This window comes from Lygodium microphyllum, chromosome 8 (assembly GCF_053477565.2).
Source record: "Lygodium microphyllum isolate KBCC chromosome 8, Lygodium_microphyllum_v1.1.10, whole genome shotgun sequence".
In the NCBI taxonomy this organism is placed as follows: Eukaryota; Viridiplantae; Streptophyta; class Polypodiopsida; order Schizaeales; family Lygodiaceae; genus Lygodium; species Lygodium microphyllum.
In genome coordinates, this window is record NC_141142.1 from 146,121,724 (window position 1) to 146,193,812 (window position 72,089).

Sequence of the window (72,089 nt, forward strand, 5' to 3'; positions counted from 1 at the left end):
GTTCCAAGGGCAAATGCATCACATTACATAAGAAATCCCAAATTTTAGCTGCAATTTCTGTTGTACATGTACCCACGGCATAAATTTTGACACGCACGGTCAAAAGCCCCAAAGTTTTGTGCTCAAAGCATCAAGTACACATCTGCATTGTCTATGTCATGCATAGAACAAGCCAATGTTGCCAAAATAGAGCAATTTCAGCAAAAAACCTTAAATTTGTTAGCCTGCTCTTTATCATTCTCAGTCTGTCATCTCCTGGTTGTGAGCTCTTGTTAGAGTCTGACAGGAGACAGAGGAGCTCTGTCAGTCCTTTAGTGGCTGTTTTCATCAGTCCACAGCCTGCGGGAGTCACACAGCCCATACTGGGCTGTTATTGTGCAGTCGGCCCAATTTTCTGGGCAGGTCGGCCAGATCTGGCCAAAGTCAGCCAGATATGGCTGGTCGGCCAAATCTGGCCAGGTCGGCCAGATTTGGCAGGTCGGCCAGATTACTAGCTTGGGGGCTATATATAGCAGCCCCCCCAGTCATTCCAGCATTGTATTCTGCAGGTTCAGCACTGTCTCCGTCATCTCCGTCTCCGGCATTGGTGCTGCCATTGCTTCTAGTCTGTTCTGGTGCCCTCACTGACGCTCTGGGCTGCGTGCAGGGACTGCTCTGTCCATTTCAGTGTATTCAGCATTCATCTCAGTCAGTGTAGACTTTCTTCCTTCATTCCCTGCTTTCTCTCTCCTCTCCTTTGTGTTCGTGTTCTTCTTCCGTTGCGCACTCTCACAAAATTTTCCTAGTGCTTGATGTCCAAATTGCATGGAATTAAGCCTACATGTACATAAAATGACCAAATGGCGCACAAATTTTGCCCAAACAGCAAAAGCCCCAAATTGCACGGGGTCCAATGTACATCAATGTCGAGAAATTGGGTAAATTTCAGCCCAATTTTGCATGTATATGAAAAGCCGCAAATGTCGGAGGCAAAATGTCACAAATTCTTGCAATTTTCTGAGATAGATATCACTGTTGTGACTTGCTCGCACCAAATTTGGACAAATCCCCAAATTTCTCAGGTCTAGTGTGTACAAATTTCAATGAAATTGAAAAAATTTCACTAAAATGTGAAAAGCCGCAAAATTCCCGGGCAAATGTGCATCGATTTTGCAATTTTTGAGTTAGATTGTCTAGCTTTGCGTTAAGGTCCCCAAATCCGGGAAAAGCCCCAAATTCTCTGGTTTAATTTTGCACAGATCTGAGATCTTTGCCTCCAACACATGAACTTCGGACAATAGTAAGGAATTAAAAGAGATTTGGTAGAAAATAACATTTCTGATTTGAAAAAAAAATGATGAGGGGCCCCATTGACCCGCTGTCACGACTGGCAGCCCGTTCGCTGCGTGCGCATGTTGCTCGCCTCGTCGACCGTCATGCCTTGTCCGTTGGCGTCACCTAATTCACGCCCGTCCCCGCCGTGAACTCTAGCCGTCATGTCTGCACGCCATGAACATTGGTCCCTTGGTTTGGTCGCTGCTCGCTAGTCTTCAACGTGACACTGGTTCCCTAGTTGCTCACTGGACCTGCCCATTGCAATTGTAACTTGGTTTTTGTTGGCGCCTAGTCAGCTGGACCCCATTGCCTAGTCGCCACATACGCTAGTTCATTTTAAACATGACCTGAGCTGCATAGGCCTCTTGCTTGATGACCTATTTAGTGGTTGCTTGCATGACCTGTCAGTCTTGTACCATAAGCTCTGATACGAGTTTGTAGAGATCGGGAGGCACGAAGATCGAGACAGTCAGTGTTCGTTAATAGCAGCGAGACAGAGAGAGTGAGAGAGAGTAGAGTAGAGTGTGCACGATTTGTGGGTACAATGACGAGTGTACCAATTTAGGTTTTTAAAGATAGATATATATGTGTAAGTACAATTGCTAAGAGCGTGTTCACACTTGAGCCCATTAAAAGGCACGAGGGTCTTTATTCCCAACATCTTGTAAGACCTTAAAATCAGCATGGGATGTACTTGGGCGTATGCTTGTTCTACGTAACGAGGCCAGAATATCTTATCTCCGTAGAGAATTGGCCAATGTGAACATGGATGAGGGTGATAGCATGACAGATCACCTTACTCACATACAGGATTTGTGTGAGCAATTGCTCAATGTGGATGAAATCATTCAAGATGCTAAATCGGTAGACATCACAGTGAACTTTCTTCCAGAGTCGTATCTTGGTTTCCATATCACTTTGATGTTGTCTTTGAGGGGGGGCAGCAGCCCCTTATATTTGTGGAGTTGGAAGGCCTCTTGTTGCAAGAGAAACTGACTCGGAAGAATGTTGCATTGCGTTCAGGAGATGTAGCTATGCTTTCCAAGTTCAAAGGCAAAGGAAAAGTCAAGCAAATTGCGAAAAATCAGCAAAAGGGTTGCAAGAAGCTAGATCACTATATTGATGAATGTTGTAAGAGATTAGCCAAAGAGAAAAAAAAGGACTCCGGTTTGGTTGCCCAAGAGACATCAGCCAGTAAATCTACTAATGGTGATGCTTCAGCCAACTTTATGGAGGTGGATTATGCATTTTTGACTTGCAATTATGATTCTTCAATGGCCGATTCAGCATTTAATGCTGCTGAAATGCAGCAAACATGGTATTTTGACAGTGGAGCTTCAAAGCACATCACTTCTAGGAAGTGTTTGTTTTTCTCTTTGCATTTAGTTCTTGCTAGGAAGCATGTTACATGTGCAAATAGCAGGAGTTATGATGTTTGTGACATTGGGACAATCACCATTATTGTTGCAGACGGTTTTAACTTCATGCTTCTAGATGTCTTGTTTGTGCTTGGCATTACAAAGAACTTGTTGTCTATCTTTGCTTTTAACAAGCATGGCTTTTAGGTCATCTTTGAGGATGACAAATGCATTGTAAGAGACAGGGAGATGGATTATGCACTTAGGTTGTTTGGGACCCTATATAAGAGTTTGTTTTTATTGGATACCTATGATGCATAGTCTCATGATGCTCTAGGAGTCACTATTGTATCGCCCACTATACAGAATGCTGAGCGATGGCACGTCCGCTATGAACATATTAGTTTTGGGAGTCTGATGACCCTTCAGATGTGTCTTATATTAGAAGCATTGCCTCTAGTTGAGACTCCACCTCCTTATGCACGTGAGGATGTATTTTGGGCAAGATGCACAAAAAGGATGGTGCAATGTGTGTTGTTTCGAAATTGCAGCTTATTCACTCTGATGTTTGTTGTCCCATGAGGACACGCATACTTGGAGGTCATCTTTACCTTGTTACATTTATTGATGACTACTCTCGGTATACATGGGTGTATGGGCTGAAAGCAAAATCTGATGTGTTTATGCATTTTAAACATCTTGTTACAAAGCTTGAGGATGAAATTGGCTTGAAAGTGCAGACACTTCGCATGGATAGAGGGGGGGAGTACATGCCTTGTGCTTTTGAGACATATTTGCTTGATCATGGCATTACGCATCAAGCCATTGTTAGAATGACTCCGTAGCAGAATGGTGTTGCTGAAAGGAAGAATCACACTCTTATGGAGATGACTTGTTGTATGCTCAAAAGCAAGGGGTTGCCTCGTGAATTTTGGTTAGAAGGCCTTCACTGTGCAAATCATATGATGAATCGTGCACCCACTAAGGCACTAAAGATGATCACCCCGTTTGAAGCTTGGCATGGCAAGAAACCCAAGGTTGACTACTTTTAGGTATTTGGTTGCATAGCCTATGCACATGTTTTGAAAGAGCTTTGTGGGAAGCTTGATGATAAGGTTGTAAAATGCATATTTACTGGTTACGGTTCGGAAAGCAAGGGCTATTGCTTGTATGACCCACACATAAAGAAAGTTTTTCTCTGTAGGGATGTTATATTTGGTGAAAATGTTGCATTTTCACGTGATCAGTTTCAAGTGCCACCCACCCAGGACATTGGTGATGTCTTTGAGGGTCTCTTTCCACTTTCTTTGGAGTCCATGCCTGCTGTAAATGGCCGGACAAACATAATACAATAAGCTATTGTTGCACCATATGCGCTTGAACAACAGGGTATTGAGGATGGTTTGCCACATGCAATGGAAGATGTAGTAACAACATGAAAGGGCTGCTGTAAATGTAGCGAAAATAGTCCTGAGATGACTGTTACAAACTCTCCAGGAGAGTAAAATGTACGCTTCTTTAGCTCAACACACTAGAAGTGCTGCTAGACATGTAGCACATGATGTAGAGGGAGCCTATTTGACTGATTTTACGAAAGTAGATGATTGTGATGAGTATGTATTTATGAGCTCATTGTTGGATGATGATGAGCCTACTTGGATGAAGCTCAACAAGATGTACATTGGATGCAGGCCATGTAGGATGAGTTAGACTCTATTGCCACTAAGTCTACATGGGATCTTGTGGGCTTAACACTTGGCAAGAAGGCCATTGGCACAAAATGGGTTTTTTTCTTTGTGGACTGTTCATGCATTTTATGGATAAGCAAGAAATAGTCTATAGTGGCTACCTTGTCCTGTGAGGTTGAGTACAAGGCAACATTCACGGCAACAGTGGAATGTGTATGGTTGCGCAGATTGTTGGCTGATCTACATTTACCATTGGAGGGTCATGCACCCATGGTTTCTGACAGTCAGAGTGCTATTGCAGTGGCACGAAATTGTGTGTTTCATGCTTGCACGAAATGTATTGAGATGCATTACCATTATGTCAGAGAGAGATGCTATACAGGAGAGATCAACTTGATGTATGTTCCTACATAGGAAAATGTTGTAGACATTTTCAACAAGGCACTATCTCGTTTGAAGTTTGAGGCTTTTCAGAATTCCTTTAATTTTGGTATCCTTTGGTGATTGATCATTCCTGTACTTTACCACATTGGTAGTGCAGGGGGTTGTTAGAATTTGCCAATTCTATGGGTGGTGCCCAATGTTTTAGTCTTTGGTTTTTTTTCAGTTCTTAGTGTGAACACAACTAAAGTTATAAGTTGTATCTCCACTCTTAGAGTTAGAGTTAGAGTTAGTTAACTGTAGTTGAGTTAGAGCTAGGTCTATCTTAGACGTATCTTGTACCTTTCATTCTCATTCTTTTAGTTCAGCAAGTACACTCCATTTGCTTTAGCACACTCTCATTGTCTTTCTTTTCTCTTCTCCATAGCTGACTGTCATTTGCCAACAATGGGCTGCTTGTCATCTGGTACCTTAAACTTGTATTAGATCCTTTTACTTCTCTTGTAGGGAAGATGCTGCATTAATGTTTGGGCTACAAGGTTGAGAGTATTGTGCAGCCTCTCATGTCTAGATGCTTTGAATCAAGGAATTGTGTTCTTTATCTTTGCATAACTATTCCTATCTTGGACAACCTTGCCTCTAGCTGTCAAAATTGCCTTAGCAACTTTTTGGAGCTTTCTTTGAACTGACGTGTGCTGTAGTATCGTTAGAAAGAGACACATGCTCTTATGCCTTAATAAAGCTGGTTGATCTCTACGAAACTAATTATTGGTAATACTTTTATGTCTAGTTTTTTGAATTCAAATGGCTTATATTTTTAACGATGAATGTTTTCTTGAGACCCATGTCTTTGGAGTGAGAAAACATGATCTAGGCTGTCATCTTGATGTACTTGTACAACTAAATAATATACGTGTACTATACACGGAGGTGAAAAAGGGCTTTTATTCCAACAACCTCCCACTTAAAGCTCCGAAGTGAACCTCTAATCGATTCCCTCTAGTCGTATGCAATGCTCATGCTGAGCTTTCCTGAGACTTTTGGTGAGAATATTTGCAAGGTTGTCTTGTGTTTTGATCTTGGTCAACGTGATTAGACCATCTTCCAGAATCAGTCTAATAAAGTGATATTGCTCATCTATATGCTTTGTGCGTGAATGATACATGGCATTCTTAGCCAGATACACACCACTCTGGCTATCACATCCCAACATTGCAGTGCCAATAGAAATGCCGAGATCCTTTGCAAGTTTGCTCAACCATATAGCTTCCTTAGAAGCTTCAGTAGCTGATATGTATTCAGCTTCAGTAGTACTGAGTGCTACGATGTTCTGCAACTTGGAACACCAAGAAATGGCCCCACCAGCAACTGTAAAGACATACCCACTAGTAGACTGATGAGTATCCAAGTCACCTTTCATGTTGGCATCATAGTAACCCTGCAAACTAAGTGCACCCTACCCATAGCAAATACACTTTCTTTGTGTACCCTTTAGGTATCAAAGAATACACTTGATAGCCTTCCAATGTGTTTTGCCAGGATTTGACATAAGCCTACTAACAACTCCCACTACATGAGCAATGTCTGGACGAGTAGCAACCATAGCATACATAAGAGAGCCACAGCTGATGCATAAGGGACTCCCTTCATATGATTGGCTTCCATGTCATCTTTTGGGCTATTGGCTTTTCCAAGTTTAAGGTATGGAGGTAAGGGCACCCAAAAAGGCTTAGCTTTAGCTATGTTAAATCTATCCAGTACCTTTTCAATGTACTTTTCTTGAGACAAAAATAGCAATTTTTGCATTCTATCCCTGTGAATTCTCATGCCCAAAATATGCTTTGCATTACCCAAATCTTTCATGGAGAAAGCTGATTTTAGCTGATCTTTGAGAGCATCCAAGCTAGTCTTACTCTTTCCAGCTAGCAACATATCATCCACATACAAAACAAGTATGATGGGGTTGCCATCTGTATCATTTTTCATGTACAAACAATGATTTGCATGGCTGCGTGTAAACCCATGAGAGAGCATAAAAGTGTCAAACTTTTTGTACCACTGCCATGGTGCTTGCTTCAGCCCACACAAGCTGGGTTTTAGTTTACATATCAATTGCTTTTTTCGAGGAACTACAAAGCCCTCGGGCTGTCTCATGTAGATTTCCTCATCAATGTCACCATGGAGAAAAGTTGTTTTCACATCCATTTGGTACAGCTCTAAGTCCAAGACAGCAGTCAGAGCAAAAAGCACACGTAGAGTGGTCATCTTCACAATAGGTGAGAAGACCTCTTGGAAGTCAATCCCTTCCTTAGTGCCTCTCCCCAAAATTCATGAGGGAGATTAGCAGTGGACAACATGCGCTGCACTCTCACATAAAGTCCTATTATATCTCTCAGTCACCCCATTTGAAGAAGGGCTGTAAGGAGCTGTAAGCTCTCTCTTAACTCCATGCAAGTCACAAAAAGATTGAACTCAGTAGATGTGAACTCACCCCCATTATCAGTTCTCAAGCATTTCAGCTTTTTATCCGTCTAAGTGGTCACAAATGCATAAAAAGTTTTAAAAACAACAAATATTTCACTTTTCTTTTCAATAGATAAACCCAAATCTTCCTAGAACAATCATCAATAAAAGAGACAAAATATGCAGCACCACCCAACGATTTCATGGACATACTACATACATCATAATGTACTAAGTCTAAGACATTGGACTTACGAGAGACACCAGAGTAAAGGGAATTTCTCATTTGCTTTTTAAACTGGCACTTGTTACAAAAGTCAAGTTTAGAGCATTTTCCATCAACCCTCTTTAAAGAGGTAAGGACATTAAGTCCTTTCTGGCTCATATGGCCTAGTCTCTTATGCCACAACTCCAAATGACAACCAATTTCAGCAACTGCAAGGAACTTGCCATTCAAAGCTTTACAGTGCAAAAAATACAAAGTGTTCTTCTTGGTTCCTTTTACAATTAGCATAGAACCCTTTTTCAATTTCCACAAACCACCACCAAACAGTGTAGTGTAACCATGCAAGTCAAGTTGACCAACAGATAGTAAACTCTTTTTGATTCCAGGCACATATCTGACATCTTTCAACACAAGCTCTTGCCCATTATCTAAAGACATGTGTACAGTGCCAATCCCATCAATGCTGCAAGCATGGTTATTTCCAAGGTACGCTTTTCCATAACTGCTTGCATTGAACATAGTAAAACACTCCAAACAAGGAGTTACATGGAAAGAGGCACTAGAGTCTACAATCCAAGTTTGATTGACACCATCATCAACTGACAAAAGTGCATCAATCACATCAGCCTTGGTAATCTGCATATCTTGCATGTGATATACAAGGGTATCATAATCAACTGCACATAATACATCAGCCTTTGTATCCGAGAGCTCCTCTATGACTACATTGGAGGCCACATTGGCCTTTTTCTTGCCTTTGGCTGCCTCAGATGCGTCTGTCTTATCCTCTTTCTTATTTTTGTCTCCTGCATTCTTCTTTCTCTCTTGTTTCTTCTTGTAGTATCCTCTATGACTACATTGGAGGCCACATTGGCCTTTTCCTTGCCTTTGGCTGCCTCAGATGCGTCTGTCTTATCCTCTTTCTTATTTTTGTCTCCTGCATTCTTCTTTCTCTCTTGTTTCTTCTTGTAGTACTTGCAATCAGGCTTTTTGTGGCCCTTCCGACCACAGTGATAGCAAGTAATGTCACTCTTTTCCTTTCATTTGCTCTTACTTCTGATACTCTGTCCAGCATTTTCATTTTTCTTTTCAGCCCTACCTCTTACATTATAAGCTGAGTTGTTGCCTTCTCCACTAGACATACGTCTAATTTCTTCATTCAAGATTGAACCCCTCACACCATCATATGAGAGATTAGGGTTATTGCTGAGAGAAACCACCAAGGTCTGCCAAGAATCAAGCAGTGTCGTGATCAGAAAGATCGCCCTCAACTTATCATCAAAATCCAAATTTGCATCCTTGAGCTGATTAAAAATGCTTGTAAATGCACTTAAGTGCTCAGCTGCAGGCTTTGACTCATCTAGTCGCATGTTCACCAACTTGCGCATTAAATGCACTTGATTAAGAGGTGTGGTGATCTCATAGGTAGTTTTCAGCTTCTCCCATATTGCATAACTTGTATCTAAACCCCTAATGTTTGTCAAAATGTCATTAGTGACACCCATCTTTATGTAAGCCACAACCTTTTTGTTAACTCTGGCCTAATTTGCGTCAGACATTTGTGCGGGTTTATCTTCTTGCAAAGCATCCTCACAATCCTTTAAGAACAACATGCCGTGCATACAGTCTTTCCAAAGGTCAAAGCCATGACCATCAAACCGTTTGATTTCCATCAAAATCTTGATGTTTGAACTGGAAGAAGTTGCAGCCATTTTTATCACGAACACAAGAGTAAATGCACTGAATTGCAGAAGCACAAGCTGAACTGTTGACCTGTCAGGCATCGCGTGGCGCCGGCTGCCCGTTAGCTCCGCGCTGGTAGTGCCTGCTTGTGCTGGTCGCCGTTCCGTCTGCTGCCGTTACCTGGCCGTCACGAGCAGTCTTCTGCTCGGCTGCCCGCACTGGTCTTCTTTACGACCTATTCATTTGCTGCCTGTGTATCACCTGTCAGCTGCACCTATTGACTGTCAGTCTGCAGCCGTGTTGCTGGTCCTGTCATGTCACGCCTGACTTGTCAAGCAGTCCGTGCACAACCTGTGCTCTGATACCAGTTGTTGGAGCTCAGCTAGAGGAGTGACCAGCAGTTCGAGGAGTGAAAGTGAGAGAGAGAGAGAGAGAGGGTACGATTAGATTTGGGTGTGCCAACAATGTGTTGGTACACAAAGAATAAATTTATACTTAGGGCACGTGTGACGTAAGGGTGCCTTCACATGTACAACTAAATAATGTACGTGTACTATACATGGAGGTGAAAAAGGGCCTTTATCCCAACATATGGCCTCTCTATCTACAAATCCATGAGAACCTTGAAGGATATCATAGTGCCTTGGGCTTAGGGTGTCTTATTTGGACACTGGGGGCCAGTTGATCAGTCACTCATGTCTTGGCGCTGGGTCAACTTCTCATTACTGACCTTGTCTGGCAGGCATTAATTGTCCTCATTTTGCTGTCACTGTATTGATCATTGATGCTTACCCTGGTCTGTTTTCTCTCGCCTTCTCTCTTTCAGTTGGTGTTTCTGATTGCACTAGTCTGTTTTCTCTCACCTTCTTTCAGTTAGTGGTTCCAATTGCCTTTAGACAGTACAAGAAATTTATGCAAAATGATGATCAAAGCACATACATCAGAGGGCAGAATTTCAATGATCAGCAAAATTGCGATGTGTGCTTCCGATTGCCTTTAGACAGTACAAGAAAATCACGCAAAATGATGATCAAAACACATACATCAGAGGGCAGAATTTCAATGATTAGCAAATTGCAGTATGTGGCTTGGTTTCTGCTCATGATACGTCATTAAGGGCACAGTGACACCCATGCTGTCTGAATTGTTGACAACAGTAGCAGTGTATGTTTAGGCGCTAATTCTTTTGAACTGCTGATCTAATTGAAGTAGGTTTATCTGTTTGTAGCCATGCATGTTCTGCAAAACAAGTTCCCTTTGCCTGGTACTTCTTTAGCTTTCTTTATGAAAGATTCTCTGTAAATTTATGCACGTCTGAACATGGTATGGAATCTGGATAACTACTGCTACAAAAGGCCATTAAAATAGTAAGAAATGCCATAGCTATATACTCTTGACAGCATTTGGTCAATTTGCAAAAGGAAATGATTGTTGCAAAATATGTGTACCTCAAATGTTTCCTTAGTCTTGCTGGCCTTTATTTCTGATTCAAAGCTTCGGTAGTGACTATTTAGGGAATCTTGTTCCTAGTTTCAATGTCTTATCGTAACTGCTGTTCCAGTAGATGTTCTCCTCATGTTTAATGAGCTAAGATCTGATATTTAACCACTTATTTGCCAAATTGCTTCTCATTAAGGAACCTGGCTATTTATGTTCAGATGATGAAGATGGCACCTAGTGCAAAGTTAACTTTTTTGGACTTGTATACACCATGCAACATCTGGTAATGCAGCTTTTGCTCCTGTCAGATGACTTGGACGGTACATGATGCTGTGGTATTCTTACTGTTGAAGCTGGAAGATGGATTGGTCTCTAGGTTCAGCCTTCCAGTTTTATGTTGATCATACACCATAGGTGCAACATGCGCCCTGATGTTGCTATGATTGTTTCAAGCTTCACCAAATCCCACCATTGTCTCCTTTACTACTGAGGTGAACAAAACTTTCCACCTTCGAGTAACATTTTTTTGGCTGAAATTGTACAGTCAAATGATTACTTAGGTTTGGCTATCACCGGGTTAAACAGCTTTTTAAAAATTTTCCCCTCATTGCAAGTGCTTCAAAGAGTTCGACTGAGACGGCAGTTTTTGAAAATGGCTAATGAGATTGCTGTTGCTAGCATTGAATTTCTCCCCCTTTCAATCTGTTGACCAAGTCTCAATTTCAAATAATGTTCTAACTAGCTTGCTTATTTAGCACAGCTTAAATGAGTGGAGGACTTAGTTTGTCATTGGAAAGTGGGACTTTTTTTTTGCATTGATTGGTGGAGCTGGTGATTTAGTTAATAGAGCATGTCCATTGTGGGCTTTTATTCCATATTTTATCAATAGGAACTTAATAATTTTATTTATGTTTACTTGCACAACTCGATGAGGCCAGTTCTAATGCAATCTTTGTGGTTAGCTTTTTTACTAAGCTTACATTGCTGTCAAGCTACCATCATTACAAAATCGTGCATGTGTAAGTGGACAGTGTTAAAATTTGGTTAAAGGCACTGGTTTGCCTCTTTAGTATGTTCACTTTGCTTTCAAATCACCCTGCATACATTGATAAGGGAATCTGACATGTAAACTCTCATAAGAGTTGGTAAAAGCACTGACTACGAAGTGTTCATGTATGTAATCCATTGTGAATTTTGTGGTAGGCTCGTAATCAGAGACTTCACTATTAGTACATGGAATATGCATCTGAAGTGCACATTCCCATCAATTTTGTTTTTAATTATTTAGGATTACCATTTTCCAATGTGTTGTATTGCAATGTAAGTTTTTTCGATGTTTATTTTCCGTATGGTTTGCAAGGGCAAGAATTGGATTGGCTGGGCTACAAGCAACCTCTTCACATGCAACATTCCTTCAGTGGTCTCATGCCGGCCAATCAACTACTTCTATCTGTTGAGTAGGTCAAGAAACCTATGTCTCATATTGGCAAGAATCAAGACATAGATCGCTTTTTCTCAATAAGCAAACTTTTGAATAGAAAAAGGTTGCTTATTGAGATCCAGTTTTCTTTTCCTTGTCTAGAACAGATACCCTTCTTGTTTGTGTAGCCTTAGCAATACGGCTTGCAATTATTATTCCAAGCATTTTATATTGTATGGCTTGTAATGATAAGGATTGGATTGGTGTAAAATAGAACGGGAAGTTTCAAGTCAATTCTTTCTACTTTCAGCCACACTCTACTATCCTTTGTATTTAGCAATATTGAAGCCTTATATTATAACTCATGATAAAATTATCCATTTTTAAATTTCATTTAATGAGAATAAGAAACGGTTTGTTTAGTCGTTAAACATGTTCTCATGTATTTTTTAAAAAATCGACCAAAAATAAATGAGACAATGAGATGAACTCAAAACAATATTTGTAGTATTGCTAAACCATAAATTCTCGACTTGTTGACTCAACAATTTAAACATTTCATTGAGAATATTGGAATTCTTGATGCTACTAATCCTATTTGATCCAAATTTTTTGATTCATCTACTCAATGGCCTAAAATTCATTGAAAATACTATTTTCATTGTCTTTTAGTAAGGTACAACATGATTAAGATGAGTATCGAAAGAGTTCTTTAGCTTTAACGTTTGCCAATAAAATAGGACAACGTATATTAAGAAAAAGATATATTTCCGTTATCTAGGATATGGAATTAGAGCACAATGGAAATGTAAAAGAAGATACTAAGAATCCAAATACATCTCTATATCTAGTCATGCTTTATTGAGCTTATATGCATTTGCTTGTGTTGCTCTTTCTTCAACTTGCCCTAGCTTGCATCTAAATAGATATTATTATTAAGGCTTCATAATAAGCCTTTACAGTCGAAGCATGCTTGAATAGGGTTAGACAAAACCGTTACTTGCTTTGTTACAAAACTGTGCTTGGAATTTTAATCTCATGTGGCTTCTCCAAATTTTGTTATAAAATCAAGGAAGAGTGTTTGGAACTGGTTCTCTTACCTTTGACCTATTCCAAAAGCAGGGGCTAATATTTTCTATTAGAGCCTTCATGACAATTTAACAAGCATTTGTTATTAATTAGTGTGGTAGAGCAGAACTTACATGAGCTTACAGAAGAACTATGAATAGAATGTTCTGTATGCAAGAAACATTGTTTTTTATTTTGGTGGAAAATGATTGAAGGTGCACTAGATCAAGAACTGATAATTAAATGAAGCTAATGATTCAGCTTCATGAGCAGATTGTTGGAAGTAGGATTGTACTTGGATTGACTAAGCATACCAATTACCTACTGGTTGCAGACTCTACATCTTATAGTAGAAGTGAATGTTCTCATGTTAAGGAGGCATCTTTCAGATTAGTCTGCATGTTCATGTTTGATGTTTTTGAATGATTGATAGAGTGTGCTTGCTGCATGTCTTAGCCATTATTAGTTGTCTCCATTAAAGGTAGGTAAAGAGCTATATGGTGATTTATAAAGTCAACTTACATAGGCTTTCCCAAGATGGAAGGCCCATGTATTCCACATGTTAAGGAAGGCCTATTAATATCGTTTCTACATGTGGTTTTGAGCCATCTTGTAATTGGGTTATGCCATAAGACATGGAAATCTAATCTAGGCCATTGCTTTATTACCCTTGTCCATTTGTGACCTCATGTCTATAATTTTATTCTTAGAAATGAGACGAGCAGAATCCTCGAACACTTTCTTTTGTTTTCACTCTAGACCATATCTATTGGGGGGTTTGATATGTAGCCTTGCTTGATGATATGCACTCGTGTCTTAGTAATAGTGATCTTCTTTGATGGATCTCTTTAGATTGCCTATAGACTTGTGGAGCTCTAAGTCACAATTCTCTTTCCTTGAAAATTGAAGCTCACATGAGGTGGTAATATTATATCAAATAATTGCTCTAGTCTTGTATTACAAACTTCTCTCTCGGTAGGATTGCTAGGGCCCTCACAATGTCTTTCTTGGAAAGGGCCTTGGTAAGGGGTCCAAGGACGATACTCTCATGTTATTTATGACAACTCTTTGAGCAATTTGCTAGTCTTCCTCTCAATCTCAAAACTTGGGGGTATAATCAAGGAGTACAAAAAGTGAATATAATAGATAGTATTCGGTCTCTCAGGTTGAAGTGTTATAAATTGTTGAATAGTTATGACATGGCTATGTATGGTTGGATAAATCATGCATGGCACATGTCCCACCTTCTAGGCTCATTGTGCAATAGAATCTTTAGTCTTCTTTAGACCTTCCACATAGAGTGTGTGAAAAGATTGGGCTTGTTATACCATTATAAGATGTGAAGGTAGCAATGGGGGCTTTGTAAGGGCGACTTCTTGTATTTTCTCTTGTCCAAAAATATCAAAGATTTGGTAAAAATGACGATATGCATATATATCTTTTGGTTAGCAAAATTGTGCACTTACTTTTATAGATTTGAGACATTCTAACCCACCAAGCTAGCTAGCTTTTGGATAGGACACTTGAATGTGAAACACCAAAGAAAGAAAGAACAAAGAAAGAGATATACTAGTATTTGAAATTTCAAAGCTACGAATAATCAAGGCATGTAGGTGTATATGGTCAATGCTAGGCTCCCAAACAAGTATGCCTAGCCATTGGGAAGGAAGGTTTGGTCTCTTGAGAGGAAGTTTCGAAGTGATAGTAAAGGAGGGTTAATGTTTGGTGTGATGGATCTATTGAACCTCCTAATAGAACATTCAATAATATATTCAATATGCTTCAATTCATTAGAGATGGATAGAATGGATTATTGGGCTATTTGAGTAAAGGGTGCTCTTTCATTGCAACCCAAAAAATTATATTAACAAGATAGGTCACAACCTTAGAAATGTTATGAAGGCTCTTCAATAGTAGGTTGACAATAAAGAAAATTTATTGTGAGTCGTAGTGCACATATTCAATACATTCCCACTTATAGGGAGTAGTGCGAGAAGTTGAAGAGGTTGGGTTAGAGTTAAGAAAATGCCATTTGGATAAAAGAAATGATTGTGTCCTCATTGAAAACTCTCCATGTAGAGTGAAAACATGAAAAAATGAGTTCAAGCTTTGAGGTAAAGGCAAGTAGTTTTTCAATGTTCTTATGGTGCACTTCTTTCCCTACTTAATGCTTGTATTTGCAAATGATTGCATTGAAGTGTAATAAAAATAATGAGAACACAAGGCCAAACCTCCTACCAATGTGTTGTACAATTTAGAGTTGGAGGGAAAAATAACCAAATGTTGTTCCATCTTGGTGAGTTAATGGCCAATCTTGCTCTCAAGGAGGATGTAGAAGCTGTACAAATTGTAGCATTGTATATGCTTGTGATAAAGCACATAGTCAACACACATTAGCAAGAAAGCCTATGATGCAACTTACAATATTTGTCAAAATGACTAACAATTCCTTGAATGTTAGAAATATGTACTTCCCCTACCAAAACAAGTAAGCCTTAGAGTTATTATGCTCCTTCCTTTGTTGACATCAATATACACTACATTGGAATGTGCAAAAACATATTTCTAGTAATTTAGAAGAAGAATAATGAAAATTTGGTAAGGTGCAATGTAGCATATAACCTAGTACAAGTGAGATTAAGTTGCTTAGATATTGTGCTTCTATTGATATAACAAGAGCATTGGATTGGGACTTGATTGTTAACAATGCAGTAGACCTATGTTGTGTTTGGTATTTGGTCTTCCCAATCATGGTTACCAGTACACGCTCTTACACCTTGCCTACAAACATGAAAATTCTTAATAAGCTTCATCTTCATGTAAATTATATAAATACAATGCAAAATAGTAGAAGTGTTTTGCATGAAGCAAAATGTTCAATGAGATGAATGTGTATAAAAGTCTTTCACCCATCAACAAAATGTATGGTAAGTACACACATGGTGCCATTTTTACAAGATTACAACTTCAAAAATAAAAAAGTGCCAAGCACTACTTTTTGAGGAACTTTAGGGGACCTTTAATAAACTAGCAGTATACTTCATTGCCACATATAATTGACTGAGGTGAGGTTAATGGGTATTAGCATATAATTACAACATTCTTGAAGGGATTAACTTAGGTTAGGAACATTACACTAGAACGTCTTTTTGTTTGATACTAAACAATCCATGATACAAAATACACATATTTTCTAGCTGTCAGTGCAACATCATGAGAAAATTGCAAAGCAAAATACTAATAGAATGATTAAAGTTTGGAATTGGTGGGGGAGAGGGAGGATTCCATATTTGGTTCTACTACAAATGTAGATTGGGAAGAAAATGATTTCACAATAATCTATCTTGACTAGGAACAACAAATGATAATTCATAACTAGACAACATTAAAATATGCAGTTCATAACATTAGATTGAATTCTTTGAAATAGTATCCTATTTCTATAAGCAATATGCGTTTCAATATTTCACAATTATATTGACATATCATACAAACTCCAAGAGGCCACACTTAGGTTGGTCTTTAACCTCTATTGCAAGGGCAATAGGTTTATATGTTACTTCATATGCAAGCAAGTCCAAACAAGATAGTTTTTCGTATGCGACACACTATTTTGGCAAATTTTCCCTTCACAAGTATACATTTTTCCTCATTGCACTCACTCTCTTCCCTTTAAGAAGTTGGTTAATGCAAAAAGTGAAGTGGGCACAATCTCTCCATTGAAGTTGAATTTTTTATGGAACACACAAGATGATCATGCTTAAAGCATTTGGTGTACTAGTTCAAGGCAATGATCTTGAGTGATAGAAGTGATAATTGATTGAACCCTTCTGCTCTTTGGAGGAATTGATCCTTGACCATTAGTGCCTATTGTCTTCTTATCTATAAGAAACTAACCATTCATCTTCTCCTAAGTTCGTTGTATACGTAAATTGCATGCTAACCTCTTTTCCTCTAGGATGTAGATTGCAAGGATGACATTCACAAGAAACTAGGAGATGTTTTGGCACACATTGCATGCTACAACCTCTGAGAAAGAGTGGCTACAACATGTGAGGTGGGATATTTACAAGAAAGTCGGTACATTGTAGCTACGGGATACAACATTTGAGAACTTAATTTTAGAGAGGTTGGGATGTGCAATAAACCTTTTATCCCCCCAAAAAAAATCCCTCCAAACCTTATAATTTCAACCTCTAAGCTCTATAATTTCATCTCATAAATTGTAGCATCCTATCCCATAAATTATATCATTTTACCCTTGAAATCCTTTGAACCAAACCTTAAACCTAATCAATTTATCAAATATTTAAAATTTTTAATTGCAAATCTTATAACATATTTAGTATCATTAGTTTCATTATTCATAATTAAATCTTATCCTTTCTAAAATGGCTATAGCCCTTTCTCGTACCTAGTACCCAAACAAAAAAAACCCACAAAGTAGTAGTGCACGTTGAAGCAGGACCACATGAGCGAAGTAGTTTCCATGGGAACCAAGTGTGACCACAAGTGTTTACATTGCCCAAGAGTAGAGTTCCCTCCAATGTTTTGTAGTGTCTAAAACATCTTCTTGGACTTCATAAGTATTTATGCAATAGCTCCCCTTACACATACTTGCTCCCACTTTTAGAATGATTTAGGGTAATAGGGTAATAGGGTAATGAGTTCAAGGTTGAGCATCTATAATCTGTAATATATATTAATGAAAGTTTAGAGGGACCTATCATATGATTATGACTCAGATCCCCTTGTATTGTCATTTTGGTGTGCCACATGGCAATCCCCAACCCACATGCCGACCCTTATAACTAACATATTTATTAGATTATTATTAGAATCTAGTAATTTTGGTATAACTAAAGGCATTTGTAGCAAATTGTATGTTTTATGGACTTGTTTATCATTTAGTTAATGATAAATTAACATCTTACTAATATAACTAATGTTGATTATAACTAATCTAAATAAAATAGTAATATATAATAATAATCAGTATACTAATAACATTAGCAATTTATCACAAAAACTACACTTTGGTAAGTGTTGTTAATTATGTTTAATTATAGGCTATCAATACAAAAGTTTAAGATGTATTGTAAGTTATTTGTAGATGTGAATTATTCATACTATAATAATATATTATTCATAAAAATGTTAACTATAAACCAATGCTAGATATTATAAATTTATTAATACTTATTGAATATTAATGATTAATTTAGTCATATATATTATATATTTAATACTATTTTATCTATTTTAAATGATCAATTAACATATTTTTCAAAATTATTATTAAGTTTTCATTACTTTCAAATCGTTCTTGGTTACTTTGTGAATGTACGCCTTCTATCAATTATCTACTTTAATGTCAAATGCTTTACAAATGACTAATCTTGATGCTATCATGTGAAAATCTTAAAATAGTTTTAGTTGATATGCTTTTTTTCTTATAGCACATGTATAGACCTCCTTGTTAGAGCATTTTATTGAAAAAAAATGATGTATGAATGGCTCCTCACACTTAGATAGCACATATGTTGTCTTATCTTCCTTATTGCTTGGATTTTTTGAAACAAATCCACAAATGCATTGAATGGCACAAGGCATGAAAAGAAAATTGCAGATGTGTTGAATAATTCCCACTTACATACCCACCGCTAAACTCAAAGACCAATCCAAATTTGAGGAACTCAAGCAACAACTTAACTCTACGAGTTGTCTTACAAGGAGTTGGTACACATTGTAGTATGACATGGCCATTTGAAGCAGTGATCTCTTAACCTTATTGAATAATGCCATGCAAATAGTGTGCTACAATGTGACCCCACATACTCTGAGACTACATCTCTTAGATCAATTATCAAATTGCACAAACTTGACTCACCTAAGAAATTGGTACATCACCTACTCGTGGATAAAATCTTGACCAAAGTTGCTTCAAAGACCCCTCATTTCTCAGCAACATTATGTCTTATTTACACGTGCTTATGGTTCAACCCTCTAATCTAGACACCCTTGTTGAGCTTGAATATAATTGTGACTTACAAATGCTAGCTCCCCAAACCTATCTATAAATGCCAATAAAACAATATTCTTTAAACAAACCAAAACATTAAAAAATTCATACACACATTTGAATTGATTGCTTCAATCAGAAGCTTGAACTCTTTTTCTCCAGAGGGAGGAAAGCTAAAAGCTATTAGGCATCCTCTAAATCCTTGAAATCCTCCATACATCAAGACTTTGACCACCCGCATGGAGTAAAACTTTTGGTAACCTGAGTAAAAAGGAGATAAGTAAACTAGATCTTATGTTTCTCATCAAATAATTCTAATGGGGAACTTTTCTTGTTACCTTACAATTGGTAGCTCAGTAGCCTTCTCCACTTAGGTCCTCACTAAAGATCCCCTCAATGAAGACAAAACAACATTCTCTATGTAGCAAAGACATGAATTTAACATGGAGGTTAGCATGTGGAGAGTGGGTCTTCCTTGATTTTGAATACTAACCAACCTCAAGGATCTTGTCGATAAGTACCAAACCACCATGGTACTCATAGCCAATTGTGGATTAGTCGATTATATTAGGGCCACAGAAACTTGGATTCGCTTTCAACTTTTAGCAATAATTATGACTAGACACAAGAACTAGTAGGTTCGTCTATTTACGAAAACTTGGCCAATGATACGAAGACACGGAGGAAATAATCAAATTCACTCCAAATCTAATAAAATAAACCCTAGGAATCAAAGCAAGAACATGGAAGTATGCTAGGATATGATGAATACCCAAAGGATCAAAGTAGGAACATGAAAGTATGTCATGAAAGGGAAGTGGAACCCAGGAGGAAGAAGCTTGGCGATGAGAGCTATGGTGGATGGAGAGCAAGAGCCAAGACAGAGAGAGACTTAAAAGTGGGAACTCCAACAACCATAATGTGTGGCCGAGCCTTCCTTTATTCAAACTGTCACTAAAAGAATAAAGAATAAGTGACTGCGACAGGTGCCCGCCACCTGCAATGTGCAGTGGCAGGTACTGTCAGTGTAGTAATACATGGGCGGCTAGGCGGAGGCGCCTTTACCCCCAACAACCTCCCACTTAAAGGCGAATCTGCCCCAGTGAGAGAGAAAAAAGAAAAGAGAGTACAACATATACACATGTACAACAGGATGAGGAAAAAGATGTCATCTCATCCAATGCCCATCAATCTCCTGAGGAAGGCAAAGCACTCGGTAGTGAGGCTCTTTATGAGCAAGTGTGCAGGATTCTGCTAAGTCGGAATCTTGACAAGGTCAACAGACCTCTCCTCAACGAATTCACAAATGAAGCGATACCTCACCTCAATATGTTTCGTCTTTGCATGGAAGACCGGATTCTTGGCCAACTGAATGGCACTCATAGAATCTGAATGCAGTGTAGGCATGATATGTGTCATACCAAGGTCTACAATCAAACGGCCTAACCAGATAGCCTCCTTGCAAGCCTGTGTGGCTGCAATATATTCAGCCTCTGTAGTAGAAAGGGCTGTACACTTCTGTGCCTTGGACATCCAAGAGATTGCCCCTCCAGCATAAGTAAACACATATCTAGAAGTGGACTTCCTACTATCTGCATGTCCTGCATAATTAGAGTCAGTGTACCCCACGACTCATGTATCCTGGCTGCCATAACAAAGAAACATATCTATTGTGCCCTTTAGTACCTCATGATACCCTTCACATCATCCCAATGTTTCTTGCCAGGTGTAGCCATATAACGTACCACAACCCCAATTGCAAAAGCTATATATGGACAGGTGGCTATCATGGCATACATAAGACTGCCCATGGCTGAGGCATAGGGAATCTTGGCCATCTCGGCCCTGTGCTCATCTATCTGTGGACAATTAGCTTGTGAAACCTTCACATGAGAAGGTAATGGATAGCCAGTAGGCTTAACATCTTGCATACAGAAGCGCTCAAGGACTTTTTGAATGTACTCCTTGTGTGACAGATAGAGTAGTCCCTGAGATCTATCGCGCGTAATGCGCATACCAAGTGTATGAGAGGCATGTCCCAGATCTTTCATCTCAAAGGTCTTTTTGAGCTGAGCCTTAAGAGCATCTAGCTCCTCATGAGCTATCCCTGCTAAAAGCATGTCATCCACATAGAGTACCAAAACCAGTAAAGAACCATCACAGGCTTTCTTCGTGTACAAGTATGGATCCATGGCATTGCGGCTGTAGCCTTGTGACTGCATGAATGCATCAAACTTATGGTGCCATTCCCTGCACACTAGGTGTTCCTTGCCAGGGTCTGCAAAGCTCTTAGGCTGCTCCATGTAAATCTCATCATGCAAGTCCCCATGTAAAAAAGCTGTCTTAACATCCATCTGGTACAAGTCTAGGTCAAGCTGTGCAACCAAGGCCAAGACTAAGCATAGGGTGGTCATTTTGACCACAGGAGAAAAGACTTCATCGAAGTCAACACCATGCTCCTGCTTAAAACCCTTAGCAATTAATCGAGCCTTGTATGTCGGCTTGGGGTGTCCAGGGGTACTTTTCAGCTTGTACACCCACTTGCATGGCAAAACCTTCTTACCCTGAGGCAAGGAAATCAAATCCCAAGTCTGATTCTTATGCAATGAGTCAAGCTCAGACTACATAGCCCTCTCCCAAGAGTGAAAATCACCCTTGTGCATAGCCTCATCATAAGTGAGAGGCTCTCCTGCATCTATAACCAGTACATAATCCATAGAGGGCACAAAACGGTCAGGAGGTCATCTATCTCTAGTAGAATGCCTTAATCCAAGCTCTACTGCTGCTTGACTGACATCTTGTTTAAAATCAACATGTCTAGCATCTGGGCCATGAGCATCAGGTGATGCCGCATGCTGTCTAGCTGGCCATGGAGCGGGCTAAACAGGAGTAGGTGGCTCCTCCTGAAAGGTAACTCTGCGTACCTCAACCACTTTCTCAGGCTGCATATGCATTTTGTCCTCACCATGAAAGATGACATCATGACTGCGGATCACTTTCTGTGCCTCCAGATCCCATAGATGGTAACCCATATCTCTTGCATCTCCATAGCCAATGAAAATGCATTTGACACTTTTAGGATCCAACTTATTGCATTTGTCCTTGGGCACATGGCAGAATTCCTCACATCCAAAGACGTGAAAATGATCATAAGAGGGGGGCTTGCCTGCCCGTACCTCCTCTGCAACCTGAAAGTCAATGCCATTGCTAGGCGACCTGTTAATGAGATGCACTGTAGTGGTAACTGCCTCAGTCCAAAAGTACTGCGGTAAGCTAGCCTGGCTAAGCATGCTATGCACCCTTTCCTGAATGGTCCTATTCATGCGTTCAACCATACCATTCTAGGGAGGGGTGTAAGGGGCGGTCAACTGACGCTTAATACCCTGCTCATCATAAAACTGCTCAAAAGCACGTGATACATACTCACCCCCATTATCTGACCTTAGGTATTTTAGCTTTTTCCCAGACTGGTTCTCTGCCAATATAAGCCAATGCTGAAATGTGTCTAAGACATCAGATTTCCTCTTTATGGGATAAGCCCAAACCTTACGTGAGTAATCATCTATGAAAGTAACAAAGTACTTTGCCCCACCAAGTGACTGACAGGGCATGGACCCACATACATCTGAGTTCACAAGAGCCAAGCGCTCACCCATACATTTCTTACTAGACTTTTTATGCGTATTTCTAGTCTACCTGCCATACAAACAATGATCACAAGAATCAAAATGCGAAGAGTCAAAAGGCGGAAGATACTACAAAGCACTGAGCATTTTCATTCCTTTAAGAGACATATGCCCCAAACAAGCATGCCAAAGGGATACATGGGGAATAGAACCCATAGACAAAACATGATCCAATGTAGCTCCAGATACAAGTAAGGGATAGAGGCTGCCAGACTTGGCACCTTTTGCAAGCACAAGCCTGCCACGAGTAATCTTCCATGCAGAGTCTCCAAAAGACACAAAATACCATGCATCATCAAGCTATCCAGTTGACATAAGGTTGCGAGTCAATGTAGGTACATTGGCATATATCATGCAAAACAAAAAAACTGCTAGAAGGAAATTGCAGGCTAACATCTCCAATTCCCACAATGTCAAGAGACCTTCCATCACCAAGACACACAGAACTAGACATGGTACGATAGGTATGAAACCAATATCTACAGGGTGTCACATGAAATGACGTACCCAAATCCAAGAGCCATCACTGCGCATACATAGAATGTATATCAGAAGCCTGTAAGGCATCGCATAAAGAAGCTACAAGTATGTAATCATCATCTGAATTAGTGGCATGTATGACATTAACCTCTTCTATCTTCACACTAGACTTTTCAGGTACAATATTGCGCTTAGAAAACTTTTCCTACACTTTTTCTTTTCCATTTTCCTTGCACTTATCATCGCACATTTTATGGCACTGCGGCCTAATATGTCCTCCTTTTCCACAATAATGACATGTAAGATAAGACTTGCGTCCAACGGGACCTACTGCGACCACGTGACTTGGACCTAGACTTCTAAGAGTTCCTGCCCTTATGATCATTATCACGCCTGCTATGTCTGCCACCTCTAACGATCAATGCATGTGAAGAGTGGGAAGCATCGTTGTTTCTCCTATTGATTTCCTCAGTCAATAAAGCACTCTCAAAATCTTTGATTTTCAATCCATCAAGCTTGTTCGTGCATATGGCAGTACGGAAGACATCCCATGATTCAGGCAAGGTGCCAAGAAAAAACAACGAGTGCAAGTTGTCTTTGAACTCAATACCCTGTGACAAGAGACTCTTCATGATAGCACGAAACTGACTGAAATGAGATGAAAGGGAGGTCCCCTCCTTCATGCGAAGGTCCATTAACTGCTTCAGCCAATACATCTGTGACGCAGGACTCTGCTGCATATAGAGCTCCTGAATCTTCTCCCATAAATCCCATGCACTTTGATTTTCATCTTCAACAACATTATGATGGACCTCTACTGAGAGTGACAAAATAATAGTAGACTTGCATAGATCATCAACTTCCATCTAAACATGATCATCCATGTCCTCATGTTTAACACCCTTGAAATGCAAGGGTTTAATCTGCAACTTCTGCACCAAAACCTGCCGTATTTAGGACTTCCAATACCCATAGTTGGTACCATCCAACTTGGCAATGTTAAAGAGAGCTTTATCTTTCAAATGACCAGCCATACTGTCCCAAATCAAAGCAAAAAAGCAAAATTGCAAGTTGCTGTAATTAACAAAAAATGCACTAAAACCATTGCTTAAACTAGCTGAAAGGTTGGATTTCACCAAGAGAAGCACTTGTCCACCAAATATGACCAAGATAACATCAAATAGGAAGTAAAATAATAAAGAATAAGTGAGTGTGATGGGCGCCCGCCTCCTACAGTGTGCAGTGGTGGGTACTGTCAGTGTAGTAATACACGGGCGGCTAGGCGGAGGCGCCTTTACCCCCAACATGTCAAAATATGGTGAACACCCTAGGTATCACAAAGAAGATTACCTTTATATGGATTCAATTTAGCATTAAAGTTGGCATTATTCTTTCCAATAATAGTAAGGAAGGGTATTGAAATCAATTTCCTCATCGATGAGTGAGCACGTTAATAGCAATCACATATTTAGCCTTGGTGGTGATCAACCAAATGTGGAGATACGTGGGTGGTATTATGACGTTATCCTAAGCTACTAATAGTCATTGCTCTAAGAATGAAGCTTATAGGTGTGGGAGAAAGGCTAGTTGAAGGCTAGATGTGAGATTGAATGTATTGGTTCATTTGCTTACACTACATGTTTTTCCACCATGATGAATTTGACAAGAATGTTGAGCTCCTTCATGGGTGGCTCATGCAAATAATGCCTTAGAGAGTAGTATCTTTTTATGTGGATGTTGTTGAAATCCCCAATACTCTATTCATCTAAGGGCCCTAACTCCACATTACATATTTTGCTAATTGCACAGACATGGTACAATCAAAGGCCTTGCAGTTTGATCTTTTTTAGTAAGTCAAAGGATTGTGGTTTGATGTGCTTATCAAATCATGCATTTCATTGATTAGGGTGGGAGCTACCAAAGTTAGTTTCTATTAGCAATTACCCTAAGCTTTTATTTATTCCCAAAATTCTTGCATTGTGATACAAAGACCAGGGATTAGGAACTCAATTGGCATCATTGTATCGATTCTATATGTTAGCCTGAAGGCATTCGCATATAGTACTAACCTTATCCCGAATGGTCCAATTCATACGCTCTACAACTCCATTCTGGGGTGGATTATGAGGGGCAATGAGCTCCGTCTTTATCCCTTTGTTGTCACAAAAGTCCTGAAAGGATTTGGACTCGTATTCCACAGCATTGCAAGAGTAAAGATGCTTAAGTGTCTTACCAGTCATGTTCTCAACCAATGCTAGAAATTTCTTAAATTTGTTAAGAACCTCAGTCTTACCACCAATAGGGTACACCCAGACTTTCCGTGTAGCATCATCGACTGACAAAGAATTTCTTTTTCCCTAGAGATGACCTTGGCATCTGACATATATTTGAATGTACTAACTCTAATGGCAAAGATTTCAGTGAAAGAGACTTTTTATGTAAAATTTGTGCATGTTTACTATAAACACAATGATCACAGTGCTCAAAATCAGCATATCAAAGATAAGTCAAATAACATAAACGAGTAAGTACTTTCATTCCAGTCTAACTCATATGTCCTGATCTATCATGCCACAAGGAAACACTTGGCTGCTCAGTCACGACAACAACATGGTCACATACACTAGATACGTGTAGCGCATACAAAGTATCACTCTTTGAGTCTCTTACAATAAACCTAGATCCCTTACAAATCTTTCATTTCCCATCACCAAAGGTGGTATGAAAACCATCATCACCTAGCTGCCCAGTACTGATCAAGCTCTTGAGTTGGGGTACATGCCATACATTCTGAAGAGTAAAGATAGATCCATGCTGAAACTGCATCTGCACACTACCAATGCCTACAATGTCACATGCATAGTTGTCCCCCAAATGGACAACACCATGTCTACCCCCAGTGTAGTTTGAGAACCACTCACGATGAGGAGTGACATGAAATGAGGCACCTGAATCTAAGATCTAGGTATGCATGTCATCATCTATATTTGCTACCAAGGCATGTGCACTGAAGCAAGAAGAGATAAGGAGTACATCATTACCACTGTCGCTCTCATGGTGGCTGACTACATTCACTTCTTCAATCTTGACATTGCTCTTCTTAGCTTGCTGACTACATTCACTTCTTTAATCTTAGCACTACTCTTCTTAGTTCGTTGACTGACCTTCTTCTCATCCTTGCTATCATCAATTTTCTTACTCTTTACTTTCTCTTTCTTCCACTTAAAGCACTCCCACTTAAAGTGTCCTTTCTTGCCATAATGGTGGCACTCCACATCTTTCCCTCGAGATTTACTGTGTCCTTTGCTTTTAGATTTACCTCTCTATTGAGACCTGCCTCTAGTATGCAAAGCATTGGATGAGTTGTTAGATGCATTGTTCAATTGATTCATCTCTTCCATAAGCAAAGAGCTCTCTACATCAGAGTACAACAACATAGCATTCGAGTTGCTCATGGCTGTCCTGAAAGTATCCAAGCTTTCAGGTGGAGTACATGACAGAAAAGTAACCTTGAACTCATCATCAATATTGAACTTCAAGGCAACCAACTAGTTAAAAATGGAATTAAACTCACTGAGGTGTATAGACATGGATGTCCCCTCCATGTGTAAATCCATCAATTTCTTCAGCAAATAGACTTTACTTATAGCATTCTTCTGAGCATACAATTCCTCCAGGCGCTTCCAAATGGCATAGGTAGAATCAAGCCCTTCTATGTTGAACAACAAAGCATCAGAAACTAAAAGCTCAATGGTCAAATGAGCCAGCTCATTTAGCTCATCTCAGTCCTCTTACTCTATGTCCATTGGTCATGCTCCTTTCAACTTGATAGGCTTCACTTGTTTCTTTTGCACCAAAACATTGTAGCGATGCTTTAGCCAAATTGCAAAGTTATGTGCCCCTTCAAGCTTCTTGATGCGCATTTAAGATGACTATTGTCATTGCTGCCAGCCATAATTGCAGAAGGAAAGCCAAACTTTCAAAAAACAAGTGACCAAGAAGAGATGCAAACTGACCAACAAGATTTGTTGTTCACTATAAACAACACCCAAATGCCTACATAGATTGATCTGTTTCAGCCTAAAAATGAGACATGAAGCATGTGCACCCAATGTCCAAGCATATATCAACAATATCAGTACCAAATCAATACATGAGGACCTCAATGGGAACCATCCAACTGTCCAGAAGACCCTCTCTATTATGGTACTTGCAAATTGTAATTTTTCAACCCAAGACAAAATGTCCCAAGCTCAAAGCATCCCCAAAATTATTCCCAAGTATATGACATCTAAGATAAGCATCTAGACATCACTTTGAGTACTTGAAATAGTGCCTGTAACCAATAGACATGTCATTCACTGAGTGAATTCATTGTCAAAATGAGCAATGACAATGCCAAAATCAGCTCCAAATCAATTCCAAATGGTAGGCATAACATCCCATGACAAGTAGTGTAACGTGCTTGGGCTGCGACACGTTTTAATAGTCCCCAATCTAAAAGATGCCGCTTGGCACTCCCACGGAATGAAGCATATCGGCCAACAACCCTGTTAGGATTGGCTTGAATCTTTCTAGGTTTCTAATGGTCAAGTCATGCTACAGTCTTCTAGCATCGATCTTCACACGGTCTACTTTGCACAAAGCATGCACAAAGCATCTAAACCAAGGTGGACTCATATTGCACTTGGTTCAAAGAGAATGGGAAACGAGAGGGATGCATCACTCGACCTCTCTACCCGTAGGTTAAAGTCTCATTCTGGTCCCCTAAGACAATATGAGCCAGGGTTCTACCCTACATTATCTAAGGTCAATACGTCCTCACAATTTGAATGTTGAGAAGCCTCCCAATTCTCTAGGACCAGCCTACTGTAGGATGACCCCATCCACCTGCTTCCCTTGATAGCTTTAGTTTTCTACTTATGTAAGGGTACATTAGTGGTAACACATACAAGCAACTTCCTTAATTAACGCGTTAGCCACATGTTCCTTTATGTAATTTTATATACTGACACGAAAACAGTTTAGATAAGTTCCTTGGAAGTAAACTTTATATTAACATTTCAGCTGAGATACAAGTCTCATCCAAAAGGCTGATTCCGAAAATTCTTGAGGATGCATCTTATTTTCCTCTAATTTTCTGTCCTTGCACTAGTAACAAGGCCTCGAGAATCCATCTCGAATCACGTAGACAATTTGAGTAGGACCTGGAGACAGAGGATTTACAGCCATAGCCCCCCCCCCCCCCCCGTCATCCAAGCATCTTCCTACGTTCAAACTAATCCACGGAGAGACCTCTCATGGTGGGTTCGGTCCATATTCCCATAATGGTCATTTAGAACCCCCTTGGATAGGGTTGGTGACTACTTGGGGGTGGTTTGGCGCGCCCCTTCATGAATTTAACCTGCTAATTTATTATACCAATTTCTTATGAGAGCTTGGGTAAAACAATCCTTTCACAGACAGTGCTCCTAAAATTACAAGCACAAACAATAATGTGAGCGAGTGCTCAGAACACCTGCTAAGGTGGAGTTCCTTTTTGAAGCTCAACATTCAACGTTCGGATTTTTCTTGCCTTGATATCGACTGTAATGGCTCTCTGTGGGGGTAGGGAATACCCTTGTTCCGTTCCTCATTCCTATGTGATAAGAAAACAATAATTTATGCAATTGGTCTTATCTCCAATCAACAACACCCCATTAGTTTTCAATTGCTAAATTTTTCCTAGGTTCTATAGCTCATGGGTTGGGTTTTCAGCAATATCTTAGATAATCCAATCTAAGATTCTCAAGGACCGTTTGAGGGTGGCTCCATCCTCTTGAGATTCTATTATGAATTTTCAATCCTGCTCCAACTTTCGTTAAGAGTTTCTTTTCCCTAAGGTTCCATGATGGAAATCTTTCATTCAATCCTCTTGCAAGGGTAAGGGTAACCTAGTTCATTTTAGTTAGCTTTTGTCTAATTGCAAGCTTTAGGTACGATATTTCACTAGTGGAGAGGGTCCTTCCCTTGACATTTGATGCATCAATTTAAATGGAATCATGCCCAAAAAGTTTTTCTAGAGGGATTCTTGGATCTAGTAATGGCTGATGACAAGGTTTGATATTCTCATTAATGTTGGCTCGACTAAGACTAACTCAACTTTGTAACATTTTTCGATCTACATTGTGGTTGAGTTCTTGGTTTATTATGGTCGAAAGAATGTCCTAGCAAATTTTCCTTCTACAAGCCAACTCTTAGTACAAATTATGATAAAGACCATGTTATGATGAAGACCATGTCCTATGCGTAGTACAATAAAAAATTATATCTACAATATCGAGAAAAATCAGGATGCAAGTTTTAACACCCTTGAGAGCAATTGATTTCCATGTAATGTGTTTATTCATGCTTATGCAAGCTATTTCTTCTAAACACGCTTGAGATGCCATCCCTTGCAATAATTCTATTTTAGAGTTCTAAAGATGCATCTTACAACCAATAAGGTATTGGCGCGTACATCTAGGAGTAAAAATTTATGAGTCAAAGACGAAGATTTTTAACTCTTCCTATGAGTTACTTAACTCCTATATCTACTCTTCATGTGCGGCTTAGTGTAGGTGTTGCTAGCTATGTGTTTATGAGTGAGAATGACCCATGAGTTACGGGTAGCTCTCTACCGAAATAGCTCCAATTTCATACACCAATTTATTCAATTGTATGAAATAAAAACATGATCATTTCAATATTCCATTTCAATGCAAGGAAGTACAATCTTTCATAAGTCGAAACTATTTCCTTTATCTACTATTTTCTATGTAGAAAAAATTACGATAGCACCTAATTATTCAAGGATGTATTATCTACACCCAAACCCGAGTTGTTGTTTGTCGTACCGCCTTGATCGGTAACTTCGTTGAGGTTTGTGGGTTTTCCATCGGCATGAGGCAATTTTTTCTTGGGGGCCATCCAAAGACTTGAATAATCTCCGACCAAGGTAGCTTGAATCTGCTCCTCCCGGGTGCATCCTTGGAGGATGGTTTGCTCCTTGTGAGAGAAATTATTGCATTGGAACCCCTCTCAGGGGGGTTTGAAACCACTAGAGGCTCTCTCTCTCTCTCTCTCTCTCTCTCTCTCTCTCTCTCTCTCTCTCTCTCTCTCTCTCTCTCTCTCTCTCTCTCTCTCTCTCTCTCTCTCTCTGCCCGCCGGCAGTAGGGTAAAAGAGGTGGTATATCCTTTCGTTCCAAGGGGGGTTGTGAGGGAGCCCCTCTCCTCCACCTAGGCGGCTAGAACAGTGGGGGGGGGGGGGGGGGGGGGAGGGAGGGAGGTGGCATACATGTGCCCCTCCTCCCCATTGTCATCTTCATCACCATCATGGATGTCGCCATCTTCTACTTCAGCTTCCCCTCCCTCCCACAACTGGCAACATCTATAGGGAGGGGGGGTAACAAAATTTCCAGGTAATTTTAATTATTTATTTAGGGGGGGGGGGTTCCTATAGGCTACAAAGGTGGAGGTTATTACATCCTTCCCCCCTTAAGGGATTGAGATGTCCTCATCTCGAAAGGAATTGGGGGTATTGTTGGTTGAGAGTACTCTAATCAATCCATGTGGCACCTTCTTCTGGATAGTCCTTCCACTGGATGAGGTACTCTCTGAGAGTTCTACTCCTCAATTTCTTTTCCTAAATGTTTAGGATTCTAATTACCTCATGGAGTCATATGACTAGAATCTCCACTATCAACCAACCAAGGCCTCTCTAAAGATGAGGCAACCACTGAAGAAGGTTCCTCCAACTCAACAATATGACGGAACATAGACTCTATCAGAAGTGGAGCAACAATGGAAGCGTAAACACCTACTGTAATAAAGTGCTGAAACACAAGACAAAAGAGAAAAGGAAGGAAAGCACACTGAAGAACACAATACAAATGAGAACTTAGATGTATGCTCGGGAAATGGAATCCATATATCCAACACGAGAGAGTCACATTACAATAGTAAGGCATTGGTTGCGTGGGCACTGGCACTCGCTCCTCTCTCCACAAAGTCCCACAAATGTGATGTTAGATGAGTGACTGAGTGAGGAGGAGCAGCCTAAATATATAGGACAAAAATATATCCTCAATATAATCAGGTCCGCTAGCAATAAATGCTAAATACGACCAAAATAAAGACCATAAAAAATGAATAAAATATCCTAAATAATGTGCCCAACCTCTGCATGCACAAACTCACACATGAGCTGACATACCTGCTAACAGCCTCTCTCAGATCATGGGTAATCTAATACAATACAATGGTACAATGAGAATGAATCATAAACCATACAACATAGAACCACCAAGTAGAACCATGGATATCGAAACAGTGGGTGATCAAACGACGACCAAGGTGCCTTGAAGAGAACCTGATGTTGAGATCGATTATACCAGCTCTTGAAAATAAAGAAGATCATAGCATATATCTGTGTTTGTCCCAATGTCTCTTAGTAGCATACATGACCACCCTATTAAAAATGCCTCTGGAATATATGTGACCATGGATTCTTTGCCTTTGGCTAGATCACCAAAGTGTCCCCTCATGTGAGCTCATGACCAGGAACCAAGCCTGCTCTTTGTCATATAAATAGCCCATCATGAATGTGGATGTCAATCCTAGCTCCAAGATTTGAACTTGCCAAACTTCAATCAATGCATCAGGAAAGTCTCTCTCTGGATTCTATATATCTATATAGATGTATAGATGAGGCGCGGTTGCCCCATCTCACAACCCTCTCACACTCCCTCTTTGGCACCGAAGAGTCATGAGGGATGCCGTCATCACCACGACTAGAAAGTAGTTGAAGAAGGGGCCATCAAGCCCTTCCTACGATCCGAAGAAGTTGATCCTTTCCGCACCTTGGACTTCTCCTTAGCCAGAGGAACACAATCAAAGTCGGAGTAGATGATGACTCGGCAGAGGATTCCACATCCAGTGTTGTCTTCTTCTCCTTCTTCTTCGTGGAAGCTTTACAATCCTTCCATCAATGACCTTTCTTCCCACAATGGTAACATTGGGTCTTCGATTTCTTCTTCTTCGAATCCCTCTTTGAAGCTGCAAGAGCCTCATTAGAATCTCCATGGAACTTATAATCAATGGATGTGCATAGAGGAGCCATTTGGAAAGGATTTAGAATAGAAGCACAGAAAAGAAGGTATTGGGATAGGAAACACAGTCAAACCATAAGCACAAACTGTAGAAAATGAGAGTTCACATGCAATATTCACCAAAATCTGACCAAAACAAGAAGAAATCCGATGCAAAAAGTAAAAAAATCAGCCAAAAACTGCCTGAAACAACAAAAACGGCCTGATAATGCAGTTGCCCAAGTAGCAGGAGATGCAAAAACACCAAATCATAGGCTGGAACTGACACACAAGCAGGAGAGGGCTGATGCAGGATGTACAGATGTTGACATCAGCAAAAATGTAGGAAAAACAGGTTTCCTAGTAGGGGCAACAGTCGCCTGATTAGTAATGGTTGAAACAATCCTAAAATCAACAAAGAAAACAAAGCAGAACATAACTTGAAATTTGGTACCATGTCAGAAGTGGAGCAGCAATGGAAGCGTAAACATCTGCTATAATAAAATACTGAAACACAAGACAAAAGAAAAAGGGAAAGAACGTACACTGAAGAACACAATACAAATGAGAACTCAGATGTATGCTTGGGAAATGGAATCCATATATCCAACACAAGACGGTCGCATACAACAGTGAGGCATTGGCTGTGTGGGTACTAGAACTGGCTCCTCTCTTGACGGAGTCTCCACATGTGTGATGGCAGATGAGTGACTGAGTGAGGAGGAGCTTGAATGTATAGGACAAAAATATGTCCTCAATATGATCAGGTTGGCCAGCATTTAATGCAAGTCGGCCAGCACTAAATGCTAAATATGACCAAAATGAAGACCACAAAAAATGCCTAACATGTCCTAAATAATGTGCCTAGCATGTGCATACACAAACTCACACATGAGCTAACATATTTGCTAACAAACTCGTGGGTAACCCCTAGAGTAGAGATAAAAGGCTCGAATGTTTTAGCTCCATCCTTTGCTCGTGGACAAAGGTGAGGGTACTTCTTCCAACATTTCTCCTTTGGATATGTCCCCTTCCCATAGTATGGGCATTTAGGCTTCTCTAAATCGGAGTTGGAGCTTGAAGAACTCTCTTGTCTTTTAGCCTTTGACTTTCCTTTTTGCTTCTCCCCTCTCGAACCTGCAACAAAAGCTATGGTGGAGGTGGATCCACTTACAACCTCTTTGGTGCACTTGTCATGGTCCAAAACAAGCGGGGCAAGTTGCTCCCATAGAAGCTTCTCTCACGAGTCCTCTATATAAGAAGGTATAGAAGATATCAAACTGAGGAGATGGTAGCTGAGTCAAAAGAATCATAGCCATATCCTCTGAAGGGATCATCTTGCCAAGGAAGACAAGCTCATCCCTCATAGCCTCCAACTTGTTAATATGATCCTTCACAAAAGAAGAATCATCAGGCAACGAGCATCCGTAATTTCTTCTCGAGAGTAATCCAATGGGCAAATGTCTTCTGATGGTACACAGAAGCAAGCTTTGTCCACACTTCCGCTACTTTCTGCAATTTGTGCATATGTACTAGGATAGAATCCTATAAGCTCATAAAGAGGAAAGATCGAGCTCTAGAGTTGAGTCGATTCCATAAGGTGGTTGCTAGCATGATCCATCGATGATCCAATGGTAGGATCCTCCATGGACAAGCCCCAAGGAGTAGGGTGGATAACAAACTTCCAAAGATTGAAGATATGAAGGATACACTCCACCTTGCACGACCAAAGCAAGTAGTTTGAACTATCGAGCCAGTCCTCTTGGGTAAAGAAGGGAGTACGGGCACCTGTATAGAGGGTGCCATTGATGGCATATGGAGGCCAATATAATAGGCCTTCTGCAATATATGGAGAGAACAGGGGGTAGAGGAACCCAAGAAAACGGGCTAGGTGACCTCCATTCTTCACGATCCATGCGATAATCTCATCGTCGTTCGGAGGAGTGTTGAGAAAGCTCCTCATGTGTATCATCAAAGCCAAAAAAGTGGTGGTAAGACATCTTCAAAATTTTGCAAGGAACCCACAAGGAATTTGTGTTTTGGTGGTCGATAGCCTCAAAACAGAGGAAATTTGCTACAGGATGCTAAGATGTCGATGTAGATGGTCCTTGCCTGAGGGTGAAAAGTTGCCATCGACACATAGAAGGATGCAGAAAGCATGAAATGCTGATTAAGATGCTATTGCTTGCTTCATCAAGGTTGCGTTTGATTGGAAAATGAGTGTCACTTGGCCAGGAAATTGTTGCCACCACCCAGAAGGTTGCGTTTGAACAAACGTTGATGGAGATGTGTCGCCTAATGCTTGGAAGCAGTCACCTAGCCACTAGATGGTGTCGCCAACCTAGTAGAAGCTTGCGTTTTCAGCAAATGCAAACGTGGATGGCCTCATTTGCTTGAATCACAGACTTTGTGTGTCTCTCAAACAAGCACCATGCTCTGATACCAAGTGAGTGCGCAACGGAAAAGAACAAAAACACAAAGACAAAGAAATAGAGAGAGACTGCAAGAAAAGAAGAATGAAATTTGCAATAAACAAGAAAGAATGCTGATACAAATAGGAAAGCGGAAGGAGACTGATCAGTTCTTGCATGTAGCCCATAGTGTCAGTGAGGGCGGGGGACAACTATAAATAGCCACAAAATCCCTAAAGTGGCGGACCTATGGCTAGAAATGCCATAAATGCTCGCCAACTAGCTAGTATTCTGGTATGGTATTTTCTACATATGCATTTTCCAATTCAGTATTTTCATACCTAACATATCTAGCAATATGCATTTCCTATTTAGCATTTCCTACATCATCCTCAATAATGACACATTCATTGCTAGCTATATCTTTAGGTTGATTCTCTTCAGTTTTCACTTGCACATTATCTAAACGGCTTACACCATCAATGACAACATGCATTTGCAACTCATAATTTTTCGTGTCCTCAATATTGGCACATCATTCAGATGCCACATGCATAGGCTGCCTCTCTTCAACATGCATGTGAACTTCTAGAGATCCTATACCCTAAAGTTCATCACCATTGATCCTTACGTGGCACAATAAATTCTTGAAAAATGCTAGATGGCCACCAAGAAAATCTCAACTGGCAAGGACAATGTCCAACAAGTGTGGACAGCCTGGGAAATGCAGAAACTGCCCATGGAAAACACATAGGAACCTAACAAGCAAAAGAAATGCATTCAGACAGCCATTCTAGAGTGAGTAGCCTCCCTCATCAAAACACATGACAAACATGTTAGAGCTCCAAAAGTCCTCGTTTGGACTAAGGGGGAGCTAGTGCCGATGGTGACTCATTGTTGTTCTATACTATCCCTTGTTTTAGATTATGGAATCCATCTCTCTTCTAAGTTCTTTTGCAACTATTGTTTTCTTTGCAGTGCTTCTCTTTTCTCGTGTTTGTGTAGTCTGTTACAACAGATTCTCACACTTCCATCACTACACCCTCTTTTGACAAATAGTACCTCTAGACTCCCTGGAGAAGCCCGGAGGAGGCACCAAAATATGCTCAGAAACCACGTTGTAGAGTGGCATCTACAATGCCCGACCTTCAAAATCTGTAGAAACTCTTACTCTTCCACTCCAAATAAACACCCATACCCATCCATCAGGCACACAAAGGCTCTACATCCTCACCATCTTCAAGCTCTCCCTCTTCCATTAGAACAAACAGGAATGTGCAAAGGGAAGAGACAAGAAAGTTGTGCCCAAAGAGAGAGAGAGGGAGAAAGTCGTGGAGATGAAGAGATAAAAGGAGAAGAGAGAGGAAGTTACAACTTCTCTCAACCACTTCTTTCTTCCCACGACTCCTCGATCTTTCTTTTATTATTACCAAAATTATATTTTTACACTGTCATTTTGCTAAGGTCCTATGACCTTTCTATTACAAAGGATATCTAGTCTTTTTCCTTTCCAAATTGCATGGGTCATGACTTTATAGTGTTGAGTCATGCCATTTGACATAATGTTTTTATGTTTGGGAGCACAAAGATTACAAAGAAGATAGCCAAATGCTAGGCATATGTCCATGTAAAGTCCACTTTAGTGCCTTCTTTTTGCACAAATCTTGGGTCTATCATTTCTCCCATGTTGAAATGTGAAGTGTCCTCGCGAACAATTAATTGGAGAAGAACCATGATCAGCTCCAGAAAGTCTTCCATCTTCATCTTCTGTCTGTCATTTTCTTCTTCTTGAATTTTTTTTTTTTTTCCATTGGTAGGGGAAGGAAGGGGGAAATAAATTCATATACAAACACAAGTAGGTTGTTTATCTAAGTTCAATAGCACATCACACAAAGGATAAGGCTCTTCACACAATTATGCAAGCAAGTGTAACTACACAAAAGCAATACAAGAGAAAATAACATCCACATGAAGTACATAAATCAACCCATGTAAAGATATCCAAATTGAAAACACCCTCAAAAAAAGAATTATCATTAAGTTTTCCACCCAGTTGATGTAAGATTTACTTAGAAATAGGAAAAGGAAAACAAAGTTTTATTGAAGGAAAAAAAACCTATCAAAAACTAAATAATAAGTGTGATATATGAGGAATATAGGGTTTCTGCTTTTGGAGTGGAGGGAGCATTAGAAAGAAAAGGAGGGAAATGGTCTCAATGTAGCGTGTCGGAGCAGCATCCTTGTTGATCTCGTCTCGTCATCTGCTTCTGCTTTGAATCAAATCTCTTTCTTCAAGAAGCAGGTTGCGCCCTTCTCAGATTTGGATTGTGGGCAATAAAAAAGAATATCAAATGTCAAATGGGCTTTTCTCTTCATTGGCTTGTGACTGGAGGCATCGAATTCTCCTATATGGCGTTGACGTTTTGTGTTTTAATTCGACGGCATGTCTCTTTTGTCTTCTCTACTGTATGTCGAATCTTCTAGTCTTCACCGCAAGAGTCACATTTCGAAGAGACCAGAGACCTTGCTCGAGGAATAAGTGCATGACATTGATGATCACAACCAGAATTTTCTGCAGATTTCAAAAGCTACTCTACCCCCTGGCAGGATCGCCAAAAATGGAGAAGCCCGGAGGAGGCACCAAAATATGCTCAGAAACCAGGTTGTAGAGTGGCATCTACAATGCCCGACCTTCAAAATCTGTAGAAACTCTTACTCTTCCACTCCAAATAAACACCCATACCCATCCATCAGGCACACAAAGGCTCTGCATCCTCACCATCTTCAAGCTCTCCCTCTTCCATTAGAACAAACAGGAATGTGCAAAGGGAAGAGACAAGAAAGTTGTGCCCAAAGAGAGAGAGAGGGAGAAAGCCGTGGAGATGAAGAGATAAAAGGAGAAGAGAGAGGAAGTTACAACTTCTCTCAACCACTTCTTTCTTCCCACGACTCCTCGATCTTTCTTTTATTATTACCAAAATTATATTTTTACACTGTCATTTTGCTAAGGTCCTATGACCTTTCTATTACAAAGGATATCTAGTCTTTTTCCTTTCCAAATTGCATGGGTCATGACTTTATAGTGTTGAGTCATGCCATTTGACATAATGTTTTTATGTTTGGGAGCACAAAGATTACAAAGAAGATAGCCAAATGCTAGGCATATGTCCATGTAAAGTCCACTTTAGTGCCTTCTTTTTGCACAAATCTTGGGTCTATCACTCCCTATCTCTGAGTTGATGTGCTCTGATGCAACAAGAATGGAGGAGTGGAGTATGTATAGGCCCTAGGGAGAGAGTTGAGAGGAATGGGATTGCCTTAAAGGCTGCCCAACTGTCCATAAAGGCGCCTAAAAATACATTTTTGGATACCACAATATGATGCTTGCTGCAGTCTATGTAAGGCCTCTCAAAGAAGAGACACTTGTTTTCAGATCTAGGATGTATAGAACCATAGACATCCATGGCAGAGATATAGTTGTAGGAAATGGACTTGGGGGATATGGTGGTGGAGAAGAATGTTTAGATTGAATTGGGTCGGGTGGAGAAGCCCCACAGAAGGAGGTCCACTAGGAAATGTGACCTGTTGTTCATGATCACCATTCATAATAGGAGATGGTTCTTCATCAAACTGAAGACCTCTTGATTTTGATCCCATAAATGATGGACGAACTTATAGTATGGAGAATGCTGCAAAAGATATCTTCTTCTTTGGGTTAGTATGTACATCTAAATGTTGAACTACGACATAAAAGACATTCTTAATATTGTGATGTTGTGCCTTATAATGGCTTTGAGAGGCTTACAGATGTCCCTCATCATCTAAACCAGAGTTTGAGTTTGGCTAACTCTATCTTATAATGAAAAATGCCATGAATATGGACTTCTAGAATGCTTGGAGATGTTTAGTGAGTCTAACTTTAGCCTCATTCAATGCTTCAGATCACCTAGTCTACTTCCTTTTGACATTGTGTGGTCATCTAGGCATAACACCTGGTTGAAGGCTAGGGTAAAGGGCCAATAAAGTGACACCCCCCAAAAAGAAAACACACCCCACCCCAATTGAGTGACAATTTTGCAAAAAAGATGTGGCTTTTTTACCTACTTAGCATTATGGTATAAAATTTGTTAGAGTCACAAATGAGCTTAATATGAGTCAAACAATTGAGCCATGTAAATTTTTTTATATTTTGGGTTTTATAAAACCTTAAAGCAATGCATCATTGAGTGTCACTCTATTGGCCCCTCACTATCATTCTTTTATGAACCCTTCATTTATAACCAGGGCTACTTGATAAAAATATCAAAATGCCCCAATGTTTTTTCTTTGAGCTCCATATGATATAAATAGTTTGACCATTAATTTTTTTTATGGAACTTGGAAAAAAAAATTATAAGGAAGGATTGTTAGATGACCCTCTAGTGGCTCCTTCAGCCCACCGGTGAAATAAAAATAGATGCAACCAATTGAGCTCAAAGAAAAGCATAGATGCAACAAAAGAAGGAAAGAAAATGGTCTTCTTGGAGGTACCTTATCTACAGCATTGATGAATGTTGTTCTTAATCCCCTTGTTCAGCTTGCAACCAATGAAGCTCAAAGAAAATCAGAGATAAAACACGAGAAGAAAAGAAAATGATCTTTTTGGAGCTATCTTATCTACAGCATTGATGAATGCTGTCCTTGATCCCATCTGCAGCGTTGAGGAGTCTCGTTTGTGCTATATATGATGCATATTTAAGACTAGGCATTTGTATCTTGGATTTCCTATCACCATTTTCTATCCATGTGTTAGGAATTAGAACGCTAATCAATAGATAATGATTTGAGCACACGTTGGATATTTCTGTCATTATACTTGGCATTTATTGTGCATTATTGGGGGAGTGTAAAAATCAGTATGCAATTCTGCCTGACACTCTCCATTCTTTCCTCCTTGGCACGCACATTTTATCACACTCCATCCCTCATGATTACATTGTGCACACACATTAAGTATGGTGCTGTGCATGCATATCATGTTGTAATGCCCTAGATGGTTCGATTAGTTTCTCTTTGAGATCCTTTGAGAGGGGTATGAAGCTGGACTTCACTTTTTCAATCTTTAAAATGGTGCATTATTTTTTCCTCAAAACTTGAGGCTTTCAAGCACAACTGTTTATGATGTTTCTACATTTGTTGTTATGTATATTGGTTACAATTTTGAGACATTCTGTTGTGCTTCGACTACAACTGCCTTGGTTGTGAGAGTGCGAAATGGAAGAAGGAACTAAAACATAGAGGAAGAGAGAGACAATCTGCAAGAGAAGAAAAGAAACTTGCATTGAACAAGTAACAAATGTTGAATATAGGAGGACTGAACAGTTCGTGCACTCAGCCCACAGCGTTAGTGAGGGCACCAAATCAAGCTGATGATGACAGCAGCACCGAAGACGGGGGAAGATGATGGAGTTGAAGTGCGCAGATGCCAAGGAAGGAGGGAAGATGATAATCTATCTAATTGTCGAGTGGGAAATGGCTATAAATAGCCAAAATTTCCAAAAACTGGCCAACTTGAAATTTGGGGCCAAAATATGGCCAACTAGCATTTAATGCTGGTAAAAATGTTAGATTTGCTTAGAAAAATCCTGAAAAGGGTGGACAATGCCTGGTTAGTGAGGCCATAGTTGTCAAGTACGAAAAGTACGATATGGTACGGTACGATAAAATTCGGTACTAAATGGTACCTTAAGTTTTTATAAGGTATGGTACGACATTAGTACCAAAAAAAAAATTAACTTCATTTTTTAAAAAACTATAAATAATAGAACACATGTTTAAAGTGAAACTAGTAGTGCCATTACAAAATATGCTAAATACATGAGGTAAAAAGCCCTCGCAATCACATGCGAGCAGCAAGCATGAAGGCAATGCCGAATGGTACAGTGTACTGGATACATCATACAATCATCAATGAGTGAAACTAGATAAAATCATCAGTGATAGTACTAAGTAGATACAAAAAGGTGAGACTCGAGAGAGCTGAGGCCTAGAGGCTAGGATGACTCATGAGGCATCACTATCATCAGCAGCATCATCATCATCATCATCATCAGAGTGCTCATCAAGAGAGTTTGAAGATGACTCCTCGTCATTGAATGATGAGGCACTCTCATACTCATCCTCACTGATAAGGTTACCATCATCATCAAATGATGGCTCCCTAGGCAATGACGGTCTAACTGTAGGCAAGGGGGGAATGTTATCATCAGGAATTGGACGAGAACTACTAGAGCCCCGCCTCATATATGTCTGCAAACCACCTAAACCACCCCTCGTCGATCTTGGAGGGCGTGGAATGACCATGCCCCTGCTGGCAACTCGAACTGCTTGCCCACGAGCACGCTGACTACGAGTGTCACGGGTGTCTATTGCTATGAGCTCTCTATAGAGCTCTACAAAGATCTGCTCCTCCTCCTCATCAACCTCCTGATGTACACTCACAAGAGTGTCGCCCGTCAACTTGAATGTATCAACATTCACCTACACAATGCACATAAGATAATAGATTATAAATACTAAATCGTTGAGTATAATACTATAAAGTAAGTTGTAACAAGTTGAAACCAACAAATTTAAAAATTAAACTTGACGTATCATTTTATGGTTAGGTGTTTACCTGCTTTGGACTACCCATACTCATCATGGCCTTCATCATGTGCAAGTTAGTGCGGCAATAGACTAGCCGCTCTAACTGTCGTGTGCTAAGACGATTGCGAATCTTCGTGTGAATGAGAGAATAGGCACTCCAGTTTCTCTCACATACACCCGAAGAGCAATCCTGCGCAAGGATTCTCATGGCCAAGGGCTAAAGAGTCTCTAGCGCATATCCAAAATTTTGCCACCAAAATAGAGGCCTTACAAGTGACTTCCTTCTCCAACAAGTGGAAGAAGAAAATGCCACATGTCCTCTCTGATCTGCATAGCATCCAAGCTCCTCTAGGACTATGTTGTGGTTATCTATGGGGACCACACAAGTCAAATATGCAAGTTGATCTGATCGGAGCTCTCTATCATCCATGATCACCGGTGACTTGTAGGCCGGATGCACCAATGCTACAAAACCATGGATGGCCTATGCATCCATGCCCATCTCCTCTCTGCTATCTCTATGATGTGTGCACACTGAGAATCTGTGATCATCATGCAAGCCTGTACCTCCACTATGCTCGCAATGTGTTGAGGGATCAACTTGCACGGAGTGACTTGCCCCCCCATCTTGGAAAGATGTTGGAGAAGCCGGGTTGCACCACTTGTGTAGCTCTTCCTACAATACTTGCATATCCAATTGTGGGAGTTGGACTTCTTTGTGTCCCTCTCCACATGGATGGCATGCAAGTTGAAGGCCTCATGCTTCTCGCGTGTCATGGTGCCAAGGCGAGACCAGAGGCCTAATGAAGAGGAGAGAGTCGAGACTTGTCACTCTGATCGGTGGTGATGCTTGATGAGGGAGGGGGTGGGGGGAAGAGGAGAGAGTGAGATGATGCTTGAGCCTTGAAGAGGGAGGGGATCGGGGAAACTTGGAAAGTTGGAAGAAGAACAAACTTTGAAAAGGGAGAGGATGGGAGGAAGACTCAAGAGAAGAGGGGAAGAGGAGAGAGGAAGAGGGAGCTTGGAGGGGATGGGAGCTTGATGCAGCCTTGGAGACTTGGAGACAAGAGCGAGGGCTGAGAGAGTCGAGACTTGCAAATGATCAATTGTGCCCAATTTGTGCCTTTTTCCCAAGCCTGTTTCATGCGGAAACTCCCTGGATAGCTCGCCTTGTCCCGCAAGATACGTGGCCAAAACATGCTTAAAATATCGTATGAAACAGTATGGATACGTATCGTACAATTCGTATGGTACGAACCTGTCCGTTTGACATACGAGTGCAACCCTGAGTGAGGCAGGCATGAAGAATGCAGAAACTGCCCTAGGAAATGCACATAAAATCCCCATTGGAGGAGAAAATGCACTAAAATGCAATAAATTGAGTGCTCTAGAATGAGCTACCTCCTCCGTCAAAACAAGTGATAGATAGGTTAAAGCTCCTAAAGTCCTCATTTTTTACTTAGGCTGAGGCTCACAAGTAGGAGATGACAAGGCATGACAAACATGACTACTAATACCCTCTCTTAGGTCTTGGATGTGGCGAAAGGCCAAGGGAGAAATGAATCCTGGGATGGCAAGAGGAATGCCAATGTCGATGAAGATTGCTGATGAAAAAGCTCCTCATGATCTTGGAAAACCCCCTCTGAAACATTAGGGGCCAGGAAATCCACAGTCGTATCATCGAGATCATCCCCCTTTGAAAGTTAAGGGGGGTATGAGGGAACCACTAGAGGAGAGGGTGGGGGATGGGAAGGAGCCTGTGGAAACGAGGGTGTACAAGCAGGAACGGATCACGCTATGTTTTCTTTCAAAAAGCTTTAAGCTTTAGAGTTTTTTGACTTTTCAAGAGCTAAAAGCCTTACGACTTTTCTTTTCTCCTTATAGCGTTAAAAGCCTAGTTGTTCAGGCTTAAAGTTAAAAGCTTATGGATAATCTCGAAGGCTTTTCATTCTAGCCTCCCTGTGTTTCTTCAAACAGTCACCATCGAATTGCATGTGCATACCACCACCATCACTGTCCATGATTAAGCCATCGTCATGCCTTGTAAAATGCCGTTCTACCTGCGATCAACGTTATCATCTTCTCATCATCACCTATATAAGAGAAGGGGAATGGAGGCTATAAAGCCCGCTCTCTTGCCAACCTGTCGCAATAATAGTCCCTGTAGAAGAATCCTTAATACAAATGGCCTGCTTGGTGAAGAAAACCTGGGTACCAAGCCTTGTAAGGCCATAAACTGAGAGGAGTGGAAAGCCCAAGTACATAACATAAAGAGCTTGTGAAAGGGAGCTCAACGTGCAGTTGGGAAATAATGGCAAAGCGCCGACACCACAAATAGGCACTGAAAGAATGTCACCAACAGTGACTAAACCCTCAGAAGGGAATAGATCCTACAAAACAAATCACCTTGTGGAGTCATATGACTAGAAGCTCCATATGACTAGACTAGAAGCTCCACTATCAACCAGGCCCAAGGCCTCTTAGAAGATGAGGCAACCACTGAAGAAGACTCCTCTAAGTCAACAATATGAAGGAACACTGACTCATGGGTAATCATTGGAGTAGAGGTAGAAGGCTCAAATGTTTTAGTGCCATCCTTCGCTCCTAGATGAAGGTGAGGGTACTTCTTCCAACATTTCTCCTCTAGATGTGCCACTTGTCATGCTCCAAAATAAGCGAGGCAAGCTTCTCCGATAGAAGCTTTTCACAAGTCCTGCATATAAGAAGGCTAGTGTAGAAGACATCAAACCAGGGAGATGGCAACTGAGTCAAAAGAATCATGTCCATTTTCTCTGAAGAGATCATCCTGCCAAGGAACGTAAGCTCATCTCTCATGTCCTCCAACCTGTTGATAAAATCCTTCATGAAAGGAGAATCATCAACAACGAGCATTTGTAATTTCTTCTCGTTCGAGAGTAATCCGATGGGCAAATGTCTTCTGATGGTACAAAGAAGCTAGTACAAAGAAGCAAGCTTTGTCCACACTTCCTTTGCTTTCCGCAACCTGTGCACATGCACTAGGATAGAATCCTGTAAGCTCATACAAAGAAAAGATCGAGCTCTTGAGTTAAGTTGATCCCATAAGGCCGCACAATCCATCGATGATCCAATGGTGGGATCCTCCACTGGACAGGGAATAGGGTGGGTAACAAACTCCCAAAGATTGAAGGTATCAAGGATACACTTCACCTTACATGACCAAAGTGAGTAGTTGGGACCATCAAGCCGGTCTTCTTTGGGCAAAGAAGAGAGTACATGCACTTGTATAGAGGGTGCCATGGAAGGCATATGAAGGCCAGCAGAACGAGAATTCTATGAAACATGGAGAGAACAGGGAGAAGAGGGATCTTGTACAAATGGGCTAGGTGACCTCTGATCGACACGAAACTAGCATGAAAATCTTTTTGTCTCTAGAGAAAAGAATTAGAGGAGAAAATGTTGTGAAATGCAATAAACTGAGTGCTCTAGAATGAGATACCTTCTCCATCAAAACAAGTGATAAACAAGTCGGAGCTCCTAAAGTCCTCATCTGAGTGAGACTAAGGCTCACAAGTAGGAGATGACAAGGCATGACAAACATGACTTCTAACAAGTTTGACGTTAATCTTTATGTTTATTTTAAGTGCAGGGAGAATATGTGGTGGCATAGGAATGTGGTACGGAGAAATAGAGAGCACCCCAGTATGTGAAGTTCTCAATTTCCTTGAGTGTGCTGAAGCTAGATGAACTTTTCTTAGACTTTTGTTGAGGTTGGACAAAGTTTGACCAGAGCCTTGTAATGTGCCAGAGCTGACCAGTACAAGGTGGCGTGAGGTATTTGGTTTTTTATATGCAATTGGAATGGTATTGAAGATGACTTTTAGCCTTGCTTTCAATAGCCAAGGCATAATGGGGTGCCCTTAGTTCTCTCAAAGTGGCTCAGTAGGAGTATATGGCATACATGCTCAAATATGCTTTTGTTTGATTTGACAACTCATGTATAGCCAAATTTGGAGGTGTCTATCATGAAAGATCCTTTGTTGAATGCACAAACCTTTCTTCGAGAGAAGTTAGGGCAACTTGTGGGTAGGAAATTTATTGGATTCAATATAATATAATGTTTGATGCTTGATGGAATTGAGGCTATGTTGGTTATAATAATAAATTTATGAAATTTGACCTTGTGAATGTAGCATTAACTTTCATGGAACCTAGAGAGATGACTAACATCACCACATTACCCATGTAGATAATATGTAAACTTTAGGTGCCTCTCTTTCAAAAGGAACCAATCAAGAATGCATTTTGCTTTCATAAACATTATTAACTCATGACATTATATGATCGGTTAGTAGCATTATCATTTATTTATTGATGCAAGTATTCCCACTTTTGCATTGTAACTTGGATACCTTGAGACATTGTGGTTGCCTAGTATCTCCTATCATCATTCATTAGGTGATGGATTTCATTTACTTTTCGATATGAATCATTTGTTAATGCTTCTGAAAATCAAAATCCCCATGTTCATGTTATCTTGGGTGTTTTTAGAGACATTCAATTGTAATTACATGTGCTTTGTGCTTTCTGCCTTGTGAGGAAAACACACAGACAAAGTTCACTGGCAATGTTTTGGACAACTCCAACTAATGAAGTTTACAAATTGAGAATTGTTTGGGAGAATCTTTGTTTAATAAGGTTTTGAACAATGAAAACAAAAATCTGCACATTAGCAACACAACTTGTTTGAGAAAATCTTCATTTAATAATATTTTGGACAATCAAATCTGAAGTTTACTTCCCACATACACTTCAGAAGTACATTAACATTAAAATTGTTTGAGAGAATTTTATCCGATGGTGTTTTGAACAATCAACATTGAAGAACCTTACTTCTCAAGTACATACACAGCAAGAGGATTTTTTAAAGAGAACCTTACATTTGATAGATATTCTTTTATCATGCACTTGCACTTTTGCCAGTAATTTAATCCTATCAATAATAAATGTACCATCAAGTATCTACTATAGTTGCTTGGACCAACAAAGAATGGCACTTGACATCTAGTTTATGTCGACTACTTTCCCCTGTGTGTACAACCAATAATATACATTCTAGAGCTGCTACAGCAAAGAAAGATGTCCTGAAGTGGAACCACTTATACCATTTGGAATGCGAGAATATGGTTTGTCAAGTACTACAAAACCTCAACCTCTCCCTCAAACAGCATGCCACAACGAAACAGAAAAACAAGAGGCAGACTGCCTAAATGAAATCCACTTCCAACAATTAGCTGCTATCCTTAGTTAAACAGAATCCTCCCTGTATTATTATCATTATAACTTATCGTTGTGACAGGAAACCATTCATCCATTGCAGTACATGTACATTTATCATTGATGAAACTCATGAAAACAGGAGAATTTTACAATGGAGAAGTAAATATGAGGAAATGTGAACCAAAGCAGATTAGAAGCCTGCAACATTACTTAACAGTAGACTTAGGAAGGTGATTTTCAGAGGATAATGCCAAATCAAAGAAGGGTTTTTGCTACGCACAGCATGCATGCAGTGAGCAGTACAATACAAAATGTGTACTTACTGCTAGAAGAAAGCAGAGCCAGTAGGACACTAAAGTCCCAGCATGAATGATTTGAGATTGTACCAGCACAATCTGTGTGCTTAAGGTATTATCAAGTATACAAGAATATAGTACATTGTTTCATCAATAGCAGCGCTCTGCAAAAGACTAATATTAACATCAACTCCTGCAGCAATCACACAAATCTCAAAGCAAAGAGAAGACTGTCAAAATATTTGTATGGCCTGTGCCTGTATCTAGTGTGTTGATTCCAATGTGTGGCTGAGGCTCAAAAACTGTCCATTAGAACAACACCCTCATTTAGGTCAAACATGACAGCTAAAAAGTTGCAGTGGACTACAAATCCAGCCGTTGCTTGTTGAACTTCTATTTTGATTTAATATTCTCCAGTTCGAGATGTCCAATAAATTAGCCCACTGCACATAGTAAACAGGAGGAAGTAAATACGTGGATCTTATCATGAATATTGCATCATACACAGCTAAGATGTTGAGCTTTTATGGCAGAAGAATGTAAGAAGTTTCATGCCTTCCTAGAACAAAAACACATTGCAGGACACCAGCAACTCCTGTCCATGCAGAAGCAGCACTGTCTACTAACGCATCTTGAATCAGCAGGCCCACAGCACCAGCCAGTGACACAAAGGCAATCACATATGCAAGAAACAGCCAGGTTCTTGATCTGCACAAAATAAGATGGTAAAGAGTCATATGACAAAGTGATATTTGATTCTATGAGTAAACAACCGAATTGATACAGTTAGGTCCTTGATATGGAAAAGCACAACAGCACATATCCTTGTTAAAAGGTGCCTAGCTTGTAACCATGTTGACTTCTACAAATATTCTTGTGATAATATATTGAATTTGGTAATTTTTTGGAATTTTCAAGTGCTCCTACAAATTTTAGGTCTCAATAATCAGGGTATAATATATATTTTTTCTTGTTTGCTTACCTCACAAGTCTGTGAGACTTTAACCTTGGAAAATATGCTTGCACTAACATGCAAGGGCTGTGAGCTGGAATAACTCACCCTTGTATACTTTTTGACCTATGGCGGAGCTCTCCCAATCAGGCATCAACAATTATCTCCAATGAAAGTCGAACATTGTCAATGCAAGGGCTGTGAGCTGGAATAACTCACCCTTGTATACTTTTTGACCTATGGCGGAGCTCTCCCAATCAGGCATCAACAATTATCTCCAATGAAAGTCGAACATTGTCAAGCAAAGATTACTAGTAGAGTCAAAGCCCAACTTTGAAAACTGAAGTACCTGAAAGCAAAGATCTCCACCCACAATCGAGAAGGAAACTCAACTAGATGAGAATGCAGTGGCTGACTCCGCAAGGGTAAACACAAATCCACCTCTCCCTTTGAAGTGTAATCCATAAGACCAAACCTCAATAAGATCTCCCAACCAGCATTCTTGTATCCCCTTTTGGGACTTGCCTCTCTTGAAGAAGAGGCTCAAACCAATCTCAGCAAGTGCCACCAACTAGAGCCTCCACTAGCCAATGGCTCAAGGAAAGGTATGAACTCCAGCTGTGTATGAAGACAAGCATGTCAACACTTGCATTTGATGGATTGGTCAAAGAGAGAGAGCTCAAGGATGTGAAAAACCATGGAGTATCGCTCATCACTGAAGATAGACCCAAAAGACCATATAATAGACCAATCACGTTACAAAGGAAATTAGCCATTCCTTCTTTAGTACTAGAAGTTTTGTGGCTTACTTTCTTGGGCTATACAAATGCAACTCAACTTAATTATCCCTGTAATATGGAAACTTTTTCCTCTTGCTATGTTGTTGAGATTCAAAGAACCAAATACATGTTTTGGTTTGAGGACTTGCAATAGTTTGCTTTGGGAGCTTCTTTCCAGATATCTTTTCGTGATCAAGTACAAGCTATCACATCTTCTTGAGCTCCACTTATCTACTTCTGCATCTAGGTGTATTTTCCCAAGATTTTTCCATGGCTACTACTTTGGATCAAGGATGTTTCTTGGAGCCCTTTTGACAATATCTTCCAGTTTGCAATATCTTGGCATATAACATTGGCAAAGGTAGGCACTGATTGACTTGGTGCAGGCTCCATTTGGCAAGGTTTGTAGTTGGGTAGGTCAACTAAGATCACATTAGATGTCTTGGACCCAAGCAAGTGGTTTCCATAGGTATTCACATAGCCATAAAGGTGCACAACATGGTTGTTGAGATTTTCGATTGCAGGCATAGTAGCAGAGATCAATATAGATGGGCATAGTGGTAGGCTTGCAAACATGCTTGACACATAGTCCAGCATCTATACCCAAAGGTGGTATGTTGTTTGAGGTGCACTCTAGACTTCCAAGATACAATTTATTCCTTCTGTGCATACAAATTAAGGGGTATTATCACCTTTCTTCTCTCAAGCAAGTAAAGGAAATAGCAATGACATCAATGTTTCATTAGTGTGGTCTTATGGAAGGCATATCAAAGTCTTGAGAGTATGTGTCCATCTCCATATCAAGGCACACAATATTGAGAGTTTACCCCATGTCAGCAATGCATGTCGCATGTCATCTCTTCATTATAAGCCCTATATCATTGACAATGGGGAACATAATAGAGCTTTGAAATCTATTGTCCAATTTGGTCATTCTGTTCCATTGTGGCCAATTGTATCATGGTTAGGGTTAGACACTCTCAGACTGCCCACACATCTTAATCCGCACTTAGGGCTTCTACATATAGAACCCTAGTGCTCTCTATTTCTTGCATTTTGATTCCCCTCTCAGTAATGCCCTCCGTCACATGCATCTCACACTCACTCAAGACTGCCCTCTTGTATCTTATTCATTGCTTCAGCTATATATGGAGGTTCTTCAGCTTTTGAGTTCATGTCTCCTTCCTTCTCTAAGAGTGCACAACTGAAAGAGGAAAGTGAATACACAAGAGGTGGCAAAGAGAGAATGTAGGAGAGAGAAGAAACAATGTGACCGCAATTGCTAAAGATACAAGGCTGCAACCGTTAGCCCCAACATGTAGCTCTATGCATCAGTGTGGGAGCGAAGCGGTAGTAGGGGGATGAGAGAATGAGGAGGGCTGGTTGATCACATGGAGAATCAATGATGGATAATAGGAGTGGAAGGACGCGCCACCTATATATAGGCAAATTGGGGCCACAACTAGTAATAAAGTGGCCCAGCCCAAAATAGGGCATCCAAAACAACCAAAAGTGCACAACAAGAAATGCACTAATGTGCCCTCCATCTTGAGTGTCTAAAACACATAAAATAATAGAGAAAGACAATGTTAGAACTCCTAATGTCTTCATCTGATTCACACTAAGGCTCATAGGTAGGAGATGACCACACAAGACACACATGACTACTAATATCCCCTCTTAGATCCTTGATGGGGCAGAAGGCCAAACGAGATGCGGATCCAAGGGTGGTAGGAAGAGTGCCAATGCTGATAAAGTGCATTGATGAAGAAAGCCAGCCAAGGAGCAAGACCCCCTCTCTATATAAAAATTTGATCAAACGAAAGGCCACAAAAGGGCAATGGAGCTTGATGGATGGTCAAAGAATAGAGGCAAGGTGCCAACACCACTAATAGGCACCAAAGAGATGTCACGAGTACTGACAATACCCTTTGACCCAGATAGAGATCTTGTAACAAATTACATTGAGGAGTCATATGACTCAACACACTACTGTCAAGGAGCCAAGGCCGTTCAAAAAGTGAGACAATCGGAAAAGGCTCCTCTACCTGATAAATGTGTAGAAACATCGACTCGGTGGTAATTTGGGTGACAAAGTAGAGATAGAAGAAGGCTCTAATTGTTAGCCTGCTCTATTTCATTCTCAGTCTATCATCTCCTGGTTGTGAGCTCCTGTCAGAGTCTGGTAGGAGACAAAGGAGCTCTGTCAGTTTATGTGTTGCTGTTTTTTGTGGGCATTTTTAGGGTTTGGGGCTGGTTCCCCATTTGGCTATTTATAGGCAGCTCCCCTCCCCACTTGATCACTCGTCTTCTTGCAGATTCCGACACTCCTCCTCCCCCGTGGTGGTGCTGCCATCGTCATCAGCTTGATCTGGTGCCCTCACTGACGCTATGGGCTGCGTGCAAGGACTGATCAGTCTCCTTCCGCCTTCCCATTTGTATTCAGCATTTATTTCAGTCAGTGCAGATTTCTCTTCCTTATTTTCTGCTTTCTCTCTCTCTCTCGCTCCGTGTTCGTATTCCTCCTTCCGCAGCCCACTCTCACATGGTATCAGAGCCAAAGGAGAGTACACGGAGCTGAGATCTACGCGGGAGAACACCCACAACCTTGCATTTGCTGGTCAAGACGTCTCCAACAGCTGAGGCGTCACCTTCTGCACCATCTCCTTGATCAAGGCGGCCTGTTTTGGTGTCAACCTACTTGCGTTTGCTGCTGGCGTCATCCCCAAATTTGTGTTTTCAGCCTGGGTGGCCCTCCTCTAGCTAGGCGACACTCCGTCAAGCTGCGTTTTCAGCTTCTGTGGCTGTGTTCAACCTCTAGCGGCACTCCTCCAAGCTGGCGACCTCATTTCTACTTGCGTTTTAGGTAGGAGGTTGTTTTTCTATGGTGATTGCATCGTTAGCACTTGCATTTGACATCATCCTTGCGTTCTGTGCAAGGCGGCCAGCTCAGGAGCTTCTGGTGTTTGTGTTTCGGCACCGGCAACCTTCCCTTGTTGTGTTTTGGTGTTTGCAGATATCGAAAATGTCTTACCAGTTTTCAAGCTTTGATGACTCAGAGGATGAGCTCCTCTCTCATCATTCCTCTCAGCGGAGACGGGATTATCATCCGTTTTGACGACAGGAGGAGACTCCTCGCACTCGTCCCTCTTCAGCCCATGCATCTCAGAGGGTTCCATCTACCGTGAAGGTTCCATCCGTGAAGACTGCTTCCGATGTCCGGATGCCTTCCTTGATTCCCTCTATACAGGTGCCTATTCTCCCTTCCTTTCCGAAGGAAGATAAGTTGGATGGTTCCAACTACTCCCTCTGGTCGTGCAAGGTGGAGTGCATCCTCGATACATTCGATCTATGGAAGCTTGTTTCTTCACCCATCGACCGTCCCCCCGTGGATTCGTCAGATGGAGCCTCTATGGACCGTGCAGCCTTGTGGGATAGGCTCAACTCTCGAGCCCGTTCCTTTCTTTTTATGAGTCTTCATGACTCGGTTCTTGTACATGTTCATAGGTTAAAGACCACGGCGAAAGTGTGGCAGAAGCTTGCATCTTTGTATCAGCATAAGACGTTTGCCCACAAGATTTCTTTGGAGAAGAAGTTGCAGATGCTCAGTCTTGATGATTCTTCTTCTCTGAAGGAGCACATCACGAAGATGGAGCAAATGCGAGGCGAGCTAGCCTCTCTTGGTCGTGTGATATCGTCCGAGGATATGGCGATGATTCTCTTGACTCAGCTGCCATCACCCCGATATGATGTCTTCTACACCAGCCTCATCACCTCGAGGACCCGCGAGAAACTCCTATGGGAGGAACTTTCCCCGCTTGTCTTGGAGTATGACGAGCGACTCAGAGAGGTGGGAGCCAGTGGCTCCACCAAGGCTTTTACTGCAGGTACAAGTGGCGGCAAGAAGAAGCAGCAGCAGAAGGAGAAGGCCAAGGACAAGAAGGAGGAGGACAAGAAGGATGCGAAGGAGAAGAAGCCCAAGTGCCCACACTGTGGGAAGGGCACTCATCCCGAGGAGAAGTGTTGGTAGAAGTATCCCCATTTGAAGCCCAAGGAGAAGGACTCGAAGGCGGCCCCAGCCACGACAGAGTCTGCGTTTGTGCATGTCTTTGTTGAGGAGGATACAGCCCTAGCTTCTACCACTCAGGAGAAGCCCTGGCTCGTGGACAGCGGAGCATCTTCTCATATGACCTTTAGACAAGATTGGCTTTAGGATCTTCGTTCCAAAGGGGGCACTGTCACCATTGGTGACAACTCTACAGTTCCTGTTCGAGGCGTGGGGACTCTACCTATGTTTTCTGACAGGTTGTCTTCTTCCGCCCAAGTTCTTTATGTACCTAATTTGGGCTTTAACCTATTGTCTGTGCATGGTCTTACTCAGCTAGGTACCGGAGTCATTTTTACACATGATGCAGTCACAGTGGAGGATGCTTCTACAGGTGATGTTCTTTGGATAGGTCCACAGGAGGGTGGGCTTTATAAGCTCACAGCCTTGGCTGCGAGGGCTTCCCACGAGCTTGGGCTGCTTTGGCATGCTCGTTATGGTCATTTAAACCTTGATTCTATTCGGCGGGCTCCTCAGAGGAAGATGATGGAGGGACTTCCAAATTTCCCTCCTCTTCACACTTTGTGCCCTAGCTGCTTGAGGGGCAACCAGCATCGGCAGCCTCACCCACAGGTTGCTTCTAGAAGGGCTACTTCTCCGCTTGAGTTGGTTCACACCGACCTTTGCGGACCTATGGGCACGGCCTCCCTTGGGAAGGCCAAGTATTTGATGCTGATTGTGGACGACTTCAGTCGTTATGTGTGGCCTTATTTCTTGGAGTACAAAAGCGAGGCGTACTCCTATTTCTGCGAGTGGAAGGTGTTTGTGGAGACAAACAACTTCCAAAGTTCATGGTGTTCGAGCTGATCACGGTGGCGAGTTTACTTTTCACCTTTTCTCTCAGTTTTGCAGGGATCACGGGATTCGGGTAAAGTATTCCTATCCGAACACACCATCTGAGAATGGTGTGGTGGAGCGTGCGAATTGGACCATGGTGGAGATGGCCCGATCTATGCTAGAGCATAGGAGTCTTCCTCATTTCCTTTGGGGTGAGGCGGTGGCTACAGCGGTGCATATTTGCAACCACTCTCCGACTTCGGCATTATAGGACATGACTCCCTTTGAGGCTTTCTTTGGGAGGAAGCCTTCCGTGTCCCACTTTCGCATCTTTGGATATGATGCTTTTGTCCATGTGGCCAAGACGAAGAGGAAGACGAAGCTCAACTCTAAGTCGCGACAACTTATCTTCCTGGGCTATAGCACGACCACGAAGGGATATCAGCTCTACGACCCGATGACACGGAAGATTGAGGTAAGCACGGATGTGATCTTTGATGAGGCTTCGGCCTCCGATGATCCACTTGATGGTTCTATTACAGGTGCTTCTTCAACATCGACGGACCCCCCCCCCCCCCCCCCCCCACCTTCTCTCCCTTCTCTTCCTTCCAGGATACCTCACCCCTCCTTCTTCATCGACTTCTCCCCCTCCCATTCCTCCTTCTACTTCGGCTTCCCCTCCCCCTTTGGCGGATAGGACTCCTCTTCTTCGAGTTCTTCCACCCCTTCAGTCTCCCCTCAAGAGTCTTCTAGGGATCCACCGCCATCCAATGGGGAGCCTTCTTCAGATGAGGAGGATCTACCTTCACTTGGTGAGGGGGAGTCTCTCTCAAAAACAGGTGCTTTATAGGTTCTGGAGACTACTCGGTCTCCCTCGCAGCAGGAGGAGTCTCTTAGGATTCCTTTGTGGTATCGCCGGCTTATGCAGGATTCAGGTGTTACTCACTTTCCTGCTTCTTCTACAGGTCCACGCAGATCAGCCCGTTTACAGGCCCAGCAGGATAGTTTACTCTATGTGAACTATGCTCTTATGTCTCAGATTCTTCAAGATTCCGAGCCTTCCACAGTGGAGGAGGCTATTGCACAGGATATTTGGAGACAGGCTATGCAGGCAAAGCTCGATTCCATCGAGCGGAACCATACTTGGGAGCTTGTACCGCGTTCCACGAAACGGAAGGTGATAGGTGTGAAATGGGTCTTTAAGACCAAGTATCTTGCAGATGGCTCCTTGGACAAGTATAAAGCTCGGCTTGTTGCCAAGGGTTTTGCACAGAGAGCAAGTTTGGACTACTTTGAGACTTTTGCTCCTACAGCTCGGATGTCTACCATTCGAGTTATTTTGGCTCTTGCCGCTCACCACCGTTGGCCTGTTTATCAGATGGACATCAAGTCAGCCTTTCTGAATGGCATCCTTGAGGAGGAGATCTATGTTTCACAGCCTCCTGGTTTTCTTGTGCAGGGGAAGGAGGATCATTTCTACAAGCTACGGAAGGCCCTTTACGGCCTGAAGCAGGCTCCTCGTGCTTGATATCAGCGGATTGACCACTTCTTTCTACAGAGTGGTTTTCAGCGCTCCCATCATGACCCCAACCTCTACTTTAGGGTTGTGGGTTCTCTTTGTGTTTTGCTTATCTTGTATGTCGATGATCTTATTATTACAGGAAGCGACACTCAGCAGGTGGAGCATACTCGGGCTATTCTACGGCATGAGTTTGACATGACGGATCTAGGGATCCTTCACTTCTTTCTTGGTCTGGAGATCTATCAGTTGGTACAGGGCATTTTTATCTCGCAGCACAAGTACATCTCCGAGCTTCTTTCGGAGTTTGGTATGGCCGAGAGTCGGCCTATTTCATGCCCCATGAACCCTGCGTCCAAGATTTTGGCAGCTGGAGTCCCCCTTACTACAGATGCCACTTGTCACTGGTGCCTTGTGGGCTCTCTTATCTGGCTTATTCACACTCGGCCAGATATCTCTTTTGTGGTGGCTTTGTTGTCTTCTTTTATGAAGACTCCTACACAGGATCACTGGAGGGCAGCCTTACGTGTTCTTCGGTATTTACAGGGGACTCGATCCTACGGGATCATGTATGGAGATGGGATTACTCTTTCTAGATGGAGTGATTCTAATTGGGCAGGTGATGTGGGTTCGAGACGATCCACTGCAGGTTATGCTTTCACCCTTGGATTCGGTGCTGTCTCTTGGAGCAGCAAGAAGCAGCCTACTGTGGCACTTTCTTCTACAGAGGCTGAATATCGGGCCTTATGTTCAACTGCTATAGAGGCAATTTGGCTCCATCGCTTGATGGTGGAGATTGGCTTTTCCCAGACAGGACCTACGGCACTATGCGTGGACAACTAGAGTGCCCTTGCTCTAACGAAGAACCCGGTGTTTGATGCTCGCACGAAGCACATTGAGGTTCAGTACCACTATGTTCGAGAGTGGATCGTGGATTCGGAGCTGGCGGTGGCTTATTGTCCCACGGCGGACAATGCGGCTAATCTCTTCACGAAGCCTTTGCCTCACGCTTCTTTGCTTCATCACATGCGGTTGTTAGGTCTTCAGACCCTCCCATGATCTGAGAGGGGGTGTTAGCCTGCTCTATTTCATTCTCAATCTGTCATCTCCTGGTTGTGAGCTCCTGTCAGAGTCTGGCAGGAGACAGAGGAGCTCTGTCAGTTTATGTGTTGCTGTTTTTTGTGGGCATTTTTAGGGTTTGGGGCTGGTTCCCCATTTGGCTATTTATAGGCAGCCCCCCTCCCCACTTGATCACTTGTCTTCTTGGAGATTCCGACACTCCTTCTCCCCCGTGGTGGTGCTGCCATCATCATCAGCCTGATCTGGTGCCCTCACTGATGCTGTGGGCTGCATGCATTGTACTTTTCTTTAGCCTTGGTTTATGAATTCCATTTCCCGAGTCTACTCTCTTTGAGATTTAGTGTTCTTGATGTTCTCTTTTCAGTTCTTTGTGTTCATTACAATCTATATTCCTAGTGTCTCTATGCCTTTGTTGCACCACACTTTTCTAACATAAAGATGCACAATAAATAACCCAACACCCATGAAATATGCATCGCTAATAGAAAGGAGCTCAATCACAATCCAAACCACAACCAAATGCCCTATCTCTGTGGTCTTTGCAATGACATTTTCAATCTTGACAATCATGTCGACCTTCACATTGATCCTCTCAATGCCCCAAAGATGGTCTTATGGATCACATTTAGGTGGCAAGATGGCTAAATGTTGAGCCCTGCCCATGGTAGAAGATGGGTTGGAACGAGTCATGGCTGTCTACAGAGCTTCACTAGCCTGAGAGCTAGTGCCCATCAGCCAAAGCCACCATGCCCATACCTGTGCCTTTGTCAACATCTTTGAGTCTATTTCTCTTGTATATCTTGACCTTCCTCTTCTTTAGGTGCAGCAACTTTGGGTAGATTTGTTGTTACTGCCATGCAGAGCCCAAACCCATATGGCTAGCTCATCCTCTTATAGAGTCAGCTACTACACTTTCAACTTGGCTGAGTTTTATTTGCTCAACTTATCCAACTTCTCAATCAACGTGGGTGGAGATCTTCATTTCCAAGTACTTTTATTTTCATAGTTGGGACTTGACTCAATGTCACATACAGATCCATCTAAGCCCAACCATAGGCAGTTAGGCATAGGGAAAAATGGATCTCCAAATTGAGGCATTTTGCTACCTTTGATGATTGGACACATCCCATGGCTGTAATTAAGGTGTCGAAAAGCAGGGGTGTTATGCCATTAGGCCAAACTATCAAAAAGTGAGTAATAGATGGACCCAAATACTGATGCTTCTTCACCATATCTTCCATCTCTATGAAAGACTAAACAGACATAAATCTTCATGAGGAGGTCTGCATCCTATAACCATGGTCATGGTTGAGTAACCAGGCAGGTATAGTGCTGATCAATGCATGTGCAAGAATCAGGCTGCATTGTGCAGTTTGTGAATAAGGGAGATGTGATTCACTTGCAGATGCACATGTGTACTTAGCTGGGGCATGACATGCCAGTTACCCTTGTTAGAGGATGTGTGATCTGGATCAAATGGAAGTGTTGTCTGCTGGAGCAAAATGTCTTACTACCTCTAAAAAGAGTGACAGGCAAAACTTGCATGACAGAAGTACAAGTATGGAAACTACAGAAAAATATGATCTTGTAACAAGAATACAATACTGAAGGAGGAAGTGCTTTAGCATGCAAGTCACAGTAACAAAACTGTACAATCAGCCTGCTACTTTCAAAGCCCGAAAGACTATTGTTTTGGTCAATCTAGTGAATCACTATTTCAGTGCACTTGGAGCTTCAGGACTGGATAAAAATTGTTGTTGTTGATTGCCAGCGAGCATGCCCTGATGCTCACTACACAAAAGATACTGCCTGTGTGGAAGGTTCAAACATTGACTTTTCAGTGTCGTATGTCTGAATGTCCACATCGCTACTGTATCTTCTCATGCTTGGCTCTGAAACTATTTGAAAAGAGGGTTTACAAAAATTCTTATTTTTCTCCTACTTGGCTCTGAAACTACTTGCAAAGAGGGTTGATGAAATTTCTGATTTTACCACAACTCTCCTCGAGCGCATGTGCAAGTACAACATAAATTTATGCATGAGCGCTGTGCACTGTTGGAAGACAATAAGAAGGTCATACTTTGTCCCTAGAAATTCCACGCGTAATAAGATGTTTGCTTCGCTCGTAATTAGGCCTTAACAGTACTACCTGCAACCTTCTCCATCATCGAATGGTGAATAATCTTGAATCTCATCCCTCTTGACACAATTGAACATCAGAGCTGCAAAGGATGCGAAAATCCCTGCAAGCAAGAAGAAAGGGATAGCTTCAAGCTCAATCCACAGACGAAACGTGATGCAATCTGAGATGATCCAAAGAAAGCTGACGATACATGAAATCCCGATCCAGGAAGCTGATGACGATGGCATAGAGAGAGAGAGAGAAAGGGAGAGAAAGAAGGAGACGGTGACCTGGGAGATAATGCACGAAGGAGACGGTGGAGGAGCTGCAGGCGACGGCATCCACCCAGAACCACCATCCGGCTCCGAAGAAGGCCCCTGCAAGACCCGGTCCGAAGATGCTCCAGAGCTCCGACCATTCCATGGCCGCTTCTGCTTCTTCTTTCTCCTTCTGTACTCACGGATTGCAGGGCAAAAGGGTATCGACGCGATGAGTTGACACTTAGCCTAATAACGCGACGTATTGTTGCTCCTCTCTCTGTCTCGCCTTGTAGCCTTTTACAAAGACATACAAAAGACCACGTTTGACAAGGATAGCCGTCGTTGCCGCTACATAGCAAATATATATATGGCACAAGCTTTTGTTCTCTTCTACACCAATCAACCCCTCTTAAGGTGGAGATGGGTAAAGCAATGCCCCTAATACCATGACGCAATATGTATCCCAACTTAGCCATATTCTTGTAATATTGTATCGTTGATTTTCTACAACTTAGCCACCATTACCTTACGGATGATGCTATGCTTCTGGTAGCTGCACCCCCTCTCCCACTCTCAATCAATGTTGGGCATAATCAGATACCTACGAGGGAATATGGAGGATCCGAATGCCATTGTTCTAACATCCTTAGACATTTCTAAGACAAGAATGAGAATTTGAGCTATAATTGCTCGTATGCACACACTATTATTGAATGGCTATGAATCATTGTAATCTATTGTGGAATATGCTTGAAGGTTAAGGGGGCTAGCATCCCACCCTCTTACATCAACCATTGTGGCAATCCTTGTCTAGAATAGTGACATGATCAATGTTGCTAAATTGACAGGAGAAGGGTGGGAAAGTGACTCCAGTTTTCATGTCATGTTCTTAAAGTGGCCCTGAGTTGTTCCAATTCTTCAATCATTTTTACTCTAACTACACACTTCTCAAAGCTCTATGCAACCTACTATGATTCATTATACCTCATTAGATTATTGTAAGGTCTTGCTATGAGTTATCTAGCCACATGGAATCAATCCACCAGGCCACAATGAGCATGGGAGGGATTTTGAAGGTGGGAGCAATACATGTCATTGAACCAACTCCCTTACCCTAGTGTCATTGTATGCTAGTGAAGCTCAAAAGGCACACGTTAAGGGACAAAGTATGTTTGTGTTAGATGATCACTTTACGATTGACAAAGAAAATTGAAATATCTAAATATAGAATTCTTGTTTCTTACCCAACGCGGCAAGCTTGCCACCTTTGCCTTTGCCTTGATTGGAAGAAGATGGTCAAAGGTCAATGAATTCCAATTTTTTCATTCTTATCAAGTGTAGTGATTTAGTGTGGGAAGGTTAAGTTTCTCTTTTTAGTTTAAAAACAGGTAATAGTGAAGTCATGCCAATGAAATGCTTTGAATCATGGGAACAAACAATCATGAAAGTGGAAGGTCAAGGATCATAAAAATAATGTACATTTCCAATCAAATTGGATATTAAAAGCCTCTTTAGCCACATGTTTCTTTTTCTTGGCAAGCCATATTAAGTTTGCCACTTGTTTCATCATCCAGTCAACTTTGAGACCACCCTCATCCTTTGGTTGAGTGCTTCAAAGAAGCCTAGATTATTAAGGAGGGACAGAAAGTGAGAGAGCCAAAAAAGAGAAAGCAGTCGTGAACATGCAAAATTTTAATATATACCATAAACACATATAAATATGTGTACGTGTGTGTAATATTCACCAAATTGTTGGATTAATCTTTGTTATGTTAATATTAGCAATTAAAAATGTTTTAGTTAATCAAACATTGAGGCCATATTGGGGCAATAAGAAATTTACAAAAGCTTTTCTTATAAGCTTATCTTCTTGGGAACTTCATCAATTATTTCCTTTTTCTTTCCCAAATTTTCTTACAAAAAAAAAGACTTCTTTTATTATTTGACATCAAATGGTACAATTGTTTGTTATCTTCTACTCAAACCAAATGGGAATGTTTTAAAATGGGTATCACATACTATTGAGCTAGGAGAGAATAAGCATATGCACTACTTTGGAGCTCTTATACTCAACCTCTCAAACCTAGACCATTGCTTACTCCACTACATTCCACCACATTCCACCTGCACATCAATGGAGCATGATATCCTCATTGTACCCAAATTGTTGCAAAGGTGGATATGCTTAGGAAATTAATGATATGTAGAGGAGCACATCACATGTGCAATGTAAATGCACATATGTAAGATAGTTATGTACATATGATAATAGAACTTTTATGGGCATAAGTAGCACTAGTTCCCATCATTAATATTAGTGTGATACCATAGGTGCTTTAGGTGGACCTTAATCATATATTAACAACAATCACTTAATAGTAAGTATTTGGAAACTAGTTTTGGGTGCAAAGCCTTTCTTTCTCATGTGAAGATTGTGCCCAAGATGCTAACTGCACCATAGTTCTCAAATGAGATCTAATCTGAGTACTAGGAAATGTAGCAATCAATCCAACCCAAATTAAACTACTCTTAACCACCTTAATAGCCACAAAAAGCATCTACATTGAGTATCAAATAAGTGCAAAGGTCCATAAAAGCATTAGATGTTTGAAATGGTTGGAGCTATTCAATTTTCCTTCCAGGATTTTATGGCTATTCTATTGCACTATCACACTTAAGATTTTACTATTGTCATCAAATATTGAACTTATTCTCTTTGCAAATGAGAGTAGCAATGTTTTGATCCCTATGCGCATTAAGGAGAAATAATTCAATTTCTTCCCCTATCCAAGGCCCAACATGGATTTTGGTTAGTTCAATCAAAGTAGCACATTTTTCTGATAAAATTATCTAATGTTTGAATAAATATCTCTAGGTTATTTTAATTCAAGTAAATCCCTCAACCTCTTTGAGAACCATTGTAAAACTCAATAATGCATCTCAAAAAGAAGCAATAAGAAAAAGTTTTTGGTTTCTTCATTTCATCAATCCTCTTCCAAAATGTTTAGCACCATAAGGAACATCGGAAAGCAATCATGATGCCTTCAAACATCAAGGGTTTAGCATACATTTCATGATTAAGAAAAAAAGTAATAAATAATATTTTATCACAACTCATTCACTTTCCTATAATGTTGAAGGAACCCTTGAGTTTCTTTTGATTAGCTTTTGAAACACCTTCTACAACACAATTGGCATACAATTTGTAGGTGTGTATTGAATTTCCAATCCTGTGTATGTATCACACCAAGTACAATGGAAAAGAATGCCTCACATGTGAAGGATGATTGTTGAACCAATCGACTCCACAAATAATAATGCTATTTGAGTAGTAATGTTAGCAAAATATTTTTATTAGTGAAAACACAACTCTAGCCACAAATAGATTATAAACAAACAAGAGGAGAGAGAGGTGAAGAAAAAACTTATTCTTATTCCACACAAAGGAACTAAGTGTGCAACATAATAAAAGACTAATATGACTACTAGAACATGGGTATATGTGGTCACTATGTGTGAACCCACAGAGGATGGATGAAGTGGCATAGTGAATGTGCCATAACCAAGATTGGACTACATGGGTGTAGTGTAGTTGTAGAATCACTAACATATCCTCCATGTCTACCACTAAACATACAAATGAGGAAAGTCTTGCCACATCACCAAGGTGTGTAGTGGATGTGAGCTCATGTGGAGCTCAACATCTCAACACTCCCCCTCAAGCTCAATATGAGCTCATGTACTCCAAGCATAGTCTTGAAGTGCAGAGCTTCTTAGCCCACCAATGCCTTGGTGAAAATATCTATAGCTTAATCTTGTGTACTAATATAAACCAAGTCAATATAACTTTACTAAAACCCGCTCTTAAATGAAACAATAATGGACCTCTATGTGTGTCGGGGGTTAAAGACCACATGTGCCTAGGCCCCTATATTTATATTGTACTTATTACCCACACATCTGGGTACACTATAGGTGGCAGCCACCCATTAGTATCACTTTGTTCTTTGTTTTTTTACTATTATAATAGAATAGGAGAAGGCATGTCACACATTGTGACTGTTGGAGTTCCCACATACAATATTGCTCTCTCTGCTTACTCCAACCTCCATAGCTCTTGCTTCTTGCTTTTGCTTGTGCTCTCATTCTTGCTTGGCATTTCCACCTTTCAACTGGTATTTGAGTAGGTATTTGAGGAGCTTCATCCACATTCACTTTAGTCCAGGAAGAGAGCTTCACTCACAACTTCCATGGCAACCCCACCTTCATCCATTTAAGGTAAAGCAAGCTTTTGCTCCATCTTGGCTTGTTTTAGGCCTTACAAAGAACATTCGGAGCATTGCCAAGTGCTCATCGATCTCCATGGTAGCTACCATATCCTTCAAGACATCTCATGTTGTTGGTTCCTGTTTAGGTAGCACATGTCCCAAACATTACACTTCATCCTTCAACCATTGCTTGGCTCTTGGCACTTGGGCACACATTTGGCACTTGTTTTCGAGTAGCTTGGATTGGTTTTGAGCATCATTTGAAGTGATTGACATTAGCCATTGTTTTACAATTTAGAGCAAATACATTTGATTGTTTAATGCTCCAATGATGCTTTTTGAAGAAATTTTGATACCTCGATGATGTATTGATGCTTGGGAAAGATTCTTGGATTGATTAGAGCTTGTTTAGCACAGCATTCAAAAGGTTTCTTGCTGTTATATCCTATAACCAGCCCAACAAGCATACACTGTGAATGCTTATGTATTTGATTCCTATAGGCTCTCTCGAGATGTCTATTAGTTATATGGATGCTTGCAATTGATGTACATGCATGGTTATGCCCTTGTTGAGCTTTGAGCTTTGCTTTTTATCTTAGTTACATACCTACTTATAGTGACTACTTAGCTCATTGGTTTCTTAGTTATGGGCTAGAAGACTCTTGGATCTATTCTTGATGCACTTGGGATTCTTGATTTCTATGAGCTTTATGTATTGAGTTTACTTTGACATTCTGAATTTGTTTCATTGGGAGTACCTTGACATTTCCTTGTAAAGCTTAGTTCATTAGAAATAATGGAATTTATTGTTTTATGTACATGCTCAGTTCGTTTATGCATACATTGTCTTTATAGACATTGCCTATCATTAGCCGATCTCTTTTGCTTTGGATACTCGATACTTACTCCTATTAGTGGATTATTAGTGGTGGGTACATGCTTGTTAAGCACCTTGGTATACATCTATGCATCTAACACCTTTAGATGTTTGACAATATTTGGTACTTGGTGGTTTACACTCTTTCTTGACACTAATGATTGCATTATACATCCTGATTGCTACTTAGATTTCCCTAGCAGTGGAGCTTGTCATCTTGGACTTTTTGCCTACAATTACATTCTCTTTTACTATAGTTTTATGGATAGCAATATTGAAACTCAATTTTGAGTCATTTTGTTGAGAGTAGACACAGTTTGAGCACTTAACTGCATTTATTTTGTGGACAACCATACATTGTATTGCACCCCATCACTTGCATTCAATTTGGGATGATTTTAGGGCTAATTTACTATTATTACAGTACAAGTTGGATGGCAATAACTTCAACTTTTGGAAAACCCAAGTATGGTAAGTTTTGGTTCCAATTAGACCATTGAAGACTAAAGGGATAAAGCTCGAAGACTATGATGTCGAGGCTTGTGTTGATCTTAATGAGTTATGCAAGTCCACTATCATTTGGTCTTTATCAAAGTGAAAGGTGAGAAGGATTGAAGCTTGCACTCAAGAGCTATGGTGGGAGAGCAAGAGCAAGAAAGAGAGAGACAAGAAATGGGAACTCCAACAGTCACAATGTGTGATCGGGCCTTCCTTTATTCAAACTGTCACTAAAAGAATAAAGAATAAAGTGACAATGACGAGCGCCTGCTACTTGCAGTGTGCAATGGTGGTGGTGACTGTCAGTGTAGTAATACACGCGCGGCTAGGTGGAGGCGCCTTTACCCCCAACAACCTCCCACTTAAAGGCTAATCTGCCCTAGTGAGGAGTGAAAAAGAAAAAAGGAAAAAGAAGACAGTACAACATGTACACATGTACAATAGGATGAGGAAAGGTGTCATCTCATCCCACGCCCATCAACGTCCTAAGGAAGGCAAAGCGCTCTGTAGAGAGACTTTTCGTGAGCAAATCTGCAAGATTCTGGTCAGTCAAGATCTTGACAAGGTCAATAGACTTGTCCTCAACGACCCCACGTATGAAGTGATACCTCACCTCAATGTTTTTTGTCTTCGCATGGAAGATCGGATTCTTGGCTAACTGAATAGCACTCATAGAATCCGAATGCAGTGTAGGGATAGCATCAATACCAAGGTCAGCAACCAAATAACCCAACCAAATGGCCTCCTTGCAAGCCTCATTGGCTGCAACATACTCAGCCTCTATAGTAGAAAGGGATCGTGCATTTCTGCACCCTGGACATCCAAGAAACAGCATCTCCAGCATAGGCGAAGACATAGCCGGAAGTGGACTTCCTACTATCTCATGTCCTACATAATTAGAGTCAGTGTACCCCATAACTCCTGTATCCTGGTTGCCATAGCATATGCACATATCTGCAGTGCCTTTCAAGTACCTCATGATACCCTTCACGACATCCCAATGCTTCTTGCCAAGTGTAGCCATATAGCGTACCACAACACCGACTGCAAAGGCGATATTTGGATGAGTGGCTATCATGGCATACATAAGACTGCCCACTGCGGATGCATAGGGAATCTTGGCCATCTTGGCCCTCTACTCATCTGTCTGCGGACAATCATCCTGTGATACCTTCACATAACAAGGGAATGGACAGCCAATAGGCTTTATGTCCTGCATGCGGAAGCGCTCAAGGACTTTATGAATGTACTCCCTCTGTGACAAGTAGAGGAGTCCCTGATGCCTATCGCATCTAATGCGCATACCAAGTATGTGAGAGGCCTGTCCCAGATATTTCATCTCAAAGCTTTTCTTGAGCTAAGCCTTAAGAGCATCTAGCTCATCATGAGCTTTCCCTGCTATCAGCATATCATCCACATAGAGTACCAAAATCAATAAATAACCATCACGGGCTTTCTTCGTGTAAAGACACAGATCCATAGCACTCCTACTATAGCCCTACTGCATAAAGGCATCAAACTTATGATACCACTCCCTAGGTGCCTGTTTCAAGCCATAAAGACTTTTCTTCAATTTGCACACTAGGTGCTTCCTGCCAGGTTTTGCAAAGCCCTTAGGCTGCTCCATATAAATCTCATCATGCAAGTCCCCATGTAAGAAAGCCATCTTGATATCCATATGGTATAAATCCAAGTCAACCTGAGCAACCAAAGCCAAGACTAAGTGCAGGGTGGTCATCTTAATCACAAGAGAAAAGACCTCATCAAAGTCCACACCATGGTCCTGCTTAAAACCCTTTGCTACCAATCTAGCCTTGTATGCCGACTTGGGGTGTCCAGAGGTACTTTTCAGCTTGTGCACCCACTTGCATGGCAAAGCCTTCTTACCCGTAGGCAAGGAAACCAAATCCCAAGTGTCATTCTTATGCAAGGAGTCTATCTCAGACTGCATAGCCCTCTCCCAGGAGTGACTGTCACCCCTGCGCATAGCCTCATCATAAGTGAAAGGCTCTCCTACATCTGTAAACCAAGACATAATGCATCGAGGGCTGAAATCTATCAGGTGGATGTCTGTTTCTAGTAGACCGTCTCACGGCAAGCTTTGTTGCCTTCCCAGCTGCCTGTCCAACACCTTGACCATGAGCATCTGCTGCAGCTATAGGCTATCCAACTGGTTGTGCGGGAGCTCTCAACTCCTCCTGAAATATGACCATGCGGATCTCAACAACTCTCTTAGGCTGCCTATGCATCTTGTCTTCATGGAAGACTACATCATGACTGCAGATGACTTTCCGCGCCTGCGGATCCCAGAGATGGTAACCCATCTCACCTGCATCCCCATAACCAAGGAAAATGCATTTGACACTCTTAGGATCCAGCTTACTTCTCTTGTCCCTGGGCACATGGCAAAATGCCTCACATCCAAAGACACAGAGATGCGCATAAGAGGGAGGTTTGCCAGTCCATACCTCCTCTGCAACCTGGAAATCCAAACCACTAGAAGGTGATCTATTTATGATATGCACAGCTGTACTAACTGCCTCAATCCAAAAGCTCTATGGTAGGCCTGCATGGCTAAGCATACTGCGTACATGCTCTTGGATGGTTCTATTCATCCGCTCAGCCAAACCATTCTTGGGGGGGGGAGGGGCTTATCTTTAGGCAAAGGTACCAATTCCCATGTAGCATTTACTTCCAAGGCATCCATTTCTTCATCCATGGCTTTCTCCCATTTTTCTTTTCCCATGGCTTGCTCAAAAGAAGTGGGTTCTGGTTCCTGTATCACTTTGACCATATAGGCATAGTGAATGGCTGTAAATCCATCATATTTCAGCCTATCCATAGGATACCTAGCTCTGGTAGACCTGCGCAAAGTAGGTTCACTCCCAGGTGCTCTCAAAACATCCCTGGTCTTCCTTACTCCACGTGTAACAATAGAAGGAATACCCAACTCATCATCAATGCTCTGTTCTGAGCCACTGGATTCACCACCCAGATAAGAGTGACCTGCATTCACATCAAACATGGGCTGATCTACCTTCTCTTTTCCTTTTTGTGATATCTGCATACCACTATCTGCATTGCTTTGAGAAGATTCTCCTGATCTTAATCTGCCTGTCCATGGCGAAGAATGTGAACCACTGTTAGAGGACGCTCCTGGTCCACTAATATCTTGTGAGGACTGCTACTGTGAATTCTGTGTAGCATTACCATTTTGTGCATCTACATTATCAATCACATTTACTAGTTTATACCAGCTACTCATCTAATAAAAAATAACATCTCTGCTCATTGTAAACTTACGAGTAGAAGGGTTATAGCATCTATATCCTTTTTGCTGCAGAGAGTAACCAATAAAGATGCACTTCTCAGCTTTTGGATCCAACTTGGATCTCAACTCATCTGGCATATGAACATAGGCAATGCAACAAAAAATTTTCAAATGAGAAATATCTGGTTTCCTACCAATATACCTCTCCTCTGGAGTCATGCCATGTATTGCTGGAGTGGGAGTCCTGTTCATTATGTAGACTATTGTAGCAACTGCCTCAGTCCAGTAAAGGCAGGTTTTTTTCATTGAGCATGGCACGAGATACCTCTCCAATATGCCTATTTTTTCTTTCTGCAATTCCATTTTGTTGTGGGGTATGACTACATGAATATTGCTGCTTTATGCCATGCTCCTGCAAGAACCTTGCAAACTCATTTGAGAGGTACTCTCCCCCTCCATTTGACCTTAGGCATTTTATTTGCAAGCCTGTTTCTTTTTCAATCATAGCTTTAAGAGTTTTGAAATGCCCAAAAACTTCACTTTTCTTTTTCATAAAATACACCCAAACTTTTCTACTATAGTCATCAATAAAAGTGACAAAATAACGATAGTCTCCAAGAGATGTAGCTTTAGTAGTCCACACATCAGAGTGGATTAATTCCAATGGCTTCTTACTCTCTTGAACATGTCTAGGAAATGGTTTCCTTGCCTGTTTTCTAAATTGACAGGCTTCACATACCTTATGCATTTCTGCAACCTTGAAATTCGGCAATCCTACAACAATATTTTGGGCTTGCATTGATTTAAGTCACTGTACATTAACATGACCAATACGTTTATGCCAGATATCAATATCTCCAACTACACCGGTCCCATGTGCAAACATTGCTGCACTCAATTCAGGCATGTCTGCATCCAACGTAAACATTCTGCCCTTCTTCTTTCCTTTTGCTATCAAGCGACCTTTATTTTTCATATCCTCAACAAAGCATCCATAAGAATTAAATTTGACCTGCAAGCCCTGCTCAACCATTTGACCAACAGAAACTAGGTTCTTGGTGATATTTGGGACATGAAATACATCCGACATGTATTTCTTTTTCCCATCCTTCATAGACAAAGGAATTTTTCCAATCTGCACAATAGGATGTGCAGTATCATCACCAGTCTCCACAAATCCTGGTTTTTCCATTTTCCTTGCATCCTGCATCCATTCTGCATGACCTGTCATGTGGTTTGATGCACCTGAGTCAACATACCACACATCGTTGCTTTCTTCTGCACTTGTCACAGAATTGGTCATGTGCTATACCATAAACAAATCCTCGTTTCTTTCATCACCCTGTCTACTAGAAGATGCATAATTCCCTTGTTGCAATTTTCCATTCATGATGTCATTCTGCTTTTTATAGCAGTCTTTAGCCATATGACTCATTTTACCATAGTAGTAGCATTCAACATTGCTGTTTGCATTTTGGCCTCTTTGCCATCCACCATGACTTCTTTGGCTCCCCCTGCCTCTAGAGTTACCACGTCCTCCTCCAAAGGACTGGTTTTCTTGAGTTTCCTGCATATTCTGATTTCTACCACGGCCTCCAGATCGGCCTCCTCTACCTCTGCCTCTACCTCTTCCAGCATTTGAGTAGAAGACAACTTCTTTTGAAGTTCCTCCTGAAGAAGATGCACCACCATTTCTCTGCTCCTCAGAAATTAGAAGAGCAGTCAACTCCTCAAAATCAGGAAATCTTTCACGGACGGAAATCGATGTTTAGAACTGTGCATAATCCTTTCCTAGACCATTCAAGGTCACAGAAACTAAATCATCATCTTCCACTGGCGACCCAATGGAAGCAAGTGCATCTGCAATCTTCTTCACCTTCATGTGATAGTCGTTGATGCTCATACTTTCTCTTTGCACATTGTGAAACTCTTGCTTGAGCTGCATTTTCTTGGATTGCATATTTGTGCTATACATTTTTGACAAAGTATCCCATGCCTCCTTTGGAATACTTGCATCTTGAATATGCACAATCATAGAGTCTGAAATGCTGATAGACAGCCAATACATAACTTTCCTGGCTCTCTCATGCCATGCTTTAAATGCCTACATTCGTTGTTGATTGGGAACATCAAGAAGAACTGGTTCTTCTTCATTTCCTACAATGAATTCCCAATACCCTTTTCCCATAAGGAAATTCGTCATTCTAAACTTCCATGCTTGGAAGTTGTTCTTGTCAAGCTTTTCAATGACAATCTGTGAAAGAGAATCAGACGCCATTACAGAACACTGCAAAAAATTCTGTCACTGCAAAAAACACAGCTTCAGCCTCTCAAGGGCAAATCTGCAAAACTGATGAAAGTGGTATTTGACCACACGGTCACTTCCTAGTGACGTTTTTGCATCAACAGGCAACAAGGATGATTCTGTAACTCCCAATGTCTCTGCGCACAAGCATACGATGCAATTTCTATAGCAACTTTTTACCAACCTGTAGAACAGTGGTCGCACAGCATAAAACATGGCCTTTTCGTGAGTGCGTACAGAAAACTTCCGCCTCCAAAACAGGCCTCGAAATGGCCTCAAATAAAAAAAACAGAGCAACCAAGGGCTAAAGCCCGATCCCGCAGCATATACTGCCCTCTTGCTACACCGCGAAGGGCGTCTCAATCTGAGACAATGCACTCTTGCACTTTCCGGCTGTGCTACCTACAGAGACTTGCTCCCAAAATAGAAAAATGAAAGCAACACTAGTCCTCTTACCAGAACACCGCGAACTTGGCTTGCTTTCTTGAGCTCCTTACCACGAACAAGGCTCTGATACCATGTCAAGATTGTGGGAGAGAAGGAAGGAGTCTCACTTGTAGCTTTCTTGCTTGCACAATGGGGGAATACACACAAAGATGGAGGCTGAAAACAGTTTTCCTCTTCTTAGTTGTGTAAGCCAAAAAGAACTCAAGTACATAGAAATAGAAGAACCCTATATATGGGTCTCAAACCAAACTCAACTAACTAAGGTGGCATACTAACTGAGCCACGAACTAGAGTAGATAAGGATAGCTATCATCTAGCTATTATTCATGGGCGGTGTACCAACTGCATCTGCAACTGATAAGTTGGTGACATAAATGCACAACGGTCACGCTGGCATATCACTAGTGGAGCTCGATATCTCAACATAATCAAGGGGCGGTAAGTACTGCAAACTAGAAAGCATTTTCATTCCCTTCAAAGATATATGGCCCAAATAGGCATGCCAAAGAGATACATATGGGATAGAACCCACAAACAAAACATGATCAAGGGAAGAAGTGGATACAATCAAGGGATAGAGGCTGCCAGCCTTGACACCCCTCGCAATCACAAGTTTGCCACGAGTGATCGTCCATGCAGAGTCTCCAAAAGAGACATGATAACCTGCGTCATCAAGATGTCCAGCTGACATGAGATTGCGTGTCAAAGCAGGTACATGACGTACATCCTGCATAACAAAATTGCTGCCAGAAGGAAACTGCAGCCTAACATCACTAATGCCCACAATATCAAGAGAGCTGTCATCACCCAAGCGCACAAAACCTGAAATAGTACGATATGAATGAAACCACTCTCGGCAAGGTGTCACATGAAAGGATGCACCTGAGTCCAAGAGCCAACACTGTGTATACATAGAGTGTATCTTTGTCATCTGCAAAGCACTAGAAGAAGCTGCAAGGATATAATCATCATCATCAACATCCTCAGGCTACATAACATTGATTTCTTCAATTTTAACACTAGACTTTGCAGACACTATGCTGCAATTCGAAGACTTATCCTGCACTTTGTCTTTCCCCTTATCTTTGTGCCTTTCATTGTGCAGTTCATGGCATTGTGGCCTAATATGGCCATTTTTCCCACAATGGTGACAAGTAACATCTGCATTCCTACCATGGGATTTGCTATGTGACTTTCCACGATACTTGGACCGAGATTTCTGAGAATCCCGTCCATGACCACTGCCACTGCCATGCTTTCCATATCCATCATTCCTGCCTCTAACTGTCATAGCATGCGACACATGAGAGGCATCCAAATTCTTACGGTTGACCTCTTCCTGCAGAAGAGCACTCTCAACATCAGATAATTTCAAGGTAGCAGTAGAGGCACATAATGCAGTGCGAAATACATCCCATGACTCATTAAGAGTACGAAGCAAGAAAAGAGGAGTGACATCCTCTGCAAAAGTGATGTCCTACGAAGTCAAGTTCTTGAGTATAGAATGGAACTGGCTCAAGTGAGCAGACGTAGTCACATTCTCCTTCATGCGTAGATCCATAAGCTGCTTCAGCCAATACATCTGACTCGCTGGACTTTTCTTGTCATAGAGATTCTTGATTTTATCCCACAACTGCCATGCACTCTGTTCTTCCTCAAATACATTGTAATAAACTTATTCTATGAGAGATAATACAATAGTGGACTTGCATAACTCATCAAGCTGAAGCCATTCCTCATCTGGCATAGTTGTAGGCGGATGCCCGGTCAACCTCAATGGTTTGATCTATGATTTCTACACCAACACCTGCCAAATCTGGCTCTTCCAATAAGAGTAATTCGTACCATCAAGCTTAGTGATGTTGAAAATAGCATGAAAAGTGGATAAACTCGCCATAAT

General features: G+C 41.2%; 2 protein-coding genes and 1 long non-coding RNA gene across 4 annotated transcripts in view; 1 reads left to right on the forward strand and 2 right to left on the reverse strand.

Annotated features, from left to right (window-relative positions):
• LOC148032975 (uncharacterized) overlaps positions 1 to 12,284 on the forward strand; it is a 24,842-nt gene extending 12,558 nt beyond the window's left edge. Inside the window, exon 3 of one of the 2 annotated variants that reach the window (XR_015691697.1) lies at positions 10,862 to 12,284. This is a non-coding gene — a long non-coding RNA (uncharacterized LOC148032975). Of the gene's footprint in view, positions 1 to 10,771 lie in introns of both variants that reach the window. The other variant, XR_015691696.1, reaches the window with a different exon arrangement.
• A 28,505-nt stretch (positions 12,285 to 40,789) lies between these two features.
• Positions 40,790 to 41,441, reverse strand: LOC148032976 (uncharacterized). The gene is made up of 2 exons (XM_087683980.1): positions 41,403 to 41,441; positions 40,790 to 41,266 (listed from the first exon to the last, which is right to left on the reverse strand). Exons 1-2 carry the CDS (start codon positions 41,439 to 41,441, stop codon positions 40,790 to 40,792), a joined length of 516 nt encoding a protein of 171 aa, XP_087540106.1.
• A 5,437-nt stretch (positions 41,442 to 46,878) lies between these two features.
• On the reverse strand, positions 46,879 to 58,862 carry LOC148032977 (transmembrane 50A-like protein). Its single transcript, XM_087683676.1, has 4 exons — positions 58,554 to 58,862; positions 58,291 to 58,384; positions 47,485 to 47,637; positions 46,879 to 47,372 (listed from the first exon to the last, which is right to left on the reverse strand). The coding sequence occupies exons 1-4, from the start codon at positions 58,684 to 58,686 to the stop codon at positions 47,333 to 47,335; spliced, it is 420 nt and encodes a 139-aa protein (XP_087539802.1). The 5' UTR covers positions 58,687 to 58,862; the 3' UTR covers positions 46,879 to 47,332.
• Between the last annotated feature and the right edge of the window lie 13,227 nt (positions 58,863 to 72,089).

Excerpts from the sequence above, each read along its gene's own strand:
- LOC148032976 (XM_087683980.1), bottom strand. The coding sequence starts at position 41,441 with ATGATGAAGGCCATGATGAGTATGGGTAGTCCAAAGCAG. Across the intron at positions 41,267-41,402 it reads GTATGGGTAGTCCAAAGCAG|GTGAATGTTGATACATTCAA; the intron begins GTAAACACCTAA and ends TGCATTGTGTAG.
- LOC148032977 (XM_087683676.1), bottom strand. The coding sequence starts at position 58,686 with ATGGAATGGTCGGAGCTCTGGAGCATCTTCGGACCGGGTCTTGCAGGG. Across the intron at positions 47,638-58,290 it reads GATGATGGAGAAGGTTGCAG|ATCAAGAACCTGGCTGTTTC; the intron begins GTAGTACTGTTA and ends TATTTTGTGCAG. Across the intron at positions 47,373-47,484 it reads TGTGTTTTTGTTCTAGGAAG|TGGGCTAATTTATTGGACAT; the intron begins GCATGAAACTTC and ends TACTATGTGCAG.